The 72,089-nt window shown below is 41.4% G+C and overlaps 4 protein-coding genes and 1 pseudogene across 4 annotated transcripts; 1 reads left to right on the forward strand and 4 right to left on the reverse strand.

The window, feature by feature from the left end:
* The first annotated feature begins 11,188 nt into the window (after positions 1-11,188).
* On the forward strand, positions 11,189-57,385 carry LOC148030689 (pyruvate dehydrogenase E1 component subunit beta, mitochondrial-like). Its single transcript, XM_087687041.1, has 14 exons — positions 11,189-11,409; positions 12,227-12,283; positions 12,358-12,438; positions 12,543-12,569; positions 12,717-12,779; positions 12,875-12,961; positions 13,133-13,258; positions 13,345-13,478; positions 48,449-48,521; positions 48,627-48,692; positions 56,127-56,165; positions 56,285-56,409; positions 56,725-56,839; positions 56,957-57,385. Exons 1-14 carry the CDS (start codon positions 11,356-11,358, stop codon positions 57,023-57,025), a joined length of 1,116 nt encoding a protein of 371 aa, XP_087543167.1. The 5' UTR covers positions 11,189-11,355; the 3' UTR covers positions 57,026-57,385.
* LOC148030690 (uncharacterized) lies at positions 19,812-20,492 on the reverse strand. The gene has a single exon (XM_087687100.1). The coding sequence runs from the start codon at positions 20,475-20,477 to the stop codon at positions 19,812-19,814; it is 666 nt and encodes a 221-aa protein (XP_087543226.1). The 5' UTR covers positions 20,478-20,492.
* On the reverse strand, positions 22,140-23,340 carry LOC148030691 (uncharacterized; annotated as a pseudogene).
* LOC148030692 (uncharacterized) lies at positions 23,140-23,971 on the reverse strand. The gene has a single exon (XM_087687101.1). It carries the CDS (start codon positions 23,969-23,971, stop codon positions 23,363-23,365), a length of 609 nt encoding a protein of 202 aa, XP_087543227.1. The 3' UTR covers positions 23,140-23,362.
* Positions 23,995-25,145, reverse strand: LOC148030693 (uncharacterized). Its single transcript, XM_087687102.1, has 2 exons — positions 24,512-25,145; positions 23,995-24,005 (listed from the first exon to the last, which is right to left on the reverse strand). The coding sequence occupies exons 1-2, from the start codon at positions 25,143-25,145 to the stop codon at positions 23,995-23,997; spliced, it is 645 nt and encodes a 214-aa protein (XP_087543228.1).
* Positions 57,386-72,089: the final 14,704 nt, after the last annotated feature.

The following is a 72,089-nucleotide window of genomic DNA, read 5'->3' on the forward strand; positions in this document are numbered from 1 at the left end:
ACCCAATTTGCTACATTAGTGAAGGATTGACAAAGGTAGAGACAAACTACTCAACAACTAAAAGAACTCCTAGAAATAGTGTGGGCTTTTATTAAGTTGCATCCATTTTTGCATGGACCTCAGGTAGTTGTGAAAATCGATCGTCATCCATTGATAACATAGTTACATAAAAAACATTCTCCAAGATGCTTGTCAAGGCGGGTTTTGGCATTGCAAGAATATGATTTCACAATAAAACATTGTAAAGGCAGCACAAATATACCATTGCAGACGCTCTAAGTAGAAATGTACTCATAGTAAATAATACACAAGTGGAAACAACATTACACACAAGCCACCCAACAACATTAGAGCAAATACCAATATCACAAATGACCATCTAGAAGTTATCAAACACTTAGTCATTTGAACAATCCAAATCTATATGCAGTCCAAAAGTACATGGCTTAGAATTAAGTTTTATACTATGTACAACGGGCAAGGCAACCATGAATCTACATCCTACAAAAATTACAACAAGTTTAGATAGATTATCATCATTGCCATCCTTATTTGGGCCTATAGGAGAAAATAGGATTTTACAACTTCTAAGTCAAGGTGTTATTCACCCAACATGCGTCATATGATAGTAACATACCTCAAATCATGCCAGCAATGTCAAAGTTTTAAATATCCCACTCACAAGTTTGATGGTTAATATCTCCAATCCATTACAGTGCAAAGACAATTCCAAATGGTGGCTTGGGATTTGATTTGGCCATTTCTAGAGAGAGAAACAATGGAAATAAGTATATAATTGTGCTTTTAGAATACTTCACCTATTGGGTGGAAGTCAAAGCAATTCTTAAAGCAACATCACATGAATTAGCAACATTCTTAATAGAAGAAGTTATTACCAAACATTCATGCCCTAAACAAATTTTATCAAAAAATGAGAAATAATTTCCATCTGAAGTAATGTAAATAATTACAAAAGTGATGGAAGTACAACAAGTCTTTGCATCTCCATATCATTCGTAGACTAATGTGCTAACATAGAGATGAAATAAAACCATCAAGCGCATGATAGCCATGTGTCTAGATCCTACATAGGCAAATTGGGATGAATATTTGCCATACATATTACATGCCTATCGAGCAACAATGCATGCATCAACCAAGATAAGCCAATTTAGAGCCCTTTATGGTTGGGATCTCGAGTTACCAATAGGCATCAACACACATAATGAAGAACCAACAAAATAGGATGCCATGGGTCGGTACACTGATTTGAAAAAGAGATAGCCCATAATGATCTCTTACCTTTAGAAGAATCATGTAGATAGCACAAAAAAAAAAAAAAAGATGATAGCAAAAAACATTCTAAGTACAAAAGAGGAGAACTAGTAAGTTTATATTATCCCTTATGCAAGAAAGGCCTGGTTGAATCTTTAATGCATAGATTGATAGGGCTGTATCAACTCCTAAAATAGCTAAGAAGCACCACATATCTTTGACAACACCAATAGAGAAAGACCAAGAAAATAGCACATGTGTATTAGATAAAACCTATTCATGTGAAGGGAGAAGCCTGAGTGAGAGCACGAGTGAGTGGAAGTAATAGAGGAGTGAGCTATGGCAAATGTAGTAAAAGAGAGAGACACAAGATGTGGAAACTCCAACAATCGCAATGTGTGACTAGCCTTCCCTTATTCAAATGTCATTGAAAGAATAAAGGATAAAGTGATAGTGATGGACACCCACCATTTACAATGTACGGGTGTGCGGACCCACCACCTACAAGTGTGTGGGTACTATTAGTGTAGTAATACACAGGTGACGTAGGCATAGGTGCCTTTATCCTTGACAACCTCCTTAAACATGAGTGTGCCCTTAGTGAGGAGAGAATAAGAAAAAAGTGACGAAGTAAAAATGTACACAGGGTACAACAGGTTAAGGAAAGATGTCATCTCATCCAACAACCACCATCAATTTCCTAAGGAAGGCAAAACACTCTACTAAGAGACTTTTAGTGAGTAGATCTATAGGATTTTGGTTAGTTGAGATCTTACAAGCTCAATGGACATGCCCTCAATGACCTCTCTAATAAAGTGGTAATGCACCTCAATGTGCTTTATCTTAGCATGGAAGACTAGATTCTTGGCCAACTAAATAGCACTCATGGAATTTGAATGCAATGTAGGGACCGCATAAGTAATACCAAGGTCTACAACTAGATGGCCTAACTAGAGAGCCTCCTTGCAAGCCTCAATGGTTGCAACATACTCTGTCTTTGTAATAGATAGGGCCATGCATTTTTGCACCCTAGACATCCAAGAAACATCACCTCCAACAAAGATGAAGACATAGCCAGATATGGACTTCCTATTGTCTACATGTCCTACATAATTAGAGTCAATATACACCATGACTTCTATATCATGGCCACCATAATACATGCCCCTTTTTTGCAGTGCCCTTAAGGTATATCATGATATCCTTTACGGCATCCTAATGCCACCTATCAAGTGTAACCATATAGCATGCCACAACTTCCACTGCAAATGCTCTGTGAGGACAAGTGGCTATCATCGCATACATCAAATTGCCCACTCTGCAGATGCATAAGGAATCTTGGCTATCATGGACTTTTGCTATTTAGTTTGCAAAAAATTGGCCTAACTAACCTTCACACGAGAAGGTAAAGGACATCCACCCAATAGGCTTAACATTGTGCATATGAAAGTGCTCAAGGACCTTTTGGATGTACTTGTTCTACGACAAGCAAAGGAGTCCCTTAAAGCAATCACATGTGATGCATATCCCAATAATATGCAAGGCCTATCCCATGTCCTTCATCTCAAAGCTCTTCTTGAGCTGACTTTTCAAGGTGTGTATCTCATCATGAGTGCTCTCAGAAATCAAGATATCATCCACATAGAGTATCAAAATCATAAGGTTGCCATCATGGGCCTTCTTTATGTATAAGCATGGATCCATATTGTTGCACGTATATCCTTGTGAATGCATAAAAGCATCAAACTTGTGGTACTATTCCCTAGGTGCCTACTAGGCTCTTTCTCAACTTGCACGCTAGGTATTCCCTACCTTTTTCCTCAAAGCCCTTAGGATGTTGCATGATAGCCTCTAATTTCTACACCAAAAAGGCTAAAAGGACGTGGCTCAACATCGACAAATATTTTATGCTATCCAAAATGATATACTATATGCATGTTCATTGTACCCTATGCCACACACATTTATGCATTGTAAATGCTTGGCTTGGAGCTATAAAAGCCATTGCATATGTCTTCTATGTTTAAAATCTTAGGTAATTTGCCCAAAAATGCATGCAACACATAAGGCCTTCAACCTTTGCTTTTGTATGGTTAAATATTTGATTTAATAAAGGTTCAAAAGGGTGCAATTGGGGTTCTTGCGAAAAAGTGGTTGAGGAGATTGTAGCATGGCAGATTGTGGTGTCTCTTTAACTTTCTTCTTCTCCTCTTTTCCAAACTCTCTTTGTCCATCCTTTTTCTTGCTCTACTTTTGTGCATACAACTATGGATCTTGAGTGTGCAGAGAAAGAGGAGGAGCCGCCTGATCTTGTTTCTTGGTTAGTGTGGGATTGTCTTGAGTCTTTTGTGTGTGTGCATTTTTAGTGCAAGAGAGGTTTGTTTGCAGGTTTCATGGTGAGGAGTCAAGATCCAAGCATATACTTTGTTGCTCGGTACCTTGGTTTTGTGCTTCTTGGTGTGCTGGGTGAGAGCCAATCATTGCATATAAATCTCATTATGCAAAGTCCCCATGTATGAAAGCCATCTTGATATCCATCTTATAGAGGTCCAAATCTAGCTGTGTGTAACCAAAGCCAATGCTAAGTGTAGGGTAGTCATCCTGACTATAGGAGAGAAGACTTCATTGAAGCCAACACCATGCTCCTACTTGAAACCCTTAGTAACCAATCAAGTCTTATAGACTTGCTTAGAATGTCCAAGGTTACTCTCTTCAACTTGTATATCCACTTGCATGGCAAAGCACACTTTCCACTAGGCAAAGTAACCAAATCCCACGTATGATTTTTTTGCAGTGAATCATGCTTTGACTGCATGGCCCTCTCCCAAGAGTGATTATCACCTTTGTGCATGGCCTTGTCATAGGTAAGAGGCTCACTAGCATCTGTCACCATAACATAATCCATAGAGGGCGAGGATATACGAGGCGGTCAATTGATGCTTAATATCCCTCTCATCACAAAACTACCCAAACGATTCAGATACACACTCACTCCCATTGTTAGATCGTAGACATTTTAGCCTATACCCAGACTGGTTCTCAAGAAGAGCAACCCAACATTGAAAAAGTAACCAATACTTTCGACTTCTACTTGATAGGATATGCCCAGACCTTATGTAAGTAATCATCAATGAAAGCAACAAAATACTTCATATCACCTAACGACTTGCAGGGCATAGGTCCACAAATAGTAGAATGAACAAGAGCTAAAGGCTCACCCATGCACGTAATGCCAAACTTCTTATGTGAACTATGGGTCTACACCCATAAAGACAATGATCACAATAATCAAAATACTTACAGTCAAGAGGTGGAAGATACTACAAATAGGTAAGCATTTTCATTCCTTTGAGTGGCATGTGCCCAAGGCAATGATGCCATAACAATACATATGGTAATGTAGACACTGCTAAAACATATTCAATAGATCTAGATACAAGTAATGGATAAAGAGTGCCAGATTTGATACATCATGCTAGGACAAGATTCCCATGGGTAATCTTCGATGAGGAATCCCTAAAGGATATGACATAACTTGCATCATCCAACTATCTAGCAAAAATTAGGCTTTTAGTCAAAGTCGAAACATGGCATACATCATGCAAAGTAAACATTGCCTGAAGCAAATTACAATTGGATATCTCTAATGCCAATAATATCTAATGCCAAGTCATTATCCAATTTGGTAGATCCTGTCATGCTATGAAATTAGCGAACACAGAGCATAAGTGGATGAGGTATCAATCAACTACAAAACATCAAGAGAAGAAGTTACAAGTATTTACTCATCGTCAGAAGCAATCTGCATGACATTAATCTTGATGTTGGACTTGCTAGGGACAATGTTGCAATTATCATTCTTTTCTTGCACCTTTCCCTTTCCCTTTCCCTTTTCCTTGCACTTACAATCATGCATTTCATAGAATTATAGCCAAATATGACCTTGCTTACCACAATAATGACAAGTCAATGCGGACTTACAAATAGGGGACTTACTACAAGATTGTCCATGTGGCTGAGAATGAGACTGCTAAGAGTCTCTCTCACAATGGTCATTACCGCTCTTACCATTATTGTCTTTGACTATCAAAGAATAAGAACTATAGGAAGCATTGACATTCTTCTTATTAATCTCTTGATTAGAGAGTGCACCCTCTACATCCTACAATTTCAGCCCATTAACAGGCATATCTGCACACATAATAGTACAGAATGTGTCCCCATGACTCAAGCAATGTAACCAATAGAAACAAGGGAAAAAGATTCTCCTTAAAGTGAATCCCTTGTGAAGGCAAGTGGCTAAAAATAGAACGAAATGTATTCGAGTGGGTGGACATGAAAGTCCCCTCCTTCATACAAAGGTCCATGAGTTGCTTCAGCTAATACATCTATGAAGTAGGACTTTGCTTATCATAGATATCACAAATTTTCTCCCATAAGTGCCATGCAGTCTGCCCTTCAAATATAATATTATAGAAAACCTACTTCGAGAGTGATAAAATGATCATCTAGAACCTACCAGATTTGTGCTTTCCAATAGTTGTAATTTGTGCCATTCAACTTGTAAATGTTGAAGATAGCACTATCATTCGACCCACCAACCATAATGCAAAGAATGAAAGCATAGTCCAAGACAAGCAGGCTACTATAAATGATGGCAAAGAAAGTCAAAATCAAAACCAAGATAATGTCTAAATAGATCAAATCAACAAAGAGTAGGGCTGTCCACTAATTGCCAGGAAATGACTGTTCAGGTCAAAGCATCTACCCTTATAAATTATGCATAAACTTGCAATTACAACAAGCTGAAAATAAAGATAGTAGTAAATCCAAAGCCAAATGTGAGAAATCAACTGATAGACCCCAATCTGTGACTACTAAGTACATCATGCAAGAAGTGGGGTATGAACAAACCACTAGCAATCAACTGAGCATGCTACCGATACCAAGAACTATCAAACTCAATGTGTCAGAGAGGGATACATCCAATAGGCATAATTGTCATGCTATAGTAGATCTCAAGATAATGGAAGAGAGCTACTAGATACACAATTGACTAAGCAAGTGTAAAGAAGCTCAAGTAGGATGAATACATCACTAACAACAATTTGACAGAGATAGGTATTGGCTCAAAGCATGAATCAAATTAGCCCGCTAGGTAACAATTGCATCCAAATAGTATCTGAAGAGTATAGATACAGCTCAATTGAGTCCCACAGTCTCACTAAAGTAAGCTCAATTGCATAAACCTAAAGCTCTGCTCAAATGCAAAATATCTAAGTAGATTGACTCCCACTAGAACAAAATTGAATGCCAAACGAGCAATGCAAGCTCAATACATCAGGTACATGCCCATCCAAAATCCTAGATACATCAAGCGTAGAGCCGAGAGAGCATAAAAGCCAAGAGAATCTTCAAGCTTCTAATGCCAATGATCATTGTAGGTAGCAACTGGCCAAAGCTCCAATACATGTAACTGAGCTCAAATGGAAGCTCAAGTCATTCCATAAGCATATCCGGGTGCATTGCATCAATGTCATACATCAATACATCCACTAAAGTATCTAAATATCATCAGATGATAATAGGCATAGTCTTCCATAGTAGTCAATTAGCTTGTTGTGATAGTATACATCAAGTCTGTCCTCAATGCTGTGAATAACAAGTTTGTCTACAACACAATGAACAATAGGTCTGTCCTACAACATAGTGAATAGTAGGTTTGTCCTACATAGAGTAAACAACAAGTATGCCTTGCATAAAGTAAATAGCATGTTTGTCTTGCATGTTGAGATTCAAGCTCTTAGTCTTTGGTTAGTTGTTTATCCTAGTTGAATAAGGAGGTTAAGTCACACTGACTTAACCATGATTAGATCTAGGTCTATTGATCTTTTGTGTGTAGTACACACAGTTGACTTTGGTGTGTGTGTTGATGGAATGAACTGATAGGGAGCATGTCTACTACCCTTCAAGCCTAAGCCCTTGAGCCTTGTCCATCTCTCTCTCTCAATTCTAATATGGTATCAGAGCAAGAGTTTTTAGCTGTTCGATTGATAGAAGGCACAATTGCCAATTCCATTGGAATCAGTAACGCCTCAGCACTGCAATTACACAATGAAGAAGACCCACAGCCACAAGCACATGTCTATACATGGCACCACTGAATTGTTGTTGCAGGCAGAGACAGAGATGCAACACTTGGGAAGACTGGTTAGAGTTTGAGTGATGTTGCATGTAACTTGCCAGCTCATAATTGCTGATTCGGTTCGCAGTGCATTGGTAGAATCAGGAAAATTTGTTGGCTAAACAAGATGTGGCTGGCCACATTTATAATCAGCATCCCTACTATCAACAACAAAACAATGACTTTGACATCATCAATAGCATCGACTATTGTAGCAATAATAGCATCGACGCTTGCATAATCAACATCACGAGCATCTAAACGAGTGGCTTGGTGCGTGCATCAGTGAAGAGAACCTCATCGGTAGTAAGAAGGCCCTTGCTGTTTCCTAGATTGATGTTGTAGGCATTTTCAAAATGAGTGCTTGTCAGTGCATCCAAGGGAACTGTTGCACTCCCCAGAGAACCACCCATTGCCATTGATGGACATGCTGCTTCCAAGGACTGTGCAAAGGTCAGATCCAGTGTTGGGTCAACCACCATGTGTCATTGTTACCTGCTGAAATGGTCACTGAAGGCACCACATCGAGCCACCCCAATCATGTGATCTCCCAAAAGAACCACCAGTTTAGTCTGAGACAAGCCGTTCTCTTTAAACACAGCAAGCAGATGATTCAGGCTAGAAAAGGGATCATGAATGTTATTAGAGACCTCTGATGACATGGGGTGTAACATTTTGACAAGGGGGGATAGCTGGATTACACCCGCGAAGAAGGAGAGCTAGCCAGATTCATGAATCCCTCCCAAGGAGCTTGTCTCAAATTGGGATTCTATAATGCCTTTCACTTCAACAACAACACATAGACCCTGCTTATTTATATAGGGGAGATTGATAAACTGTCTTCTCTGTCATGCCACTGAGAGGGTATCAGAAGAAACTTCTGACAAAATGAAATGCTGGAAAGTCACTTGAGCGAATTGTTGGCAATAAAAATTTCCTACTGTCAATGACCTGAAGGGCCAGCTAGTTTTTTACGCCAGCAAAGTGTGTGCGCATTTAGGCTGAGCTCGATTTCCAGGCAAGGCTCAATCTTAATTTGTCTTACCCTTGTGGGTGCTCTATGACTACTATAGAGAGCCTAAGCAATACACAGAAGGGCTTCCATGCAGTGCAAGAAAGAATTGCAGGTTTTTGAGGCAGCTCTGGGTGGCACTTACACTCTGAGTTTGAGTCTGGTGGTTGTTGCTTGTAAAAATTGTCTTTGCAACAATTTTTGATCAGCGGATATATGCATGGTGAAATCAGCAATTTGGAGTAAAGCACTCATGGTCATGTTGATAATTCTGTGATAGAATATCATGGTGTCTTAGTGAGCAATTGAAGGATTTTTTGAGGGTCTATTTCCTGCATGTATTGAATCCTATGCAGTCATCATATTAGATTGGAATGCAAAGTTATTGATGCACTGTAACTGCAGTTGAATGGAAACATAAGCACATGTACTGTCTGAAAATGCAATAGTGATTATTACTGCAGTTTACAATAAAACTCATTGCACTATAGGTCACTAAAGTATATTGCCTGCTAGCATTTTGAGAAATTGACTAGTTTTGCAAAGCTTAAGACTTTGAAATGGCAAATATAGGAGAGAAGGATACTATCACTCAAATAGTTGGTGAGAAGCTGGACTACAACAATTTAGTTTTATGGAGATTCAGGATATCTAATTTCTTAATTGGAAGAGGCTGTTGGGACCTAGTCACAAGTCTTGAAGATAAGCCCAAGCTACCGAAGGATAGACCTCCAACACAGGATCAATTAAAGGCACACATGACTTGGTTGGAAAAGGCCAGCAAGGTCTTGCATTGGTTGTCATTATGTGTGTCAGACACAAAAGCTATGCAAATTGCAAATTGTACTTCCCCAAAAGCTGCTTGGGACTTATTGATGAAGAATTATGGGCATGACACTCATGTGAGAAAAACACAACTGAAGCAAGAATTCAGCCACATATCCAGGAATGGAAGGTCTATTGAAGACTATGTTAATGAGATCAGATCCATTGCAAAAAAACTAGGCTCAATTGGAGCTGAAGTTGAGGATGATGATTTGGTGGCTACTACCCTCAATGGACTTGGACATGAGTATAAGCAGTTTGATACTTCCATTTCAGTGCGTCGGGAGCAACCTGACTTTGATGAACTTGTGGCACTTCTATTGCACGAAGAAGTGAAACTTGGACTCAATACAAGTTCCAGTGGGTCTAAAAACAGTAGGGACAGTGTCTTCTACTCGAATCAAAGGGGTAGAGGTGGAAGAGGAAGATCAAACTTTAGAGGAAGAGGTGCTGGAAATGCATATGCAACCCGTGGACAACAAGCTATTGGATGGCAAAATAGGAAGCCTCAAGCAAATAGAGGTGCCTCAAATGCTCGTGGAAGAGGAGGTTATTCACTTAGAGGAAGAGGCACTTGGCAGCAGCCTCAAATGAGTCATGGAAAGCAATCAAATGAAAATAAGGATTGTCATTATTGTGGCAAATATGAGCATGTAGTTAAGGATTGCTACAAGAAGCAGAATGATAAGAGAGTAAGAGGGAAGCAACATGGTAATTATGCTTTTTCTAGTGGTATGCAGGAGGATGACAAGTTGTTTGCTATGCAACATGTGACGAAAGGGTTGCCTACACAAGGTAAAGCAGATGATGTATGGTGGGTGTATGGTATATAGACTCAAGGGTATCTAACCACATGACTCCTCATGGAGAGTGGTTTGACACATTGGTAGAAGGTGCTCATGGATATGTTTGCACAGGGGATGATATGTAGCATGAAATTATGCTTACAGGTATTGTTCCCTTGATGATGCATGGTGATATGAAAAAGAGTCTCTATGATGTGTTACATGTACCCTCCATAACCAAAAACTTGCTTTCTGTGAGACAAACTGTTGAACAAAATCTACAAGTTAGATTCAATAGAGATGGATGCTACATTGAAGAGTATGGTCAAGGATGCAAACTCATTGCTAAAGGCAAAAGAAATGGTAGAATAGTTCTAGGTTGGGGGGGGGGGGGGGGCAGGGGGGGAGAAAGAGGGGACGGGAGGGGAGGGAGGGGAGAATGTGAGGGGTGACTCAACTAAGGTTAAGTTCAACAAATGGTTTCAAGAAAAGTAACTAGAATGTAAAGGGCGCTAAGAAGGAAAGAGAATGATCAATCTTTGTGCTTGTCTCGTCTCACCTTCTTCTCTCAGTCCACATCTAGTCCAAATTAGATAAATCAAGTTATCATAGTATTACTCTAACAACTTTTTTAAAAAGAATTCGATGATATTAATGGCCGGTTCAAACTCAACAAAGGACCACCCCAACTCATCACATACTGGCCATGTCTATGTGTGAAGTACTAAATGGCCAAATCATCTTTCATGTGATTAGTGAAGTGGTCCACATCGGTGGAAATAAAAGTATGAGTATGGTGGGGGTTCAAAGTTGATGATGTGGCCTTTCTCTTTGACATCGCCTACCTATACCAAGTTAGCAGATGTGCTCAAATTTGTGTAGACATGAAGGCTTGTGATATTATTTCGACATGTCTTACTTTGCCCCTATACGCCATTGGTTTTGCCCATCCGTCCACTATAATCTGAAGCCACCCTAAACCTAGGTTTTTTATGAAGATTATTACTTTGTTTATTGCTCGTTTTCACCTAAAAGATGTTTGGGAATAGTGATGTAAGCCCAAGAGTGCACGTGTCAAGATGTCTCCTCTACTGACTTTGTATTTTTTCGCATTTTCTTGACTAGTCGAACACATCACCCTCCTTGCTTTTGAAGCTGTATAGGCTACTACTCTGTCGGCCCAGCATCATCAAAGGTAGACGTCAATCTTTGCCTTTGCTCTACGAGTGCGAGTGTTAGCGACGTGCTGATCAGAAACCCTAGCAGGGCGTGGTATGATGAAATCCAGGGCGTTCGATATCCTAAGGCCACTCATCCACCCGGCTCTTGTAAGTTTCTTCGCAAATATCTGTTTCTCTTGCATGCAGTGGTTTTCTGTATTGGACTGGATGGAGGAACTTGCAAATTCTCTTTCCGCCAAACTGTTTTCCTGCTAGAACTTTATGAAGCTTGCACAGCATTGGATTTCGTTCTTAGATACAAAATCAAGAACTTCAAAGCTGGAACAGAATTGGATTTTATTCTTAGATACAAAATCCCGAGTAATTGTTAGGTCTTAAACAATGTTTCCATGTTGCTTCCTTCAGCCAAGATCTCTTTTGGCTCTCCAAAATCCACAAGACATTCTACAATGCCCTGCAGCTTCGGTGGCTTTCTCTTAATCTCGTAATCAAGCTCTTGCAAAGTGATTAACCACTTTGCTAAACGATCAGGCAGTTGTAACTTGTTTAGCAACAATCAAATCCCTTCCGCCTTCATATAAAAAACCATCTTCTCATAAAGAATGTAGTGCCTGAAATTTTTGGTCGCAATTACCATCACAAGGCACAACTTCTCCATATAGTTATAGTTAATTTCCGATAGGCCCAACTTCGCCATGAGATATGATTTCACTGCGGGAATGGGTTCTTCACGAAATTGGAGTTAAAAGTATAGCATTTTGTAATCCATATGAGATACTTTTGCAAAGGGCTCATGCCAAATGCAACTAGAAGAGTCAGCATCTGTTTTAACAGCTCGTGGAATCAGCCTATTTTGCAATTGTGAGCTTCACAAATAAGTCCATTTGGCTTAAATATGCACAAATGTGAGAATTTGGTGCTTGAATAAAGGTTTCATTTCGAATGATCTTATATTTTTTGACAGAAATTCACGAGACAGGAGTTAGGTGGTTGGAGGTGCTATTGCACAGCTGCCAAAGAGGTCAACAAATCTTTGGAACTGTTTCTTGTACATGGCAATTATATGTGATACTAACAGTCGTGAGTATTATGCAGATGACAGTCCGTGATGCTCTCAATTCTGCACTTGATGAGGAAATGACAGCAGACTCAAAAGTTTTTCTCATGGGTGAAGAGGTTGGGGATTTATTACTAGTATGAATTTGTGTTTACGCAAAAGGAGGAATCTCGGATTAATTCTTCACGTTTTGCCCTGTACCTTTCTATGTTTTGTCTTTCAGGTTGGGGAATACCAAGGTGCATATAAGGTACACAGTCCACATGAAATAGTTTGTTTACTGCAGTCTTATCAGTGACACATCGTTACTAGGCATTCTGTTTGACTGGATAGATCCTTGGTTTAATTCTAAGTAACTTCATTTGTTTCAAGAAGGCATCTCTTTAATTTTGTGTAGGTATCTAAAGGTCTGTTACAGAAGTTTGGACCAGAGAGGGTGCTTGATACACCCATTACTGAGGTACTGATTAGTGCACTGATTGGGGGTCGGTTGTGTTTGTGACTGTTTTGATATTGCTTGGGGCAGAGAATTTAAAGAACTCTATTCTGTTTTAGGCAGGATTTACAGGTATTGGCGTGGGGGCAGCTTTCTATGGTCTAAAGCCCATTGTTGAATTTATGACGTTCAATTTTGCAATGCAGGTACTTTTGCAAGGCTTAATTTCACAAGATATACGTTTCCAAGCAATGCTTTGTTTTCTCCTATGCTCTCGAGATATAGTTGTCAAAATTCTGCTCTATTTGTTAACTTTTCACAAAACCCACGAAACTGCCTTATGCCTTAACTCTTATACCATCGTGCTCTCTGTTCAGGCGATTGATCAAATCATTAATTCTGCAGCCAAAACAAACTACATGTCTGCAGGGCAGATTTCTGTCCCCATTGTCTTCCGGGGTCCAAATGGGGCAGCAGCTGGCGTTGCTGCGCAGCACTCACAGGTAGAATTGCTTTACTCCTCTCACCTGCTGATGCCATCACACAGTCAAGTAAACTCAACATATGACTTGTTTGCAACATGTGGCAGTGCTTTGCTGCATGGTATGGTTCTTGTCCAGGTCTTAAGGTTCTTAGCCCATACAATTCTGAGGATGCACGCGGTTTGTTGAAAGCAGCTATCAGGGATCCTGACCCAGTTGTATTTTTAGAGAATGAGCTTATGTAAGTTCCTCATTTTGCCACGTGCATTCATAGAGTACATGCAACAATTCTATATCATTTGACAATCATAACTATCATCTGCATGTGCTACATCAGTACAATTTTTAAAGCATATGTTCTAAAAGAGTACTCTTTCTATTTTATGGTGAGAATGGCCATATATTGAAGAGAGAGAGGTGCTCAAGCTTTTGCCTCAAGAATAAAAAATTTGTGCACATTGTGCCATCACACTCATTCAAACAACCTAGAATTTTATAAGTCCAGAGGATCTTGCAGAATTTATAAGGGCAAAAGCCCTATCATGGTCATCAACCTTAGGATAATGGATAATGTTCATAGTGTTCATTTTTATTACACAAAGATAATGGATCTTAGTGAGTTGTAAACCCTTTGTGAACATTGCCAAGAGTATTCAGCTTGCCTGCACTTCATCAGATCTGTTTCACTCATATTTAGCAGTTTGAAAGACCTTTCTAGTTTGAGCACTCTCACATTGTATCATCACCAAAAGAGAGGATCCTGAGATTCTACGAAGAGGAGACTGCACTCTTCTTGCTGTTCGGTGCAGATTTGTCATGAAGAACACAGTTTCTTTGCACTATTTTGGCCTTCTTTGATATGTGTGGAGCATCTATTGTTAGAGATTTGGTCATCCCCTGGATAGGCACATTGTCAGAAGTGGAGCAGCAATGGAAACATAAACATATGCTGTAATAAACTGCCGAAACACAAGGCAAAAGAGAAAGGGAAAGAAAGAACATTGAAGAACACAATATAAATGAGAACTCAGATGTGTACTCTGGAAATGGAATCCATATATCCAACACGAGAATGACGCGTACAACAGTGAGTCATTGGCTGCTGGGCATCGGCACTGGCTCCTCTCTCCACAGAGTCTCCACACGTGATGGCAGATGAGTGACTGAGTGAGGAGGAGGAGCCTAAATATATAGGACAAAAGTTTGTCCTCAATATGATCAAGTCGGCCAGCAATGAATGCTAAATATAACCAAAATGAAGACCATAAAAAATGCCTAAAATATTCTAAATAATGTACCCATCCTCTACATGCACAGACTCATACATGAACCGAGTCCCGACATATCTGCTAACACCCTCTTTCAGATCATGGGTGATCTGATACAATGCAATGGTACAATGAGAATGAATCATAAACAATACAACATAGAACCACCAAGTAGAACCATGGATACCCAAGCAGTGGGTATGCAAGCCACCACCAAGATGCCTCGGAGAAAACCTGAGGTCGATGTCGATCATACCAACACTCGAAAATAGAGAAGATCATAGCATATCTCTGTGTGTGTCCTAATGTCTCTTAGTAGCATATACGAACAGCCTTTCAAAAATGCCTTTGGAACATATGTGACCATGGATTCCTTTCTGCCTTCGGCTAGCAGATCGTCAGTGTCCTCTCATGTGAGCTCATGACTAGGAACCAATCCCGTTCTCTGTCAGATAGCCCATCATGAACCTAGATGTCAATACCCTAGCTCCAGGATTTGAACCTACCTGACTTTGATCGATGCATCATGGAAGTCGCTCTTTGGATCCAGTGCATCTTTATAGATGTATAGATGAGACGTGGCTACCCCATCTCACCACTCTCTCATACTCCCTCTCTGGTACTGGAGAGCCATGAGGGTTGCCGTCATCACCACCATTAGTAAGCAGTAGAGGAAGGGGCCATCAATCCCTTCCCACGAGCCGAAGAAGCTGATCCTTTCTGTGCCTTGGACTTCTTCCTAGTCGGAGGATCGGAGTTTGAGTTTTAGGCAGATGATGACTCATCGGAGAAGTCCGTATTCAGCTTCGTCATCTTCTCCTTCTGCTTCTTGGAAGCCGTTGTCATGAGGGTATGTATTTTTGAAACCTCACTTAATATGTGGATTAAATTTTAATCACATGATTAAGTAAATGTTCCACATGTGAGGTGCAACTAGGGTTAGAGTAAATTTACGAGCCCGGGAGCTGAGAAAATCACGGGATGTCGAAGGCAAAAGTTGCTATAAGTTATATTGCACAAGTACTTGGTATTATCTGGTGTCAATTGTTGGCCTAGGTCATTCATTTGGCCATAAGTGTCAGTTTGGTGACACTAGAGATGTGGCGTTTAATGGTACCTAACGCCGATCTAATGGTCAAAGATGGCACAGAGAGACTTCGGAGTGGAAGATGCCTAGCCAATTTAATTATTGGCCAGTCAGATTATTTTTCTAGGCATTGAAATAATTATTAGATTAATTTTGAGTAATTAAAGACTGAAAATTAATATTTAATGATAGATAATGTTGGGAAAACCATTTGGGAAGGCTGCCACTTGGCAAACTTGCCCATACAGGCTGGTAAAAGACTAAAGAAGAGGACAAACGAGATTATTTTTGCTGTAGCAAATGTGGGAGAGCTGTGAGCAGCCATGGCGAGCTTATTTTCGGCCATTGCAGCCAGCCACGAGTGAGTTTTGAGGAGGCGATTGCAGATTCGGACCCTCCATAGTTGGGCGATTGCATCCAGGTACAAGGTGACAGCTGATTTGGATGTCTTAGCTGTAGGCAACAACATTTAATGCTATTGTAGCAAGGTAGCAACTACATTTGACTAATTTTCAGTCAATTTTCATGGCAAAACTTTGAATTTTCTCTCTACAGCTTTCTCTCTCATCTCCCAACCATTTCACAGCCTTGCTCCGAAGATCTCAGCATTTGGACCCTTGGAGGCTGAGAAATTGCAAATTTTTCTGTTGTAAACCCTAATTGACAGCAAAAATTAGGGTTTAGTAGCAGCCTTGGAAAGCGTGCTAGAAATTGGAAGCTCCAAGACTTGGATTTTTCAAGGCTGAAGGTGAATGCAGCTAAAGTCAGGTGGAGGACTAGCCAGCCATTGATTTTGGGGCATTTCCACCGTCTATGAAGTGGGTGAAGGCCAATTAAGTGCCCGAATCAAGGACCAAATTAGATTGAAGACTTGTTGGTCACTTTGGACAGCAAGGGGAGTTTGGATTGTGAAGGGGAATCTGGAGAACCCCATTGTAAATCAACTTCTTATTCAATAAAGCTAAAGAAATATCGAAAGGGGTGCCGATTTTGGGGCCAATCGGGTGTGCATTGTCCAAGATCAGTATGTAAATTTGTATTTTCAGATTTGCATTTATTGTTTGCTGCTGTAATTAAGTTGTAATTGGGGATTTACCACCCATCCACGGAAGGAATGCTGGTTTCAGCTAACTCTTTGCAGTCCTTCCGTAAATGACTATTCTTCCCACAATGGTAACACTGGGTCTTCTTCTTCGAACCCCTCTCTGAATTTGCAAAAGCCTCATGAAAACCTCCCATGTAACTTATCATCAGTGGATGCGCACAGAGAAGACATTTGTAGAGGATAAGAAGATAAGGAGAGAGAAGAAGGTAATCAGAGAGGGGACACAGCCAAACCACTAGCACAGACTGTATAAAATGAGAGTTCACATGCAGTATTCACCGAAAGCTGACCAAAAGAAGAAGAAATTTGCTGCAAAAAGTAAAAAAATCAGCTAGAAACTGCTTGAAATAGCAAAAACGGCCTGATGATGCAGTTGCCCAGCTAGGAGGAGATGTAGAAACATCAAAACGCAGGCTGGAACTGACATGCAAGTAGTAGAGGGGTTGATGCAGGTGGTACGGATACCGGCGTTAGCAAAAACGCAAGAAAAAGAGGTCACCTGGTGGGACCAGTAGTCGCCCGATTAGTATTGGTCAAAAGAGTCTTGAAATCAGCAGAGGATCCACAGTAGGAGCATAGATCTTGACCTTTGATACCATGTGAGAAGTGGATGCTGTGAAGGAAACTGCTAGGGTTTGCACTGTGGACACACAGTGTACGACCACGACAAAAACACAAAGAGACAGACACAGACCCAGAGGGAAAAATTCAAACCCTAAACGCAAAACTCAAAACTCAAAACACAAAAACTCAAACACAAACAGAAGAAGGGAGAGAGAGAACACAACTTTGAAGTGAATGAATGCTGTAAATGAATGCCACCGAAGACGGATCCCAAGTCTGTGACCACCAGTCAGAGTGTAGGAGTGCTGAATAGTGAATGGTAGTAGGCTGGTCACCAAAACGTAGTAGTCTGGAGGTTGGAAACTAGTAAATGTAGTAGTGTACCACCGATCGGAGGCTGGAAACTGTGCACAGTCTGTTGTAAACAGCAGGCTGAAACAGTGTCTGAGAGTGTCAGGGTCTGCAATGCTGAACGCAGGCTGATTGACCCTGGAGATGATGGACAGCAGGTTGAACAGCAATTTGGGACAGTCTAGAGCAGTCGCCAGCAGCTGAGAGCTGTCGCCTACAGCAATGGACAGGCTGAAGATAATGTGGCTGCAGTCGATGATGGCTGGACAGTAGATGGAAGCGGGCTGCAGGCTGGAAACTGGTTGCCAACAGCAGCAGAGGGTGTGTGGGCTGGTGTAACTTGCAAACAAGGATGATCATTGAATGGGGATAACCTGTCTATTTATAGATGTGGAAGGGCGCCCCAAAAATTAGGGTTTCCACTAAACTCTCTCGAACCGTTCCCCGTTTTAGGGTTTCCAATGAACTCTCTCGAACCGCTCCCCGTTTTAGGGTTTTACTCTAAAAGAGCATTTTTAGTATGTTTTGGGGCTGTTTAAGAGGCTAATCAGCAAGTAATGCATATTTTAGCTCAACAAATGCAACAATGGAAGCGTAAACATAATGTCATAATAAACTGCTGAAACACAAGACAAAAGAGAAAGGAAAAGAAAGAATACTGAAGAACACGATACAGATGAGAACTCGGATACATGCTCGAGAAATGGGCTCTTGAACGTTTATGGCATTGAAGAAGAGAGAAATGCAAATCAAAGAAAAAATGAGATTGTTTAAAGCTAGAACAACAAAATAACCATCCTGGAAGAATGACGTGTACAACAATGAGTCATTGGCTGCGTAGGCACCGGCATTGGTTCCTCTCTCCACGGAGTCTCCACACATGTGATGGTAGATGAGTGACTGAGTGAGGAGGAGGAGCCTAAAATGTAGGACAAAAATATGTTCTCAATATGATCAAGTCAGCGAGCAATAAATGCTAAATATGACCTAAATGAAGACCATGAAAAATGCCTAAAATCCTAAATAATGTGCCTAGCCTCTACGCCTAGGGCTTAAATTCCAGCAGTTGAAATTGAAGAATTTCAGGGAGATTCAAGAGGCTAGCTAGTTAATATCAGGTTTGCGGCTGAATTTGTCTTTTAAAGAGTAGGTTGAAGGTCAATCCCCAAGCAAACCAAGGGGCAAATTGGTTTGGAGGCTTGTTGGTTAGTTTTGACAGCAAGAGGCACTTGGATTAACAGAGGAGATTAGAATAGAAGATCTCAGTTGTGATCCTTCCATTTACAATATAAAATAAAGAAATACCGCAAGTGGTGCCAGTTTTGGGGAGCCTACTGTCATCCATTTGACGTACTCAGGTGGCATATCTCAGTACTCGGATCATAGCATGTATCTCAGTTGGCCGGCAGCCAGTTTCCAAAAGCATAAGTACATATGGTGTGGTGCTTTTGATGCCCAAATGTCTACGAATAAAAGCTTTTTGCAGCTTCTCAATGTCGTTTCATACAGATGAGGAGATGCTCCCCTCCCACACTTCCACTTCATATAATACTGTGTGTAGAATATATGCATCAAAAATCATATAGCGTATTTTTCAGCATTTAGTATCTGTACGGCTGTAGTCGTTTTCAAAGTGATAATACTTGCTTTTCCCTACCGCTAATCATCGCTCCACACATGTATGCCATCTGTGGTCTGCAGGTATCTCAATCCCCAAGTATTTGAAAGTAGACACTACCTCTATAGATGTCCCGCATAATGTACTTTTGGTGGGGTCTTTGATTGCTTGGTGTGCACAGCCATTAGCTTTTTTTTCGATACATTCACCGTCAAACCACTATCTTGATAAAACCGTTTAAGAATCCCCATGAATTGTTGCATATGTTTCCCCAGTATATGTAAAGAAGACCACATCATCTACATAAAGTAGGAGCAAGATGGCAATACCGATATGTGGGCTTTTGGCTTCCTCTTCATTCATAGCCGAGAGAGAGAGAAATGAAATGAAATGATATATTAACGTCTACAAAATGCCAAAATGACCTATGAGACCATGAGTTACAATCATGTGTATGATGGTACAACTGTCTAGGCAAAATATGTATATAGTACAAACCAAAATAAGAAAGGAAACTAACTATAGCTATGTGTAAAACATAGAGCTCTATCTAGTAACAATAAGCTCCAAATGGTACAATCTCATGTGGGTATGGAGGACCTAGCTCTAGCCTGAGCAATAATCCCCTGTATCCGCCTATGAAGGTGTCGTCCGTGTCTGTGCCGAGGCCTAGGACGTCTGGATCGACTAAGCTGAACGGCTCGATCAATCAATACTCCTTGTCTATGTGTGGACTGTGGCGGTGAGAGAGGCTCTCGTGTGGACTGTGGCTGTAATTGTATTGAAGTCTTTTGAGTCTCCTTTGCAAAGAAGTCTGTGAGCTGCCTCTGTGAAGGGCCTTGATGTCCTGGGGCAGTTGTACTCCTGAGGCGCATGTCACGAAGCCGTCGTATCTCAAGAAGAAAGAGGCCAAGGTATCGCTGATCGGTAAAATCCAGGACTCTAGATAGTGGTCCAAATCCGTCTCTAAAGAGACAGTGGAAACGATCACGGACCTCATAATACGCTGGGCAGTGGCAAATATAATACTCCTCTGTCTCTGGCTCTAATTGGCATATCTGGCATATGTGCTCCTCTGGTGGGATGGATCTATATCTGCCAGTCTCAATCTCTAGCTGATGTGAGGAGGTGCGCAACTGGCCAATAGTACATCTGATCCCATGGGAAAGGTGGGTGTCCATGTATCTCGGGTGAACAATAAATCCATCATCTGTAGTATGAAGGAAATGCACACGGTAGAAAGCCATCTCTGTCCCTAGCTCCTGCCCTGGCATCAACCATGTCGGCCTGATATCCAACTGGGTAAGATCCATCCTGATGATCTTGCGGATCTCTAACCTGCTTAGATCAAGAGATAGTGCATCAAGGGAGTGCTGGAAGGGGGTTAACTTGTCCATGCTTAAGCCATGCAGCTCAAACTAGGCCGACATCTGTGCATACCAACATGAAGTTTCACCCTCTCTGGCAAGCTGCCTAGAGGACTCAAGGGCCATAGGCTATGTATGTATGCGACCGATCGGGTGAGGGCCTCTACCACAATCGTTGTAGCTACTAGCTTGGCTCTGATGGTCTCATGTGGCACTGAGGCCTTACATCTGATCATCCTGGATATCATGGACACTAGGGGTTTCTCCATCGACCTCCATCCATCATAAGTGCGCCCTGATTTGCTATGGTGGTCAAGACTAGATCCCCATATCTGTACTCCATAAAGTAGTGTGGATGTGACCAGTGTATCGAAGAGCCATAGCTTGGTATGGGGTTCTTGGAATTGCACCTGTGAGCACATCCTCTCCAAACCACCTAGTGCTGTGTATCCGCAAGTCAGTCTAGTGTCTGCTGCCTCTCGCATAGAAAAGGTGGGCCCAGTGAATAAGACTCCTAGGTATGTATAAGAATCCACATACTCTTGCTCCTCAGATCCATATGTGAATTTAGGTGTTGATCTCCTGACCCATTGTGATGTAGTATTAAATACCATCACCTTGGTTTTACCAAGGTTCACTGAAAGCCCACTGTCCAAAGTATAGGAGTGTAGTGTATCCAAGTGTCTCTGTAGACCTTCTGGAGAGTCAGCTATCAGTACAATGTCATCTACATGCAGTAGGAAAGGTATTCAAGTGCCAGCTAGTGGAGCTCCTCTATCTCCTTCCTGTGAAATGTAGTCAGCAATCCTGTCAATGTACAGGCCAAATAATGTCGGAGAGAGGGGGCATCCCTGCTTCACCCCAATGGTGGGGTAAGTAGGTGCCGAAAGGCCCTCAGGTGTGTGAACTCTGCCCACAACTCTCTCATATAGTGCCAAAATACCCTAACTGAGCTCTTTCGGTACTCCCATGGTATGCAATCTATTTATCAGCCTGTCTCTCGGTATTGTGTCGTCAAAGGCTTTGCGGAAGTCCACAAAGCAGTAGTAGGTTCGTCGGCCATGGGCCCTTCTCTCCTCAATGATCGCTTTGAGTGTGAGGATGTGATCCAATGTGGAGAAGCCTCTCCTAAAGCTAGCCTGTCCTTGTGCTCTAAGACCCCACATCTCTGCCCACCTGCTTAACTCATGCTCAAGGATGGAAGCATATAACTTAGCCAATGTATGCCCAACCATGGTAGTCCGATAGTTACTGGGTAGAGTAGGGTCCCCTGGCTTGAGGATAGGCACAATAGTGTTCGTGTTCCAGCTTTCTGGTAGGCCTTCACACATGGCTCTGTTAAACATGTAAGCTAGGAATCCTGCCACCAAATCTCTAGCATGGATCAAGTGCTCGGTTACTAATCCATCGTGATCTTGTGCCTTTCCTCTGCTAAGTCTGTTAATGGTCTCTCAGACCCTACTTTCTGTAAAGAAAGTGGTCGTCTCTGGACAAGGCTCAAGTGGGTCAGGAAGAGGTGGCTGACCCTCCACAGTATAAAGACTAGCTGCATACTCCTCCCATACAGCGGTGGACGTAATAGGTGTGGTCGGGCAATGCTCTCTGAAAAGCCTCCAAGCCTCTCTAGAGTCATGGCTCAAGAATAACTGATATAGGTCTCCCTCCAGCTGGGCCAAGAATGTTCTCTTCTTCCACCCCGTGAGGCGTCTAAAGAGTATCTGTGCCTGTCTGTGGGTAGTGGACCCTTGTGCTATCTCTCTCTGTAGCCGTGCTTTGGTCTCACAGCACTCATCATTATACCAGCTGTTCCGAGGCGTCACCCCAGTGGAGGCTCTTTGTGTGGGTCGTGAATGTGGGAAGGCTACACCTGCAGCGATGTAGGGCCTCATTGAACAGCTGAGTCAGCTCCTATAATGGAACGTCGGGGTCTGCATCATGTAAGAATCTAAGGATCTCCGCCTCATAGGTATCCTTTGTCTCTCTGGAAAAGAGGTATCTTGGGTGCCGGTGAGTTGCATGATAGGTCTGCATGTCAGTGAATTGGAGGTTGATGGTGAATGATAGGTAGGCATGATCCACTGCAACTCCTAGAAGGCGTGGGGATACTAAGAGGTCCTGGATGTGAGATATCATCATTGGTGGGGCAAGAACATAGTCTACTATGCTGGCACCGTGTCGGCGAGGATAACATGTGAAGGCGCCGGATAGGGGGTATCTAGCCAAGCCATTAAGAATGGCCAACCTGTGTGCTGTGCCCATCTCCACAAGGTATCTCCCATATTCGGTGACTTCCCCCATATCTTGAGATATCCTCTCCAGCTGTAGCTTTGACACATCTTGCTCCTGTAGCATCTCCTCATCAAAGAAAGACACCTGATGGGAGGCTGTCCTGGCATTAAAGTCTCGCATTAAAGTCTCCCAGTAAGATAACCTCTCCCTCCTTTGAGAACTCCCAAATATCCTCATCCAAAGCCACATATGGTGATTGCCCATTGGGTGGGGCGTATCGGGATATCATAGGGGGAAAATAGCATATGGCGATTACTGTGGTCTGTGCGTGTCTCCTTCCTGCAAGCTGACTCCCACCTATAGCCTGTCACCCGTGGAAGTATAGTATGTGGTCCCTGATGTGTCTCTGAGTAGAACACTATATCTCTCCCTCTGAATGTCTCCTCAAAAGCTCCCACATCCAATCAGAGGGCTCCATTACAGTTCCAGACTGCCACTGCAAGGTTGGTCCCATAGGTCCCATAGGTCTCACACCGTCATTTGTGGCGCCTCTCCATGACTACCACTCTCCCTCCTTTGTAGAAGGTGAGTTTGCCCTCCCCCCTGGCTGCCTTAATATTTGGCATGCACTTCCTCATGTGGGCTAGTTGGGTTGGTGTGAGATCGTCACCCAAAAACACACCGGTCCCCTTCAATGTACGGCGTTGAGCTAGGAAGTCTCTCCTAGCCTTCATGGTGGGGAAGCGGAGAATGAGTGCATGCTCTTTTGAGCTCTCCCTTTCTGTGCTTTTCTTGCCCACTCTCCAAGCGGAGACATGCATGTCTTTCTTAATATTCATTAACGTGTATAGCACCTTGGTGTCCTCATCCACTTTTTTATGCATCTTCAGCCCCGTCACCCGAACATGGAGTGCTCTCATTTTCCTTTTTTGTTCCTCCTCCAATGTGTCATTGATTATGGTTGTTGTAGGTGTGTGTGCTAGGTGTTTCCCCTTCTTTGCAATTTGAATCCATTGCTCCGCCTCCTCTACTCGCGGTTGGGTTTTCTTGAGCATCTCTGCCCAAGAAACAGCCTCCTTCGTTGTCTCCTCCCTTTTTTGGAGTTGTTGTACTTCCTCTTTGATGCGGATGAGCTCGTCGGTCATGTTAGGTTGAATTTCTCCTTCCTCTAGCTTGGGGCTGAGTTGAATGTTAGTAACTGCCTAAGTGATTGAATCTCCCCATCTTGGGCTTTTGAGAGAGAGAGAGAGAGAGAGAGAGAGAGAGAGAGAGAGAGAGAGAGAAAAGAAAGAAAGTTATATTAATGTCTTCTAAAGACCAAAACTGGCCTATGAGACAAACTGTGATACAACTGATGAGGTCCAGCTATCCAAAATAAAAGTGCTGAATGAAAAGCTAAAAACTGGAAACTGAAAATACGGTGCTGAGTGTGATAAGTGTCGTGTATGTGTATGTGCGTATGTAGCTCTGGTACTCCAGATAATGGCTGCAAAAGGGGAACAAATGTCGGCTGTGAAAGGGGAACGACTGTCGGCTGTGATAAAGTGGTGCGATGTGTATATGTAACAGATGCAGGGAGATATACTATCCTGGGATGTAGTAGCAGTCATCATCGAAGTCGCTAATAGCAGGTGATCCCTCCTGGATGCAGGATGTGGTACATCGGCGGTGGAGAAAGAGCAAACTGGAGATCTGAGATCCAATGTGTGAGTGTCGTCGGATCTCAGTCTGCTGTCGATGTAGATCAAGAATCCTCCGGATCTCCTGTCGGTGTGGCTGTGGGGTCCGAAACCCACGGATCCTCGTGCGGCGTCGGGTACGCTGGTCCTCAGCCTGCTGTAGTGTGAGCCCGGAGGTCTGGCTGGAGGCTGGTACAGTAGCTCTCACTCTGTCTGTCTGAAAGAACTGTGTAATAGTCGTCTGGGTGGGCCCCTCTCTGACTGGGACCCGCTGTGTGCTCTGCTCTCTGATGTGCCATGCCTCTCCCAGAAAATGGCCAAATGATCTCTGATCCATATCAGTCATGCATCCCTGAAGTGAGCTGCTCAATGTGTATCTAGATCTCAACTCTGAGTATGCCGGGCATCTGAGAACAAAATGCTCCTCACTCTCCACCTCTGATCTGCAAAGGGGGCATATCCTCTCCTCCCGTGGGATGCCACTGGCTCTGCCACTCTCAATCATAAGCTGATGTGATGATACCCTGAGCTGTCTAATAAGAACTCTCAATTGATGTGGCATATAGATCTGCATATATCTCGGAATCTCTATGAATCCCTGCTCTGATATGCTCAAGAACTGTGTATAATAATGTGCCATCTTCGATGGCAGTGGCTGTGCAGGGCTGACCCATGTCCTCTGTATATAAATATGCCATATCTCCTGTCTGATGACTCTGTTCCTCTCAGAGAGAGAGAGGGTGTAAGTGGGAGCCTGAGTATCATATAGAAGAGGTGGGAGTCTATCAATGTCCAGCCCATGTCTGTCAAACCAAGCTCTAGTCTGTGCATACCATGATGTGGTATCCCCCGCTCGAGCCATCTCCTGAGATGCCATATATGCTCTGTATGCAATGCGATCTCTGTCCATATCCTGAAATCTGTGTAGGAAGCAGACTGTCTGAAATAATGCCTCGACTAGCATGGGCGGTGTGGCAAGCTCTGCTCGCACAATGTCATGTGGGACTGAGGCCTTGCTACGAATCAATCTAGATATCATGATCACCTGAGGTCTCTCCATCAATGTCCATACATAATCGGCAAGGCCTGGCCCCCATATAGCTGCTCCATACATCAGTGCTGGAGTGACTAGAGTATCAAAGAGCCACCCCTTGGTGCGGGGCTCCTGGAAATGTGCCTGATGACACTGTCGCTCCATAAGAGCCAATGCTGAGTATCCCGTAGTGAGGCGGTCACGAGCTGCCTGTGTCATCGAGAAAGTCCCTGAAGCTGCTGTAAAGGTGACTCCCAAATATACATATGATCCAGTGACCTCAATACTCCCTCCTGTTGCCATGAAAATACTCTGTCTGCGTATCTGAGCTGATGTATGGAATATAAGAACCTTGGTTTTACCAAGGTTCACTGTCATGCCTCTCTGTATGCAAAAATCATCCAATGCTAATAAATGCTGCTGTAATCCCTGAGCTGAGTCTGAGACCAACACAATGTCATCTGTATATAGTAAGATATGAACTGTGGCTCCACTGAGATCTATACCTCCACCGACTCGCTGTTGAATAAACTCTGCTATCTCATCAATGTATAGCCCAAATAGAGTCGGTGAGAGTGGGCATCCTTGTTTCACACCAATGGTGCTCACAAGGGGATCTGATATACCTCCCGAACATCTGACTCTGCCAGTAACCCGCTCATATAGTGCATAAATACCCCACATCATGTCATCATCCATCCCCAGATCAAGTAGGCGTCTGAAAAGCCTCTCTCTCGGAACCATGTCAAAGGCTTTGCGGAAATCCACAAAGCAACAGTACAATCTCTGTTTCTTTACTCGTGTCTGGTCGATCAGACAACGGAGAGTGAAGATGTGGTCTATGGTAGAAAATGCCCGTCTGAACCCTGCCTGTCCGGGTGTGCGCATGCACTCTCTCTCTGCCAGCGTGCTGAGCTCCTCCTCCATCACCGTGCCATAAAGTTTGGCCAAAACTGGCCCAATCATGACGGTCCTATATGTGTTAGGATCCATAGGATCCCCTGACTTGTGGATAGATACAATGGTGTGCTCTGTCCACGAGTCAGGGAACCCCTCAGACAATGCACGGTTGAAGAGGTGAGCAATGAGTGGAGCCAATGTGTCTCTGCCATATATAATATGCTCTGCCTGAAGATCAAACTGGTCTCGAGCGCGGCCATGCTGTAACCGTGAGATAGCATGTTTCACCATACTAGTGGTGAAAAAGAATGGAATACCCGGTCTTGGTGTACATGGTGTGGGTATCAGCAGCTGTGCGGGTACATGATATAAACTCTGTGCGTATCCATGCCATACTGCAGGGTCATGTATCGGTGTGGGTGAGCGTGGTTCTCTGATCTGCCTCCATGCCTCTGCACAATCTCTGCTCATAAGAAGGTGGTATATATCCCAATATCTCTCCTCCTTCCATTCCCGCTTTTTACGGTGGGTCAAGTGGTGCATGCGTCTCTGCGCCTGTCTATGTGTGATCTCTCCTCTGGCCTCCAAATCGCGTAGCTGTCGACGTAGATCTCTGCACTCATCATCATACCACCTGTTCTGTGGCATGGTACCGGTCCGAGGGGGGTGCGTGTATGTGTGATGTGGAAAACTGAGTGTAGCAGAATCATGCAGAATGCGTGTGATATCAGTGGTCAGTGTATCAAGGGGTGCGTATGGATCAAGTGACGTGATGTGCTTCTCCAGATGCTGTGAGTAAACATGTGAGAGCTCATGAGTGAAGTGTATGGTAGTATGCATGTGGGGTATGATATCTGCAGGTGGTGATGGTAATGAGGTGAGGAGTGAGAAACTGAGAAAGGTGTGATCGGCACCGAGTGGAAGTCTCCCAAGGCCGAAGGACTTGATAGTATGCATCCCATCGATCGGTCCGAGCAGATAATCTACAGTACTCTCGCCCCCCCCATGTGGGAAGCATGTTAGACGACCTGAATATGGCCATCGTGCCATCCCGTTATAAATAACGAGATGTTGTCTACTACCAAGCTCAAGTAAATGCCCTCCATACCCTGTGGCGTTTGGCCCAGTATCTGCTGACTCCCTACTGATCCCCAACTCCTTAGGGTCTAATGCTCTCATGATCTCTGGCTACTCCATATCAAAACTCTCACACTGTCGGCTCTGTGTGCGCCCGTTGAAGTCCCCCATAAGGAACACCTCACCCAAACTAGAATACAGAATAATGTCCTCTGAGAGCTGTGAATAAGAGGAGGGGGAATCTCTGGCCTGAATATCACCCTGCGTAGTAGCATATCTGGACTCTCGTGGTGAAAAGTAGCATACTGCCATATAGATCCATCTCTCATCTGATATCTGCACTCTGATCCATATGTAACTGGCCTCCTCATCTCGTCTCACTAACTGGATATGTCTCTGTATCCCCCTGACGGAATAGAACTGCCACCCCTCCTGAGCCCCTAGATGTGCTCTGCCTAGTAGTAGCCCGGTATGCAGATACCCACTCAAATCCTGTAATACGTGGAAGCCCTCTCTCTGGGCTCTCATGTGTCTCTGTGAGGCATATAACATCATGGTCGGGTAAAATCTCCTCAAGTCTGTCCGGTCGTGACCATAGGGAGCCGTTGCAGTTCCAAACTGCCACACGTATCGGGGTCTCTTGTACAGTCCTCTGCCCCGTCTCATAGGCCACGCCCCTCTATTTGGTGGGGCGTCCATCTATAAAAATCCGGCCATCTCGATAGAAGGCCTTACGGCCTTCTCTACGTGCTTGGAGTATGTGTGGCATGCATGCTCGTCTGTGTGCAATCTGCATCTGAGTCAGGTCCTCATCCATGAAGATGGGAGCCCCAGTCATCCCTCGGAGCGAAATCCGCTTCCGAAAGAAAGCGGCTCTGTCCTCTAGTGTGCTCATATGTAATATCAGAGCTCTGACCCTGGTAGTATCTCGTCCTGCACGCCATGCCTGAGTAAAGGGCATGCTCGTGTACCCTAGTCGGGTGCATAGCCCGCGTGCGTCCTCCTCCGGAGAGGCCCCTTCGGGGAGCCCGGTAATACGCACGTTCAATCTACGCGCGTTCCTGAGCCTCTCCTCCTCTAAGGTCTCCTGAACCCGGACTACCTCCTCCTTTTTATTTTCTTCCTGGACCTCCTTCTTAATGTTCTTCTTCACTACCTCAATCCACCCCTCCTTATTCCCTTCTAATTCTTCCTTCATGTTTGCTTTGATTTTTTCCTCCCATCCCTCTCTCGAAGCCTCAACTTCGGTTTTAATGCATACCTGGAGGTCCTCTCGGCATTCCTTCGTGATAGCCTCTCGGAGGTCCGCTTTGAAATCCGCGTCCTCTCTTGCCTCCCGTAGATGTGACACTTCCGTTTGTAGCTTGTCCAGGTCGGTTTTGAGATCCCTCTTCTCTTCCGTGAGTGTCTTCACCATCTCCTCCAGTCGCCGGATCCTCTCATGGAGCCGGCGGGTTTCTTGGTTCAAGGCATTATCCGCATCCTTCTTGAAATCTTTCTTCGCCTCCTTGATAGCCTGGCTGATTAGAAGCTCCACGTTATGGAGCTCGAGCGGCATGTCGCCTCACGGGGAAAAAGCCCCCTCGATAGACCTGTTGAATGTCAGAGAGACCACCTTCAATGAAGAAAGTTTCCCACTTTTCACCTCCTCCTGAAACTGCACATCCACAAATGCTGTCCCAGCTTGCACATTCCAAGAGCCTTCCTTCTGCAATGCCTCTAAGCTTGACAATGTGTAACCCTTTGGAAGAACTCCCAATAGATAAGCAATCAAGAAATGTCCTGCCTCGTGCAGATCTATGCCCGAGGCCAGAGTAAGGGCAAGTAAGATGCCAAGCACTTGAATTTGATTTAACTGCAATGTCTGCCACATAACCAAGCCACCCAAGGCTGCAGCAATTTGTAGATTCCTTCGAACTTCTCCAAGTGTAGAGTCCACAGGAGACAAAAGACAGTCTGGCGTGATTCTCAATGGCCTGCGTGATCAGGAGCAGGGGGACCTTGTCTGCTTGCAGTGCAATGATTTGCAATAGTAGCACACTTCTGTGGGTAGTGACCGGGTAATCAGATTAGGTGAAGTGAGATTATCTAGGGTTTTGGCATGTCTGCAAAAACAGTCAGGTTTGCTCTGTCAGGTTTTCTCATCTCTCTCTGTGTCTGTCTGTGCATTTCGCAGTTGTGCTACTGCACTATCTGCAGTAAGACGGCAGGTGCCGGGGGCTACGCAATCAACCTCGCCGGCGAAGCCCGCTCGCTGCAGATCGTCCGAGGCCAGGACAACATCGGCGCTTATCAAGCTCTCATTCAGAACCCTGACACTATCTGCAGGAAGACGGCAGGTGCCGGGGGCTACGCAATCCTCGCCGAGAGAGAGAGAGAGAGAGAGAGAGAGAGAGAGAGAGAGAGAGAGGAAGAAGAAAATGAAGGAAGAAATACTGCACTGACTGAAGTGAATGCTGAATACAAAGCTGTGGACTGATCAGTCCTTGCATGCAGCCCCGAGCGTCAGTGAGGACACCAGATCAGGCTGATGATGACAGCAGCACCGAAGACGGAGGAAGATGATGGAGTCGGAGTGTGCACCTGCTAAGGAAGGAGCGAAGATGATAATATAACTGATTGCTAAGTGGGAAATGGCTATAAATAGCCAAAAAACCCAAAAACTGGCCGACCTGAAATTTGCGGCAAAAAATATGTCCGACCAGCATTCAACGCTGATAAAAATGCTAGGAATGCTCAAAAAAATCCCAGAAAGGGTGGACAATGTTCTGACAGGTGAGGCAAGTTGAAGAATGCAGAAACTCCCCCGGGAAATGCACATAAAATCCCGACTAGAGGAGAAAATGCACTGAAATGCAATAAATTGAGTGCTCTAGAATGAGCTACCTCCTCCCTCAAAACAAGTAATAGACAAGTCAGAGCTCCTAAAGTCCTCATCAGACTCAGACTGAGGCTCACAGGCAGGAGATGACAAGGCATGACAAACATTATTGCTAACACCCCCTCTCAGAACTTGGATGTGAGAAGCTCCTCATGATCTTGGAAAACCCCCTCTGAAACACTAAGGGCCAGGAAATCCACAGCCGCATCACCGAGATCGTCCCCCTCTGAATTGGATGGGGGGTACAAGGGAACCATCGGAGGAGAGAGTGGGGGATGGGAAGGAGCCTATGGAAAAGAGGGCGCACAAGTGGGAACGGGTGTAGCAATAGACAACTACCTCAGAGGACCTTGCATAAGATAAGGGGAATGGAGCCTATAAAGCTTGCTCTCCTTCCAACCTGTCGCGATAACAGCCCCTGTAGAAGAATCCTCAATACAAATGGCTTGCTCGGTGAAGACAACCCGAGTACCAAGCCTAGTAAGGCCATAGACCAAGAGGAGTGGAAAGCCCAAGTCCGAAACATAAAGAGCCTGGGAAAGGGAGCTCGATGCGCGGTCAGAAAATAAAGGCAAAGTGCCAACACCTCAAATAGGCACCAAAACAATGTCACCAACAGTGAACTGAACCCTCAGAAGGACATAGATCCTGCAACAAATCATGTCGGGGAGTCATATGACTAGAAGCTCCACTATCAACTAGCCAAGGTCTCTCAGAAGATGAGGCAACCACTGAAGAACGCTCCTCCAAGTCAATAATATGAAGGAACACTGACTCATGGGTAACCGCTAGAGTAGAGGTAGAAGGCTCGGATGTTTTAGCTCCATCCTTCGCTCTTGGACGAAGGCGACGATACTTCTTCCAACATTTCTCCTCTGGAGAGTAATCCGATGGGCAAATGTCTTCTGATGGTAGAAAGAAGCAAGCTTTGTCCACACTTTCGTTGCTTTCCGCAACCTGTGCACATACACTAGGACAGAATCCTGTGAGCTCATAAAGAGGAAAGATTGAGCTCTTGAGTTGAGCCAATCCCGTAAGGCTGCACGATCCATCGATGATCCAATGGTGGGATCCTCCACTGGACGGACGGGGAATAGGGTGGGCAACAAACTCCCAAATATCGAAGGTATCAAGGATACACTCCACCTTACACGACCAAAGCGAGTAGTTGGAACCATCAAGCGGGTCTTCTTTGGGCAAAGAAGGGAGTACGGGCACTTGTATAGAGGGTGCCATGGAAGGCATATGAAGGCCAATAGAACGAGTCTTCTGTGAAACATGGAGAGAACGGGGGATAGAGGGATCTTGTACAAATGGGCTAGGTGACCTCCGGTCATTGCGTGACCTAGCTTTGATTGGCTGAGAGAGTGTAGGGCAGACCTTCGATCCTAGAGGGATTGGTGGATGGATCCATGTCCTTGCTATCTCAATCCTCAAGATATCAGCTTTGATTGGCTGAGAGAAAGTGTAGGGCAGTCAAGGCTATAAGCCAAAGGTGGAAGACGGCCAATATCCAAACCATGTAGGCTCATCTTAATAGCCATCTGTGAAAACCAACAATTCTTCTCATGTCCTGCTGCTAGTTGTTTAGATGAGGTTAGTGCCAATCTAGAGTATCTATGGTGTGGAATTTCCCATAGTCTGTGCCAAAAGGTCACTGCCTTGAAGAGTGCCTTTGTAACTATAGGTGTTGCCCCTAGCTCTGCTCTGATAATAGGATGTGGGGTGGAGGACTTACTCCTAATCATGCGTGCTATCATCATGATCAATGGCCTTTCCATGCTATCCCAACCATCATAATGATCCCTCTCTACTCCAATCTAATCAGTGAGTGGGCTAAGACGCCTGTGGTACAAGCTGCAACCCCACACCTTTGCTCCATATAGTAATGTAGGTGTAACTAGGGTGTTAAAGAACCAGAGTTTGGTGTGGGGCTCGTGGAATTGTATGTGATCACATTGACTCTTGAGTGCCCCTAGTGCTGCATATCCATGTGCCAGACGTGCCTTCGATGCCCCTCTCAACGAAAAAACGTGGGCCAAAGAAGGCGACTCCCAAATAGCCATATTCCCTCACATGCTCCAGTATGTCTCCCCCAAATGTGAATTGGTACATAGATCTAGTCACCCATGTTACTGAAGTATTGAAAACCATGGTTTTGGTCTTCTCAAGGTTCACTGTGAGGTCTCTATCTCTACAAAAGATGTGCAAAGCGTCTAGATGGCACTGCAATCCCTTTGGTGAATCTAAAATGAGAACAATATCATCTGCATACAGTAATATCGGTATCAGCACCTCTACTGAAATAAATATATCTATCCAACTCCCATCATTTGTCGGCAATGAGCAAACCGCTCTGCTGGAAGGTCCTTCGTGAGAAGGTTTGCAAGATTATCATCTGTATGCACTTTGATAAGCTCAATGCTCTTGCTGTTAAGTACATCTCTAATGAAGTGGTACTTCACCTATATGTGCTTTGTCTTTGCATGAAAGACAGGATTCCGTGCTAGCATGATAGCACTTTGACTATCACAATGGAGAACATGTAACTCTATGATGCCAAGCTCTCCCACCAGTCGTGAAAGCCATAAAGCCTCCTTGCCTACCTTAGTGGCAACTACTACTCTGCCTCTGTAGTAGACAATGCAACACACTTTTGTAGCTTGGAGATCCAAGAGACTGCTCCTCCTGTGAAAGTAAACACATACCCAGAAGTGGACTTTCTGCAGTCCGCATGACCAGCATAGTCTGCATCCGTAAAGCCAATAACAGATGCCTTCTGCTTCCCAAAGCAGATGCACAACTCCTTTTGTGCCTTTGAGGTATCTCATAATACCTTTCACTGCATCCCAATGCTTCTTGCTAGGGATTGCCATGTATCTGCTAACCACTCCCACTGCAAAAGCAATGTCAGGACGTGTAGCAACCATAGCATACATCAAACTACCAACAGCTGAAGCATATGGTATCTTGGCCATTTTAGCCTTCTCATCATCAGATGTAGGGCTGTCCTCTGCACTGAGTTTCACATATGGAGGCAATGGAACCCTAATTGTTTTCCCCCCCTCCATATTGAAACGCTGCAAAACTTTGGAGATATACTCTTGTTGAGATAGATAGAGTAAGCCTTTCGATCTATTTCTGAGTATTCGCATGCCAAGAATGTGATTTGCATCACCCAGATCCTTCATGTCAAAGCTGCCATAAAAAAATTGCTTCAATAAATCCAAGGCATGAGTATCCCTGCCAGCAATTAGCATGTCATCAACATACAAAACCAAGATAATCAGGCTGCCATCTGCTGCCTTCTTGGTGTACAAGCAGTGATCCCCTTGACTTCTATGAAAGCCTTGGGACTGCATGAATGTATCAAACTTATGATACCATTCTCTTGGTGCTTGTTTCAGCCCATACAAACTCCTTTTGAGTTTACATACCATTTTTTCTTTCCCTTGTTCAACAAACCCTTCAGGTTGCTGCATATATATGTCTTCATGCAAATCACCATGTAAAAACGCAGTCTTTACATCCATTTGTATGAGTTCCATATCTTCAACTGCAACCAAGCCCAAAATGGTTCTCAATGTAGTCATCTTGACTACAGGAGAGAAAATCTCATTAAAATCAATTCCATGCTCCTGCTTGTACCCCTTTGCAACCAATCTTGCTTTGTACTTGGGTGAGGAACCAGAAGTTACCTTCATCTTGTAAACCCATTTGCATGGAAGGGTTTTCTGCCCTTTAGGCAACTGCACCAAGTCCTAGGTGCCATTTTTTTCAAGAGATTCCATCTCTGACAGCATGGCTTTATACCATTTCTTGCTGTCCTGTCTGTCTATTGTTTCCTTGAAGCAAGACGGTTCACCACAGTCTGTCAACATGACATACTCAGCCACATTAATTGCACTAGGAACAAATCTGTTTGGTTGTCTAGTAGCCCTAGACGATCTCCTAACCCAATGGTCATTGTTTGCTGGCTGTTCCTGCAAATTTCCATTTTCAGCATGCTGTCCTGGCATTTCAGCCTGCAAATCAGCATTAATAGCTTGCTGTCCTGGCTGTTCCTGCACATGTAATGGCTCATTTTCATGGGCAATAGCTGGCTGATCATTTCCAGCATCATTTTCTGCATTCACAGGTTCATTTACAGCAGGTATTTGCTGCTGTACAGCGGGCACATTTTGCTGTCCAAAAGGTATTTCTTCCTGGAATACAACCCTACGGACCTCCTCAGTCTTTTCGGGCTGTTTGTGCATGCTATCTTCCCGGACGATAATGTCATTGCTGCGTACTACTTTCCTTTTCTCGGGATCCCACAATTTATACCCCATTTCACCCTCGTCACCATATCCTAGGAAAATGCATTTACTGGACTTTGGCTCAAGTTTGCTGCGTTTTTCTTTACGAATGTGCACAGAAGCCTTGCAGCCAAACACTTTCAGATGAGCATATGAAGGTGGCTTGCCCGACCATGCTTCTTGGGGAACTCCCCCCCCTCCCCCAAAAGACCTGTTTGGTGACCGATTAATCAAGTGAACGGCTGTCATAACAGCCTCTGTCCAAAAACCATGGGGTAAAGCAGCATGAGAGAGCATCGTACGGACCTTATCCTGTATGGTCCGATTCATACGCTCTGCAACTCCATTTTGGGGTGGATTATGAGGGGCAGTGAGCTCCCTCTTTATCCCTATGCTATCACAAAATGCTTGGAAGGCTTTGGACATATATTCCCCACCATTGTCAGAGCGAAGACACTTAAGTGTCTTATCTGTCTGATTTTCAGCCAATACCAAGAATTTTTTAAACTTGTCAAGCACTTCATCCTTGCTACGAATAGGTAAACCCATACTTTCTGTGTAGCATCATTGACAAAGGTGACAAAATATTTCTTCCCCCCTAAAGATAATCTTGGCATTTGACATACATCCGAATGTACTAACTCTAGAGGAGAAGATTTCAAAGAAGGAGACTTTTTGTGAGACGTTTGTGCATGTTTGCCATAAATGCAATGATCACAATACTCAAAATCAGCATAATGAAGACAAGGCAAGTAACCCAAACGAGAAAGCACTTTCTCCCAACTGGCTATGCCACAAAGAAACACTTGGCTGCTCGGTCACGGCAACAACATGGTCACGCACACTAGATACATGAAGTGGATACAACGTATCACTCTTGCAACCTCTAGCAATAACCCTAGATCCCTTACAAATCTTCTATTTTCCATCACCAAAGGTGGTATGAAAACCATTATCATCTAGCTGCCCTGTGCTAATCAAGCTCTTCTTGAGCTGAGGTACATGCTGTACATGCTGAAGTGTAAAGACAGAGCCATGCTGAAACTGTAACTGCACACTGCCAATACCTGCAATCTCACATGCATAGTTGTCCCCAAGATGGACAACACCATGTCGACCCCCTGTATAGGCGGAAAACCACTCACGATGAGGGGTGACATGAAAGGAAGCACCTGAATCAAGAATCCAGGTATGCATGTCATCATCTGTATGTGCAAGTAGAGCATGTGCACCAAAATGTGAAGAGACAAAGAGTACATCACTCCCACTGTCACTGTCATGAGTGACTACATTCACCTCTTCAATTTTTACACTGCTCTTCTTAGGCCGACTATCCTTCTTCTCTTCCTTGCAATCATCTATCTTCTTGCCTTTTTCTTTCTCTTTCTTCCATTTGTAGCAGTCACGTTTAAAGTGACCCTTCTTGCTACAATGATGGCATTCAACATCTTTGCCACGTGATTTACTGCGTCCCTTGCCATCATATTTGCCCTTTGCTGTGATCTGTCCCTAGTATGCAAAGCACTGGAAGACTTACTGGATGCATTGTTCTGCTGATTCATCTCTTCCATAAGTAGAGCACTCTCTACATCAGCATACAAAAGGATCACATTAGAATTGCTCATAGCAGTCATGAATGTATCCCAACTCTCTAGTAGAGTGCAAAGCAAGAAAGTAGCCTTAAATTCCTCATCAATCATGAACTTCAAGGCAACCAGCTGGCTGAAAATGGAGTTAAACTCACTCAAGTGAGTAGACATTGCTGTACCTTCTTTCATACGCAAATCCATAAGCTTTTTCAGCCAATACACTTTGCTTGCAGCACTCTTCTGTGCATACAGTTTTTCTAGTCTAGTCCATATAGCATATGCAGAATCCAAACGTTCAATGTTGAATAGCAAGGCATCAGAAATTGATAGCTCTATGGTTGAGCGTGCAAGCTCATTCAACTCATCCCAATCATCCTGATCCATGTCCGCAGGCTTTGCCCCTTTGGTTTTGATCGGCTTTGCCTGCTTCTTTTGTAACAGGGTATTGTAGCACTGTTTTTGCCAAACTGCAAAATTATGTGCGCCTTCAAGCTTCTTTATGTGCATCAAATTACTGCTGTCATTGCTGCCAACCATGATTTTCAGCCCAAATGTGACAAAAAAACCAGTAAATGCAAGCCCAAACTGTTACCCAAGTGACCAAGGTACAAACAAGTACAATCAGCAATAAATGACCACTCAGAAGTACAGATTTCAGATCTGTAATTAAGTTTTCAGAAGCACCAAACCAAGTGCTATAGCATTATCCAACTGATTACAGCTATTCCAAAGGGCATGTGCATCACATTACATGAGAAATCCCAAAATTTTAGCTGCAATCTCTGTTGTACATGTACCCACGGACATAAAATTTCACACGAACGGTCAAGAGCCCCAAAATTTTGTGCTCAAAGCATCAAACACACATCTGCATTTCCTCTGTCATGCATAGGACTGTCCAATTTTGGCAAAATAAATCAATTTCAGCAAAACCCCCAAATTTTACCAAGTGTTGATGTCCAAATTGCGCAGAATTCAACCTGCATGTACATAAAATGACCAAATGCTGCACAAATTTTGTCCAAACTGCAAAAGCCCCAAATTGCACGGGGTCCAATGTGCCTCAATGTCAAGAAATTGGGTTAATTTCAGCCCAATTTGTGCATGTACATGAAAAGCCCCAAATGTCGGGTACAAAATGTCATAAATTCTTGCAATTTCTGAGACAGATATCACTGTTGCATCTTGCTCACACCAAATTTGGACAAATCCCCAAATTTTCCAAGTCCTGCGTGCATTAATTTCAGTGAAATTGAAAGAATTTCACTGAAATGTGAAAAGCCCCAAAATTCCCGAGCAAATGTGCATCGACTTTGCAATTTCTGAGTCAGATTGTCCAATTCTGTGTTCAAATCCCCAGATTCGAGAAAAGCCCCAAATTTCTGAGCCGATTTTGCATAGATCTTAGATTTTGTGCTTATGCGCGCGAAACCTTTGTTAGAGGGGGGAATTTCAAAGGATTTTGAAGAGAAAAAAAAAATTGATGACGGGTCCGTTGCTCCCCGTCAGTTGTGCGCTGTGACGCTGACGCCACCTGTTCGCTGTTCGCGCTGGTTGCCCCGCTGGATACAGTGCCTGTTGCAGGTTCCTCACGCCGCGTTAGCTAGTCGCTCCTGTCGCTCGTTCGCAAGTCAATCGTGGAGCCCGGTCGTGCAGCCTCCCGTCGTTCTATAGGTCGACAGTTTGTGTGGAGCCCCCGTCGTGTAGCCCGTCACTTGTCACGCAGCAGTCGCCCGCTCCTCAACAGTCCACAAGACTGTTACATGAGACTCTACGTGTCGCCTGCACCTGTCAACAATCCACAAGACTGTTACACCTGTTGATCTACCCCTCAACAGCTTGAGTGAGCCATTGGCTCTAATACCAGTTTGTAGGGAAAGGTTAGACATGGAGATTGAGGCAGACAGTCGTTACGTGTAGTGAGAGAGACACATAGAGTGTGAGAGAGCAGAGTGGAGAGTGAACACGTTTTTCGGTACAATGACGAGTGTACCACTTTAGGTTTTTAGATAAATATATGTATGAAAGTACAATGTGCTAAGGGTGTGTTCACACCCGTGCACATATAAAAGGCATGATGGCCCTTTATTCCCAACAGTACTTTGGTAGAGAACAAGAAGTGACTTTCAAACGAGAAGTGACTTTCATTTTGTAAACCCATTTGCATGGTAGCACTTTTTGCCCTTTAGGCAAGTGCACCAAATCCCAAGTGCCATTTTTCATGAGAGATTCCATCTCTGACAGCATTGCTTTATGCCATTTTTTACTGTTTTTTCTGTCCATTGCTTCCTGGAAGCATGATGGCTCACCACAATCTGTTAACATGACATAATCAGCCACATAGTTAATACTAGGAACGAACTTATTTGATTGTCTTTGCACTCTAGTTGACCTACGGACCCAATGGTTAAGATTTGCTGGTTGTTCAGCCTACAAATCTGCATTAACAGCTTGCTGTTCTGCAGGTTCAGCATGCTGTACAACTGGTTCTGGTTGTTCCAAAGGCACATGTTCTTACTGAATTTGTGGTACATCATGGGCAAGATCTTTCTGATCATTTTCAGCATCATTCCTTGCATTTTCAGGGACATTTACAGCAGGTATTTGCTACTGTCTAACGGGCATTCATTGTTGTCCTATTGCTATATCCTCCTGGAATACAACCCTTCTGACCTCCTTTGCCTTTTCGGGCTGCTTGTGCGTGCGATCTTCCTGGAAGATAACATCATTGATACGTACTACTTTTTTTTCTCGAGATTCCATAGTCGATACCCCATCTCACCTTCATCACCATATCCTAGGAAAATACATTTATAGGACTTTGGCTCAAGTTTGTTGTGTTCTTCCTTGCGAATATGCACAAATGCCTTGTAGCCAATCACTCTCAAGTGAGCATACGAAGGTGGCTTGCCCAACCACGTTTCTTGAGGGACTCCCTCTCCCTTCAAAGACCTGTTTGGTGATTGATTAATCAAGTGTACGGCTGTCATAGCAGCCTTTGCCCACCAAAAGCCACAAGGTAAAGCAGTATGTGACAGCTTTGTACGGACCTTGTCTTGAATGGTCCTGTTCATACATTGGGTAAGACCATTTTGGGGTGGATTATGAGGAGTGGCGAGTTCCCTTTTAATCCCTTTGTTGTCACAAAAGTCTTGAAAGGTTTTGGACACATATCCCCACCATTGTTAGAATGAAGGTACTTTAATGTCTTGCTGGTTTGATTTTTAGCAAGTGCCAAGAATATTTTAAATTTATCCAAGGCTTCGTCTTTGTGATGGATTGGATAAACCCATACTTTGCATGCGGAATCATCAAGAAAGGTAATGAAATACTAATTTCCCCCTAGAGAGAATCCTGGCATTTGATATACATTTGAATGTACCAACTCTAAGGGTGAAGACTTTAGAGAAAGAGATTTTTTATGTGACCTTTGAGCATGTTTACCATAAATACAATGATCACACTGTTCAAAATCAGCATACCTTAAGGCTTAAAGATGGAAAATAACCCAAGCAAGAAAGCACTTTCATTCTAGTTTGATTCGTATTCCAATTGGCTATGCCGCAAAGAAACACTTGGCTACTCGGTTATGGCGACTACATGGTCATCCACATTAGATACATGCAAAGGATACAAAGTATCACTTTTGGATCCCTTGGCAAGAATGCGAGAGCCCTTACAAATTTTCCATTTGCTATCCCCAAAGGTGGTGTGATAGCCTTCATCATCTAGCAGCCCTGTGCTTACCAAGCTCTTCTTGAGCTGAGATACATGTCTCACATTATGCAAAACAAACAGCCATGCTGAAATTCAACTTTCACATTGCCAATGCTTGCAATTTTACATGCATAGTTATCCCCCAAGTGGACAACACCAAGTATACCACCATTGTAGTTAGAAAACCACTCATGATATGGTGTAACATGAAAAGACACACCTGAATCAAGTATCCAATTGTGCATATTATCCTCAGAATTTGCAATCAATGCATGTGCACTCAAAGAAGAAGCAAGAAGTATATCACCGTCAGTGTCATTCTCATGAGTGATTACATTAACCTCTTCTATTTTTACATTGCTCTTCTTTGCAAGTTGGTTGTCCTTTTTCTCAACCTTGTTGTCTTTAGTGTTTTTGTTTTTGCCTTTCTCTTTCTTCAGTTGAAAATAGTCTCGTTTGTAGTTTCCTTTTTTGCCACAATGATGGCACTTCACATTTTTGCCACGAGATTTGCTGTGTGCTCTATTTTCAGAACAGCCCTTTTGCTGAAATCTGCCTCTAGTGTGCAATGGATTAGAAGACTTGTTTGTTGAATTATTTTGCCTATTGAGTTTTTCCATTATTAAAGAACTCTCCACATCAGAATATAATAGCTTGTTTTATGCAATATCTGAGTCGGATTGTCTTGTCTTGTGTTGAAATCCCCAAATCGGAAAAAAGCCCTAATTTTCTTGGGCAAAATTGTATGTTGTGCTCGTGCGTGTGAATGCTCGCAAAAGGGGAGATTGAAAATAAAAAAGAAGGTAGAAATTAAGGAAAATTAAGAAAAAGGAGAACGGGCATGTCCTGGTGTTGACTAGGACCCGTCTTACGCTAGTCAAATGCTTTGTGGCGCCCACTTGGCGCCGCCTATACCCGTCGAATCTGTTGCCTGGCCTGCGACTTGTTGCCTGGATTGTCTGGTCGCTCGGTTTGTCTTGCTACTTACCGACGGGCCTACGACTTGTTGCTCAGATTGTCAGGTCGCCCGGACTGTCTGTGGTATCGACCTGCAACCTGTGCTGGACTGGGTTCGCCTGCTAGTCTTGCACGGCATGTGTTGAAGTATTAGTTGCTCACCTATCTGCTCGTGCCAGTCACCTGCTCTAATACCAATTTGATGGCATTGCTAGGATTGAGATTGAGTGAGCTAGAATCGAGATTGTAGATTGAATGCAGGAAGAAGCATAGAAAAGAGTGAGTAGCAAGAGTGTGAGCACGACACAATCAATATTTGGTACAATGACGGATGTACCACTTTTAGGTTTAGATAATATATAAAGTACAAGAGTGTAAGGGTGCGTTCACACCCGAACAGTGTAAAAGGCACGATGAGCCTTTATTCCCAACATAATGCTAAGGGATCTGGAATGCTAATGAAGAACGGCGTGAGGAAGTGCCTTGCCACATTATCCTCTGTCTTGCAATACTCCACATCAATGGTCCGGTCCAAGATCTTCTCATGAATGTAGTGATACTGGATCTCTATGTGCTTTGTCCTAGCATGGTATTTTGTGCAAAGGCTATGCAACTCTCATTGTTGCACAAAAGTGTAGTAGCTCCTGTCTATGAACAACCAAGCTCCTTGAACAATCTTTGAAGCCAAACAGTCTCACAAGTAGTAGTGCAAGCCACTTGGTTCTCAGCCTCTGTAGATGGAAGGGTAATTGTAGGCTGCTTCTTGTTGCTCTATGAAATCACACTTGTACCTAGAAAAAAACAATAGCGTGTGGTCGGTCTTCGATGATCAACATCACCTGCCCAGTTTGAATCTGTCTAGTCTCGTAATACCAAAGCTGAACCATCAACAACGGTTGGATAAAATGTAGGCTTGACATGCAATTGGAAAATTGACCATCTCCTATGGTTGACAAGTGCAAGCACTGTCCGAATGGCGGACATGTGAGCTGTAGGGGCAAAGGTATCATGAAAGTCAACACCTGGCTATTGTGCAGAGCCTTTGGCAACCAACCATGCCTTGTGCTCGTTGAGGTGTCATCACTAAGATACTTAGTCTTAAAGTCCCACTTGACTCCAATCACCATGCAATGAACGGGCCAGGCACAAGGTACAAAGTGCCATTCTACTCAATAGCTCAACTCTTGCTCTTGGTCTTTTGCCAATGATTAGAGTGTAAAGCCTTCTTTATCAATGTCGGCTTCCTATCTTGTATGGAACGGGTCATCAAACCATAGTTAGCATAAACAAGCTTGGTGGAATGTGCCTGGTTCCTTTGAGATTGCATTGGGCCATCTCTAGTAGATGCCACTTCTTGGAAAGCCCCTCAATCCTTGCATCATGGATTGGCTCATGAGCCCAATGAGAAGTCTTTGGAACATCTACCAGTGGGGAATCCGATGGAGAAGCAATCTTCTGCTTTGTATATGGAGCCTTAAGATGCATAGGCTCCATAGGCATTGGCTCAGGTGCCCAATGATCACTTGGATTTCCAAGAATAGGGTTCTCCTCTCACCCCTCTATATAGCTGGAAATTGAAGGAACTGCGCATCTCAACTCCTATAGACAACCCGTGAGATGGGATTATAAATCTAGTACCTTGTGATTGAGAGCTTTTGGAAACTGATCACTTCGCTTCTTTGGAATGCGAACATAAGCATTACATCCAAAAATCCAAAAATAGGAAACATTTGGTTTTAGTCCGAAATACGCCTCAAAAGGAGTGATACCAACAACGGCAAATATGGGTTACCGGTTTAGGATATGGATGTGGTGGCCACTGCTTTGGCCCAAAGATACTAAGGTGTTTGTCGATGCTTCATCATAATTTGGGCCATCTCGAGCACACTCCTATTCTTGCACTCCAGTATGCTATTTTCTTGAGGAGTGTTAGTGCTAGCAAACTCTGATGAATCCCTTGATCATCCTGCTGTAATCATCTACAATCAGCATAAAGTAAAGACTCCCCTTTAAGGACTTCATTTGCACTGGTCCACACAAATCTGTAGAAATAAGCTCTAAGTGCTCCTTTGCCGTCTTGAAGCCTTGGTAGGAATCTAATCTTTATGCAATTTGCCATGGATGCAAGATACACATGGCATGTGGCTCACCCCAACATTAGGCAATCCACACACAAGTTGGTCATGAGCTACCTTTCTAAGGTACTCATAGTTGAGGTGGCCATACCGAGCATGCCATAGCTTGGACTAAGATTGGGAAGTAAGATGAAGAGAAATAAGGGCTGAAGAAATTTGCATCTTATAGACACCATTCTCCTCATGCCCTAGTCAAAGAACCTGTCTAGTCTTTCCATCAAGAACCTGAAAGGAATCCTTGTCAAACTCAACCGTGAGGCTAAGTCTACAAATCTTGCTCACCGAAAGGAGATGATAGCCCAAACCTCGAACATAAAGAATCTTCCATGTGTGACCATTGCCATGCCCATCCGAAATTAGTTGCATATCATCCTTGTCTTGTCTAGGAACATGAAAACTATTACCAATGAGAATATATCCATGCATTGGATGCATATGGGCAATACCATCGAGAGAAGGGGTCATGTGGCGAGAAGCGCCATTGTCTTTGATCCACTCCCAAGATTGTGGGGCCATCAATGTTGCATCAGATGGATTTGGTGAAGAAGTTTTAATAACCTAAATGTAGAAATGCCATTGATGAAGGAGCAACCATTGCTCCTGAATCCTTTGTGGTCTTCTTTTCCTCCTTCTTGGTGTCCGTCTTATCCTTGTGGGGGCAATCTTTTTTCCAGTGACCTGTCTTACCACAAATTTGGCATAAGGAAACATTCTTGTTTGCATACTTTGGACCATTGCAATGTGAGTGTGCATGGGAATTCGCATACTACCAGCCATACCAGTATACATTTTCCCATACATTGCATGCATCACTAGTTGCATTTCTCCTCATGACCAACACTATATGGAGCATTTGCATGACCAGCATTAATATCATGAGTCCCAAACATAGTGAATTGCATATATGTATTGCCAAACTTGCCACTTTGTGTCCCCCTTCATTCTTAATGTATAGAGTAGGCTTGGGACCTTCAAGTGAGACAGGAATGCAGCTGAAACTGCTGATTTAGGAGGTAGGTAGCCGATTGGCGGCATTGGAAGTGCTGTCAAGGAGATGGAGTAGTTTGGGTAGGCAATGGTGGCACAGAGTGCAAGTAGAGGTGCTACAAGGCAGTACAGAGGTGGTGCACTTGGTAGTTGACTCTCCAAGTGCAATAAGCGAGGAGCAGGCAATGACACTTGTGTAGATGGTGGTCTAGGGTAAGCGGAGTTGGGGAGTAGAGCTGACAAGTGGCGCTAGTGTTAGGTGGGTAGAGCACTGGCGTAGATAGGGAAGAGGTGGTGGCTTTGGGTGCTATGCACAAGCGCAAGAGGAGGCGCAGTCAACGAGGTGCTGGCAACCCTGACGAATAGGTGTGCAGGAGAGGAGGATAATGTGAATAGTTGCTAGTGGTGTTGGTAGGAGTGCAACTCAAGTGTTGGCAGATGGGCAAGTGTGTAGAGGTGGTGCTCTTGGCAGATTTGGCATAGTACAACGTAGCTAGGTAGCGGCTTGGTGGTTGAGCAGTGGTAGCCTTGGTGGCAGCAACAGTGGTGCTAACTAAGGTGGCTAATTTCAAGCTGGAGGTGGTTGCTACAAGAAAATCTAAGTTAAGTTGAGTAGCTCGCAGTTCCCTCTCTCCCTTTGCGCGTATGAAGGCTAGGGGCAATAGGACCTTGGGTGGAGTGACACCATCGGAACTTGCATGAAATCTGCTTTGATATCAAATGTGAGAAAATGCACCAGCTATGGAGGAGAGGTTTACAACCAGGTTGTTGGCTGTCTTATTTACCTTTGCAACATACTTCTTGACATTCATTATGTAGTATCTCAGGTGAGTAGATATATGCACAGACCACGGACCATACATTGGCAAGCTATTAAGCGGATCTTTAGATACTTACAAGGTACTCGGTCACATGTATTATTATTTCCCAAGGGGGAGACTTGCACTCATAGGCTTACAATGATTTAGATTGGGTTGGTGATGCAGACACTAGGTGGTCTATTAGTGGATACTATTTCTTTCTGGGCTATTTATGCATTTCATGACCAAGCAAGAAACAACCTACAATGGCTACCTTGTCTTGTGAGGTTGAGTATAGGGCAACTTTCACCGCAATAGTGAAATGTGTATGGTTGCGTAGATTGTTGGTTGATCTACAAATTTCTTTCAAGGGTCCTACACCCATTCTTCTTGATAGTCAAAGTGCTATTGCAGTGGCATGGAATCCTTTGTTTCATGCTTGTACGAAACACATTGAGATACATTATCGTTATGGCAGAGAGAGATGCTATGCAGGAGAGATTAGTTTGATGTATGTCCCTACATAGGAGAATGTTGTAGACATTTTTACCAAAGCACCTCCTCGTGAGAAGTTTGAGGCTTTTTGAAAGTCTTTGAAGTTGCTACCCTTTGGTGATTGATCTTCGTATACTTCTACCACATTGGCACTGTAGGAGAGTGTTAGAATTTGCCAATTCCATGGGCAGTTTCCAATGTTCTAGTTAGTTGTGTTGTAGTGTGAACACAACTACATCACTAAGTTGTGTCACCACTTCTAGAGTTAGTTCATGCAGCTTTTGTTTAAAGGCTTGTCGACATAGCTCTTTGGTCTTCTTGACTCCATGAGCCAAGATTAGCTGTAGCTTCTCATCTGCGGTGGAATAGTAATGTGTGTCTCCAACATAGTCAAAAGGATCTCCGTTCGTGTAAGAACCTTGCGGAGTTGGCGGTGGATGCCGTTCTTGCTCAGTTCTCGGCATATCTGCCTTTGGAGACCGAGTAGGAGAAGTGTTCGATTTCATCTTTCCTATTGTAGTTCTTGGCTTCTGAGAAGAGCTTTCAGATTAAGGTCTAGGTTTTTGTAGAGAGTACATATCTTTGATACCATATAAGGAAATGCCCTAACACAGAAACTCGAATACAATTGTATGACAAAGCACAAATTGATAATAAAACACAGTTAGGGTTAGGGTAACTGAGAGACAATGAACAGAGTGAATAATAAAATAAATGAATTTGAAGAGAAGATGCTCAATGTAGCAAACACACTATGCAATGATGAATATCAAACCTTGAACTCTCGTGTCTCAGGAATTGAGGCAGAGATAATGAGCTAGAGAGATTGCTGTACTATGGATCCTGCAATACAGCAAGGCAGCCTCTGTGAGTGTAGATAGTAGTGTAGGCAGCAGCAAAAGATCAAAACGCAGTAGTGTAGGACTGTATTTACAGCAGCAAATCAGCTTGTGACTGAAAATGCGGCTATTGCAGGTGTGGGCAGATCAGGGTGGCAGCATTTATGGCCGTTTGGCAGCTCCAGGATGTGTGAAATAGGGTTAACTCTTGATAGGACAGCAGTCACCAGGCTGAAACAGCAGTTGCCAAGGTGTGAGTAGTAGTTACCTGGCTGTGTGGACTCTGAAACAGCAATGGAAGGCTGAGCACCAGGCGCTAGATGATGACTGATGATGATGGGCAGCTCTGACTGATATATCCTGGGTGAATGGGGTGCAGATAGACTACAAAAATGAGATTAGCTGAATGGAGGGCAGCATGTCTATTTATAGAAAGTTTGGGGCCTCCTAAATTAGGGTTTGCATGTGGGACACAAAAATTCTCTAGGATTGTGTTGCTTTCAATAAAGTTTGGTAATATGCATTGATTAAGCATGTTTTGGGGCCGTTTTAAAGAAGCTAATGCATTTGTAGCTCAATAGTAGACTTATAGTCCGTGCTAGTCTCTCCAATAGGATGATAGGTCCCAAGTGGCGGTTCTGATCTTGGTGCAAAAGTAATAGGTCTGTGCATTGAATCTAAAGCAGAACAATCAAGTTTACCTTCAATTGTTGTCGAGAAGGATAAGGTTGTACTTAGCTTGTGAGGTCTCATATGGTTTGTGGACTACACGGTAGTTTGATGTCTCTCTAGTGTTGGAACTTGGTGGAGGAAGTTGCGAAGCCCACTCTTGCTCTCACATGGCCAACCTAATGGTGAGACAAGGTCAAACTCATTGGTTGACTGATGGCCAGATTAGTTTATGGTTGATTGGTTGTGGGTTGTGCTAGCTTGTCCCTTGGATCTCCTTGACGAAGTTTATTTTGAGGATTGCTTAGGGTGTCTAGACAATTGCAAAAGAGGAATTTCATGACCTTTTCAAGTCTGAGAAAGATGAGATATTTTGATGACCTTTCCAAGCAAGGCAAAGGATAGTTGACTTTACTGATCGTTCCAAGTGTAGGACAACATGCACGATGTGATTGATCTTCCAAATGATAATCTTCCTAGTTTCGAAAGTGGCTATTGATTACTTACACATTCTCTTGGGACTCTTATTAGAGTAGAGATTCAAATTTGGGTATGCTCTAGACGTATTGCAGAGAACTTACATGAGGACAATAGACATTACATAAAAGACACATTTGTAAAATAACTCTTCAAGAATAGTTGTTGGTTCCTTTCATACTGGTAACATTTATAGGTTTGAATTACCTGGATGACCATTTTTGACAATATTAGCTTCCAAGTTAGTTTTTGTGACTGTTGCTTTTGATGTAGTTTTTGAGCCCAAGAGTGAACATTTTGAAGAGGGGGAGTATGCCTTGTGCATGGGACATGCAAAATGACCATAGTTAGAGATTTTAGCATTTGAAGTTGTTTTCTCTTCATAGGGATGAGGCTGCTAGTTGGGAGGCATTCTGTGTGTGTTGGGGGATCTAGAAGAGTTTGGAGCTTAGCTCACAAGCTAGAGGAGCTCATGGCCTATACAAGTCTATAGTAGATGCACATAGATCAACAGGCTCTAGCATGTGGCTGGTGGGTTGGAGGCAGTCAAGTCTTTAGGGTTCTTCCCAAAATCACTGTGCTTGGGTGCCAGTGTGTGCGCACCCAGGTTATGTTCTTGTCTACTGTTAGGGTTTAGTGTGATGCATTTGTCAGGTGAATCGAAGCAACAGACATCAGCTTTGTGGCTCATGATGAAAAACTGCCCCAATAGTTCTAGACCATATGATGCTTACCATGGAGTGGATGGTGGAATGTTTTTATTTAAATCTTATGAATTCAATACTGCATCTTTTTAATTTGAATTGTTCATGGTTCATGGCAAAAATCAAATTCTTGATTGCAATATTGTGAATGCAAGACTCAGAGTCCAGGCGCTAGGTGGCACAGTTGTGACTGCAAATTTCAAATGCTAGATGCTCAAGAAATGCGATCTTGTGCTAGAGTGATCACCAGATTTGTACTAGATGTAGTACATCAAGAGGGAACCTCTTGTTGCAGGTCCACAATTTCTGGAATTTTGGCCAGCATTGCACAAGAACTTGAGGGTCTTTGTGTAAGTAGTACTCATGCTTTTCTGTAACTGCACAGGTATGGAGAATCGTTTCCTGTATCAGCTGAAGTGTTGGATCCTAGTTTCACCCTTCCAATAGGAAAGGCAAAGGTAGGGCTGGCTGAATAGATGAAAATTTTCTGTCATATTGCTCAAGCTTTTCACATATTATAGTTTTCTTTTTTTCTTTTGGGGGGGTTTTGGGGTGAAAAACAGGTTGAACGAGAAGGAACTGATGTAACCATCACTGCATTCTCTAAGATGGTTGGTTATGCTTTGAAGGTAACTGCATATGGCCGGTTTATTCTGATTTGACTTTTTATGCATGGCCACCAGAGCAGTGCACCATCTTATGTTTAGGACACATCATTTTTTTGGCATTGCTGTACCACATTTCAGCATAGATATCTGGAGAGGACATCCATGGAGATTGTGATCCAAACATATATTTGGTTTCCATGCAACAGGCAGTGTCTATTATGAAAAAAAATGTGATAGGCAATGGCTATTAGAGGTCAAGTGACCTCTGAGAGAAAGAAAAAGAAAGAAAGAAATAATAATGTCTACTACATGCCAAATTAGCCTATGATAAAAATCAATATATGCTAAAATCCATGTTCTCAAGTATCATGTAAAAACTGAAAAAACTAAGTGTAACGGAATGCATCATGTAAAGTATAATTCATGGTGATCAATCAGAAATCTATCACTAGCTGCATCTAGTGGGTATGACAGGAGGCAGTGTATCATGCATCTGGTAGGGGGCAAGGAGGGCTCCCATTCTTGTGTGTGCATGTTAACAATCCCAATGTGGGGTTAATCATGCTGTGTTCAAAATTATTAACACATAATCACAGCGGATTATAGTATACCAAGAAGACATAGTTATAGAAGAAGAGGATAAATGAATTGCACACTCAACAGATCTCTATCTTACATTGCATATGATAGTTACATTTTTATAGAAGAGATAAGGCCTCATTTATGTAGCCTCACACTTTCCATGTGTGTTCCCATGTGAGACACTAGTACTCACACTTTACATGTGTGCACCTATGTGGCACACTTATCTCCACGCATTACATCCATGTCCTCACACCATACAATCTCTAGCACAACATAGAGTCTCGCATTCTCAATCTTTAACTAGTGTGAGGAGATGCGTATTTGGCCAATAGCACATCTAATCCCATGTGATAGGTTGGTGTCCACGTATCTCGGGCGTATAATAAAGCCATCCTCAATAGTGTGGAGAAAACGTTCTATTGGAGATAGAGTTGTCGATTTGGTCCACCGAAGGAATGGAGAAGTCTCATTACTAAGCAATGACCACGTACTTCAGACATAGAAGACACGGTGGCGGTGGAAAAAAGGTAGACAGCTTACTAAAAGTTTTTTAATGGTTTTATAGAGTAATTTGGGATAGAACAAGGTTAAAAGAAGCAAAGAGGATGCGCCAAAACTTATATATGGCTCTTACATTACAAATATCAAAACAAAAAAAAAAGAAGCATATAGTAACTCATGTGCATATGGCAAGCTTTTACAATGGTTGGCCTCTAGGAAGATATAATGCTAAAGATGGGGCTTAACGATCAGATAATCAATTCTTTTATTTCTAGCTTCATGAGCTCAAAGAGGATGGTTTCGTCTTCTTTGAAGGCATTCCATCTTCTTTGCAAGTATTTCATTGTCTTCATTATCCTCATCCTTTGAAGTTGGCAGCTATATAAGTGGTGCCGACACTATTGGAGGCAATGATCCCACATGAACCTTGCCTTCTATCCACTGCATAAATTCTCTTTTTAAGGATGCAAATTGTGCACATCCTCAACTCTCATTGCAATAGCATGAGCAGCATATGATATGTAGTAAGGGGCCCTTAAAGTTTGGCATCCATGCTTGATGCCAAACACCCATAATGCAAATTACTTATTGACCAAAATTGTTTTTTCTTTGTTGGAAGGACATAGCCACCACAAAACCTAGTCAATACCTTTAATACAAAAAAGAAGAGTCTTGCATTGTCTGGAAAATACTCATTGTGAAAAATTATAATCTGTAACGATAAACATAATGTACATCATTTATTCAAATCAATAAATCTTTCTCTACAATACATTGCATGACATAGTATTTGTGCATATGTAAGTAGTTTTTATGATCCAATTTACCAATGTATTGTGAGAGAGTTGCATCTTTTTTTTATCCTATTGACTACTAGTAGAGCAAATGCCCTTCAGCCCTTCGATTGAGTAAGGAAGTCATCGCTATACACTAGCACCTGATTGCAAAGATGCATTCTTAGAAAAGAAAACAAAGAACTATCATTGACCAAGACCAAGGAGAGCATAAACTAAATAGTGATTAATTCTCATTGCTTTTAAGCAAACGTGTCATCCACAATGGGATTGTGCCACTCTCATCCTCTTGCACAACTGAAGTCTCATAATTCCCATGTTGGCTACGTTGAGCCTTTCAATTATTGCAGTTCTTCCTTCTTTAGTAGGCGATTGCTGTCACCCATAAGCCTTGGCCTCCACTTCAATGCTTTCGAGGATCTACTCACTTGTAATAGACTTTGCATCTTCCACTACAAAATCAACCAAGAGATGCAAGTCTCTCTCATCCACTGTCCACCCTGAGTTAGCCTCACCGAACTGTGCTAAGATAGTGAGACTATAATCCTTTCAATGCTTTCGAGGATCTGCTCACTTGTAACAGACTTTGCATCTTCCACTACAAAATCAACCAAGAGATGCAAATCTCTCTCATCCACTATCCACCTTGAGTGAGCCTCACTAAACTACGCTAAGATAGTGAGACTATAATCCTCACGGATGTCTAGTGAAATCATTATGTCAGTCAACAACAAATAGTCTTGGTCATCCAACATCGGAAATGTAGACATGCACAAGCTAGACAAGCTTCCTTTTATCACATGCATTGATCGATTGCACACCCTCTAGGTCATTAGAGGTAGTTAGGGCTTGATTAAAACTTTACAAAGTAGCCTCCACTCTCCTTCTCTATATCAAAGGGTATAAGCAAGTCTCACTCTTAAACCTCTCTAATAGTAATGACGGGCTATTTTTTAATCCTCATCATGCAATCGTTTTGTGAAGTCCCTTCTAAGTCTTTCTCTTCCCTGCTTTGTTGATCACAAAGTCATGAGTGTGAACGTATTCTAGTGCTTTTATGGTGAAGTTCTCAACAAAGAAGTATTATGCATGCCACAAGATATATTCAATGATATGTAACTCCATGTCTAAACAAAAGAAACAACAAGAAATAAAATCAAAATTTTAAAGTTAAAATTAAAATACATCAGAGAATTCGTAGAGAAATACTATAAAATTGCTACTAAGCTCAAATAATAGAGAACATTACTCTATACTACATTTATATGCATGTTTAATAGTATAGCTAATTGCATTTTAGCTGCATTGTTAAACATGTACTTAAATGCAATCATGTTTTAAGTAGTATTATTAATTACATTTTAGTCATGTTAAACACGGCTATAAATGCAATCATGCTACAAGTAGTACTATTGCTTTGTAGATAGCAGCAGAAGAATAAAAGAAACTTGTCTTATTTTGTATGGAGAAGAAGAGTGTAAAAAGAATAAAATGCACTCTCTCCATGATAGCTCTTACCTATGAACTTTTGACTTTCATCTTGTGTCTAGTCTATCAATCACTCTTTTAGTCAGCTTTTCTTTTACCTTGTTTATCTTGAAAAGACAATGAACTCCTAGTAGATTTGAATATTGATATTTTTTCCAAGCACGTTTAAATGTGTATTCCAAAATGAAGATAAAATTTGTAGATATATGCATAGTTAACAAGATTTTAGATGCACTTGTAAAAGTGCATCCATCGATCATGTCTATAGTCCCATTCTATTGTAGTGTCATGAGCATTGTCATGACTCATTGCTGATGATGGTCATGAAGTGTCTACTAAGAGAGATATTTTAAAAAGAAATTGTCATATATTGAATGTCCTAGTTTGTTCAAAAATGCCATCTATTAGGCAACATCGTTATAGTATGGATAGGTGTAAATATGTCCATCGTAGACTCAAGATTCCTATGACCTTACCCCTAGTTGAACACTTGGATGTATTTAGGTGGAATCCAAGCTTTTGTATGGGAATATAGATGGCCATTTATGCCACCACACTATCCCTCTCTTAATGGCCAAAATCCATGGTTGCAGCATTCTTCTATTATAGAGTATTACTCTTTTGTTGAAGATAACCACTCAAACTACTAGTAAAACCCTAGCCATAGACTGACTAACCGCCTAAATGGCTAGATTAGATAGGAACAAAAAGGGTTCATAAAAGGAAGGTACATCCTAGACTTGATAATTAGTCTATGGAAAGGATTTGAATATGCCCGAAAGACCGAACAAGACTTCGTCTTTTTCCAGATAGACTTTGATAAGCCTATGACAAATTGGATTGGACATTAATTTTTAAATCACTAATAGGACATGGGTTTTGGAAAAAGATTCATCAAATATGTAGGGGTTTTATTTGGCAATGCCTCCACTAGAATTGCACTCAATGGTGAATTTAATGATTCTTTTTTCTTGCAAAGATCCATCAAACAAGGGTGTTGATTGGCCCGTTTCCACTATTTGCAATTACTTTTCATGCTCTTGGTTGGGTTGTGAATAGAAAATTAGAAAGGGCAACAACCAAGCAATCAGACTTTGAGCTTACAAGCATATGGTTCTAAACCAGAATGCCAATGACACAAACGGTATAGTAAAGAATGATCTGCTCTCTGTTCCTTCTTTTTCAAATTGTCTTAAAATATTAATAGTTAACTTAGATTGGCCGATAAGGGAGGGTTGCAAAATCATCGATGAAGGTAAAGTCTTTAGACTTTTAGGGATACCCATGGGATTTAGTGTCTCTCAAAAATTGAGTTGGGAATAGGTTTGAGATACAATCAAGGAAAAGCTGGACAGATGGAAAGGTCTACAATTCAACTTGGCAAGATGAGCTCTAGTACTCAAACACATAATCATTCTAGCCATTATCTACTCTTTAGCTTGTTGGAGACTCTCGACCTCAGGGCTTAAATAGTTTAACAATTGGCACGGCACGAAATGGTCTCTACGAAGGAGACATGAACAAATTTTACGTCTCCAAAGCAGTTTGGGCAGACTATATCCTAGTTAAAAAAGTGGAGGGATTGGTTACCTAATGTTGAGATGATAGCCAACACATTAGCTACAAAATGGATACTTAGAAGCTTCCACCATGAATGGGAGGATTGGGCGATCATGATACACCAAAGCTGTAACAAATCTAAGCTGTAGGACATAACACATGGAAAGAAAGGACTGGACTATATCACAAACATATTCAGTTTAAGTGCAAGTATGTTTTGAGTTGATGTAAAACTCGTTGCAACCATGGTTCATATACAAACATATGATGTCCATATCATCTAACCACATCTTCACCCTCCCCAGGATCTAGCTAGATAAAATCTAGTTTAGTTGTTTTTATCATAGCATGAATCTTGATTAGTATTCCCTAGCTCCCAAACAATACAAGAAGTGTGGGATGTATATCTCGGATTCTCAATCTTTAACTAGTGTGAGGAGGTGTGTATTTGGCCAATAGCACATCTAATTCCATGTGATAGGTGGGTATGCATGTATCTCGGGCGTATAATAAAGCCATCCTAAGTAGTGTGGAGAAAATGGTCTCAATAAAAGGCCATCTTCGTCCCGGTCTCTTGCACTGGTATCAACCATGTTCTCTTGGTCTCTAGTTGAGTAAGATCTCGCATGATGATGTTGCCAATATCTAAGTGACTCAAAGTGAGAGATGGTGCGTTGAGGGAGTATTGGAAGGGGGACAACCTCTCCATGCTAAGACCATGTAGCTCAAACCATGATGTCATTTGGGCATACCAACTTGATATATCACCCTCTGTAGCACGTTTTTGTGAGAACACAAGGGCTAGTTGTGCATATATGTGTTGAGGGAGTACCCACGCGTTGTGTAGGAATGAGACTGGTGTCATAGGGACGTGAAGTTTTTGAGATGCTTTGCTCTTGCTCATAACATAATCAAATGTACAATGTTGTGAGGCATATGTAATGCACATGGTAGTTATTTCATGGTAATAGGCCAATGACCTTGACGAAGTAGTGGATGTCAAAGGCAAAAGTTGTGACAAGGTATGCCAATTGGGTTTTGGATCTTAGTTGGTGTCAATTTGGCCCTAGGATAGGTAATTGGCTAGAAGTGTCACTGGTGACACTAGGGACTAGGCATTAATTAAATAATTATTGCCAGTCTAAGGGTCAATTAAGGCTGGAGACCACTTGGGGTTGCAAATGGCCTAGCCAATCAAATTGTGGATGGGCACATTTAATTTTGGGTAGGGTTAGAAGTTCTAAATTATATTTCAGAACTAATTAATTTTGAAAATTAATTAGTTTGCTGGAATTACTGGAAAATGGGGTTAGAAGGTTGCCACTTGGCAAAAATGTCCATGCAATGGGAGAGAAGGTTTGTTGGGGCTGGTGGAGGCTCATTGAGTGTATCCAGCTTGAGAGAGAGGGAGAGAAGGTGTTGCAAATTAGTTCCTTGATCGGAATTCAGCCATTGGAGGCACGCGAGTGACAACAGTATTGTACTCCCCAAGGAATGGCGAGTGCATTAGAAGGCAGGCGATTGCATCATGGAAACTAGTGGCCTCTCCATCCATCTCCATCCATCATATGTTCGGCCTAATCTACTGCGATGGTCAAGATTGGGTCCCCATATTTGTAAATTTTGAGCCCCCATATTTGTAGTCCAGTATGAGTGTGGATGTAACTAAAGTAGCAAATAGCCATAACTTCGTGCAAGGGTTTGGAACTGTATGTGCGAGCACTACTTCTCTAGCCCTCCAAGTGCTGCATATCCTCGTGTAAGTCTAGTCTTTGCTGCTGCTGTTAGAGACCCCCAAATATGTGTAAGAGTCAACATACTCCACCAACTTCTTTCCATGGGTGAAGCTGCTGTATATCCCCAAGGTGACTTCCTCGGGATGGTAAGAGGTGGTCTCTATGTTGGTGCAGCTCCAAGAAGGAAGAGTCCAAGGCAATGCTGATCTAGGAAGTCCAGCATCCTGGATAGTGGTCTGAATCACTCTTGGAACTGGCAGTGGAAGTGCTCTCTAAGTCTCATGTGAAAGTGGAATGTAGGGTTAAAAGAAAGGATCTCAAGCTTGAGTACCGGTACCATACAACAGTGGTGTATCTTCACTTTGTTTATGCAGGCTTGTCAGATTTCCCACTCGTGTCCAATTTGGGCTCAAGTTGTTTCAAGATGAAACTTGGATAGAACTTCCGTCTCATGAGAATACAAATTTATATATTAGAAGTAGATAGGTTGAGAAACATGTGAAGGTTGAAATTCTATTTGACAAATTATAGGGAGCCATTATGAGTTAGCCAAACTAGTAAGCTTAATCAACCCGTCAATGGAAGGCTTTAAGGTGATTGGTTGGACAGGGTTGAAGCTTTTGCACAAATCTTTCGGTTCTCATGAGTAAAACCCCCAGATTAACCCCACAGATGTTCTGTTATGATCTTTTTTGTTGGTATTGTAGCTTTGACTTTGCAAATAGTGAAAGTTTTTGTGCAAGTTACAGCTTCTAATCCTTGAGATATTTTGATTCTTCATGAAATTACAGGCTGCAGAACAACTTGCAAATGAGGGAATCAGTGCTGAGGTGAAGCATACCTGTTTTACTCTTCAAAATGCCATTTTTTGACGTTGTCTCATAATTCTTGTGGAAGTTATATCACTCGTGATGCTCTAATCCAGAAAGATCTGTCCTTGCTTGTGTAGGTGATAAATTTACGCTCTATCAGGCCCCTGGATAGAGCAACAATTAATAATTCTGTGCGAAAAACAAACAGGCTTGTAACTGTTGAAGAAGGATGGCCGCAAAATGGAATTGGTGCTGAGATATGGTAAACAAACCTTATCTAGATAAAATCTACTGAGACAGCTCTATGCATGAAGTTGATGATTCCTGTATTTCATGAGCAACCATGACTAGGAGGAAAAGTGTGGGGACTGTGAGAGGATAGTTCTTGAAACAATGTAGCTCAATGTCTTGTTGAAATTGGCAAGAGAGAATATGCAGGAGGGACGTACAGAGCATCTATGGTTGACTTTTATGAAAGTTTGAGAACTTGTATTTGCAATGCATCGATTACAAGCAGATGTGATTATGCAACTGTGATGATGTTTAATAATTTTAACAAATTTTTACTTTATTACAGCATGAGTGTTGTGGAAGAAAGCTTTGATTATTTGGATGCATCTGTAGAGCGGATAACAGGTGCAGATGTTCCAATGCCTTATGCTGCCAATCTAGAACGAATGGCTGTTCCTCAGGTACTGGTGGATTGCCCTATTAACTGTGAAGTCCTCAGTTGGTGGTTGTTTCTGTAATAGGGTTTTCTTTTATTCCCTGCTGTTGCTAGATGATTGCCAGCTAATTTTCTGCTACAGATTGAAGACATCATACGTGCTGCGAAAAGAGCATGCTATAGATCTGTCCCTCAGAGAGCAACGGCTTGAGATCTGGGCTCATCTTTTATTGAATTATTTGGAGCGTGTTCTGGGATCAGGTTGCAGTTAGCCAACAAATAAAGAGATGTATTTGCTGTTTTTAGAGCAACACTGCGGGGCCATTTAGTTACTCTGTACATGAACCTTACTTCGCTGAGGATTTCAGTATCTGTCTAGTATCTGCCAGACCTGAAGGTTCAATTTTGGCGGCGATCTTCCAAGGTCACATGTGAAATGGTAGAAAGATATATTTGCAGTTGTGAACTTTCAGCTCAAGTCTAGCCTGGAAAAATAACGTGTTCGGTAGACCATGTGACCTATCCAACTTTCCAATCAAAATTTTTGAAGAACTTATGCTTCAATTTTGAATGCGTTTTCAAGGAGCGTTATATTGGTTTCAAGAGTGTAAATATTAATTTGGGATCTTCATGTGAGAACTGTTATACTGTTTTGCATTTGTTAGGAATCTTTGTGACACTTAATGAAGGCAAATTATTTCATGTTAGAATATATCAATTCTGGGCAGTGCCCAATGTATTTTGTGTGGTGTGGACACTTATTACAGTGTCAATGTAGGGTGTGTACACTTCGCTGGCTTAGGAACTTAAAGTAGTGATACTAGGCTTCAGAGTAAATAAACCTAGCTCTAGTTAGTTGGTGGAAGGCTGGTTAGGTCAACCTATGACCTAAACTGGAGTTGTACTTTCACTTTATCTTTCAGTTCAGCAAGTACACTCTACTCTCTAGCTTCAGCTTACTCATTCTCACAGTCTCGTTTCTCTCTCCTCCATAGCTGATTTTGATATCTTGCGTTTGCTATTAGAGCAATCCCCTCTCCTCCATAGCTGATTCTGATTTCTCGCGTTTGCTATTACAGCAGTCCCCATGCGGGTTTTGAATAGCCACCTCCGCTGGTGTTGCTCTGCCTGATATCCTGCCATCATTAACATTTGTTCATTCATGGAATAGTACAGCTATTCGAAGCTCAGCTGCTGTACACCAGTGATGAGGTCCACTAGTTATGCCACCCAATTGCCACCTGAGCTCCACACTGCTAGCGAGCCACCCGCCAGTGCTGCCTGACAGCAGTGCTGCCTTTTGTCCATCTGTCCGACACTGCCATTGCCTCCAGATCCACCACCAGCCAGCGCCCAGGTAGCTTCACCCATCCAGCGTGCAATGCCAGCGCCCTTGCTTGAGCTGCTGTCGCAGATTTCCAGTTTGCTAGTGCCCAACTGTGCTGTACCCGCTGACATTGCCCGTCTTCTGTTTGCAGGCGCTAGCTAGGCATGCAAGTGGCTGCTACCACCAAACCTGTGCCCACTAAGTGCCTGGTTGTGTCTGCTTCTCACGTTGCCACTGCCTCTCCCTGGTCATTGCTGCTGCCTGCCCCTCCTCTACATCACTGTACCCTTTTTCGCCTGCAACAATTGGTAGTTGCCACCTGCTCCTTGCCATTGCTGGTTGCAGCTAGTAGTTGCCACCGCCCAGTCTACCCAGACTTTGGTTTAGAGGCTCGGGCACGTATCATAGGGCAGATTCTAGCTGTTATTCATCGTTGATACACATCTTGAGGTGACATCTCTGCAAAAATTCAAGTTATAAGGTATAAATGTTTCCAATTTCTTTGAAGCTTTAGGAAGAAATTCGAGGCTTTTGTTCAACACACACTGAGGCAGAAAACATGCAGTACAACAATATTTAATTGTTACAGTTACATTTAGTATAAACTTTTGGAAAAATTCAGTAAATTTTGGTGAGAATCAGCATTAAATTGTAATTTGTACTTTTGTGGATATGCATTTCGAGGCAGGTGTGGTACAATAGTGTACAATAGTGCATCACTATTATTTCCAAGCTGAGTGCTGCTTTGGATAACATTTGGTACTTCATTCCAAACCCTGTGGGGATTTTTGATACTCTTAGAAGTACACACTATACATCAGTTATACAGTTGAGAGCACAATGATATTTGAAGTCCATGAAATTCTGTGTATGTTAAAAAAGGAGGCATGTGGGACATCCAAGTGCCTAGAATGGTGAGTCAATAGAATCACGCACAAGGAGAATAGTATGTAAAGTATGAAGTAGTTGTGTATGATTCTCAAATTATGTGCCTTTGCCATAGTTAAAGCTTCATGGATACGTTTTTATAGTAGAATGGAAAAAAAGCTCAACAAGTTCATCATGAGATAAATATGGTCCCGCTCTTACACACAAAATACATCCAAACAACATAATTTTGATTATTGAAATAGAAAAAAAATACATTTCATTATATATAATGAAAATTGACTATTTTTAATCAATATTATTTTTTAATGGTTGACTTTATTCATCTTACACGTTAAATATATAGTACATTCCAAAATTTAGAACTATAAAAATTTTTGTCGTTTAATTTCACTAAGAATATATCCAAGTAGATAAAAAATCTTTGAACTTTTAAACTTCTTAGTATCTACACATAAATTATGATTTATAGCATTTAGCTAGAATATGCTCTTATAAAAAACATAGCTCCAGCACTTGATCACAAACCGATGTTTTTTTGTAGTTGTAGTAAGGATAGTCCAATATACAAGCTAACATAGCATTATAGTTGATACATAATCTATTGCTTCCTTTGATCTATTTGTGGAGGTTAGAATTACTTTATTTAAATTACAAATATATCGCATATTTGTATATACGAGTTGAAAAAATCGATAACTAATTTTAAGAAAAACCCATAGAACACACACACACACACACACACACACACACACACACACACTCTCTCTCTCTCTCTCTCTCTCTCTCTCTCTCTCTCTATTTGAGGTTTGGACTTCGTATGAATAAAATGCTCGTGATTGGAGCTGATGTATATATATTGTGAGAGAGAAATGGTGAATAAGGATAATTTTAAAAGCTTGAACTTTAAGAAATAAATAAACAAACTCAAGCACAATTACTATAAATAAACAAACTCAAGCACAATTACTATAAATCATTACATAATATTATCATAATACATGTCTCTCATAGGAGTAAGGAAAGTACTACTACGTGATAAGATCTCTCTTTGCTAAAACACAAACAAGAGTGTCTAGATGACCAACCAAAAAGGACTCTCTTTATAGAGAAAGAATTTAGATACATAAACTAGTGGAGTATATTTTTGCAAGTTTCTTCACAAAATTTAGATACATAGTAATTTTCTATAGTCGTCCTTTTATAGTTATGAATTTTCAAAAAATATAATTTAATGTTGAGAGAATAAAGGGTAGTCAAATTTGACTTTTGTGCACACATTGTGAACATTTAACCTAAAAACTATGTTTCTTCTCTAATGAGTAGAACTGATGACTTTAGGGATGGGTAAAACAATCAATGGTGTGCATAGATGCTTTGAGATGTGATACAACCCTAAGCATGAATTAATAGATTATGAGGGCCAAACACACCTCAAAATAGTTTGCTTAACTTTCAGTAATGATAAGATTAGTGAATACATGAATAGAACAATGCTATGCTTGGTCGAATCTAATATTTGACTTGACCAAATTGTCTAATTTTTTCTAGTTAAAGGGGTAGAATGCCTTTAAACTAATTTTCTTGAGGCACTTCCAACCAAAAGCCGTATGTGATGTGGTCGTTTTTCCTCTATTTTTAAAGCACTTATGACATTTGAAAAGTGGTCTACTTTTATTCGCCTTCAAAACTTAAGAATTAGAATAAGAAAATTGCATCCATATCATTAGGCAATATCTTTGGACAAGATTGAAAGTTAGTTGAGAAAGCACATGAGGGTGATATATTTTTGTGCAAAGCATTTGAGGACCTCGTTGTGTTATTCATTATTTCAAGATAACATTACATTTGAGTTTCTAGCACAAAAGATGAAAGAAGATTAACAATATATGGGCACTCTTGAATGCTGAGGAAAGTGATGATCACATTGCTATGAACATCCATTTAGATGATGAGGGTTTGAAGTATTGGTCAGTAAACAAGAAATAGATAATAATAGATGTAAGAGCTCTTCAGATTGGCTACATCCATAGATACGAGATTTCGATTTTTTGTTAATCATGAGTTGATCAAAATAGGTTAGAGAAAACATTTAAATGTAACGAGTTGCTTTAATAAGGCATTGCAAAATTTCAGAGTTGCGTTATTGGGGCGCATGAGTTTGAACCTTGTGTCTCGCTTCCTCCTGACACATCATTTTGTATCTAAAATTTTTCAATTTACATGTGGCTATGAAATGTAAAATTGGTAAAACGTATATTTTCATTACTTCATTTGCTTAAGGTTTAGGGTTTGGGGCTAAAACACTTAAATTACATTGCGCAACTCGCAATACTCACAATGATACTTATATAATACAACTCAATATACACACAAGGCTATCCAAAATGCTCGCAAGAGAGAGAGAAAAAATAATAATTGAGAATGTATTAATTTTGGTTTAGAACTTGTATAAAAAGCATGTATATATAAAGAAAATTTAAAATTTTAGCGGTTCTTTCAAACAATCTTGGCTAGGGTTATTTTTAGGTCCTTGTAGGACATATCCTAGACTATGCCTCCATGCATTGTGTTGTCTCAAGGGTCCTTGGGTATGTTTGTTTTTTTTTGGTATGCTCTTCTACTCTCCTTGGCTCCTCTAGGCCTCTTTCCCTCGGTATCGTTGAGAGTCTTTTCTATCTTTGACGTTTTCATTCACTTCTCAAGGCTAGATGGAGAATTTGGACTTGAGTGATACTCACATGCCTATCGACAAGAACATTAATTGATTTGGTTGTTACAACATGATATAGTCATGTTTGTAGTAATTTGATGTAAATTGCATAGATGAGATTATGGTTGTTAGAAATAATCACATTTTTTCCCATTATACAAGGAACAACTAGTTAGATCACATATAGTCAAACTCGTTTGAGTGGGGTTACTTCTCCTTCAGTGTAGCATACATTTCTTGAAAACCTATTTAGAAACTTTTTAGGATTTGCAAAAGGTTCACTCTTCAAAAAAAGAATGTACACTTACAATTTGACATCCCCATGAAATCAATGGAGATAAATAATTAGATAGGATAAGTATTGCATCACTCCAATGTGAACTATATAGGCAAACAACCAAGATTAGTCTACCAGAAGAATTCAAATAATTTAATAAATAACATTTTTTGAGAGGCGCTAATTGAAAGCAAATCTCCCTTATGATAGGGTAGTGCGACTTAATAAACTTTCACATCTATTTCTTGTCAGGGTGCATGTTGCCTATTGGGACTTCATATATTTATAACAGACAATAGTCTTATTCTTGGATGGAATTTTGGACCCTACCATCTTTTGGGATTTACTCTTCCATGGGCAAAAGCATATTGTCTTTCTTTCTCTCAATTGCTAGCATGTGGCTTTTGCATTGTTGTGCTTGGCACTTAGGCACTTGTTTCTTTAGAGGATACGCATACAGCATGGGCAAAAGCACCCTCCTTATCATTTCCAAAGTTTCCATTCTACTGTATCTTTTGTTTACTTTTGCACACTTCTTGAGGTTGTGAATCGGTTAGAGGTTTAAGAATCTTTTCAGCAATATATATCTCTCTAACCTTTGAATATATTAAAAAAAATGTAGAGCCTCAAAATACTCGTACAATATTAAAAATAGATTAAGAAATATACATAAATATGGGACACATTCCCTATCCTTAACGAGACCAAGAGCACAACAAATTAACTTGTTTGAGCAAAGCTTTAGACCATGTTCAATAAGAAGCAATGATGGAAAGAGTAGGAAATATGTAATATATATAATATTATTTTATATAGGGAGGATAAAAAGCACTAAAAAATAATAGAATCTTGTGGTGTGCTAGGAGGCAATTTATTCTTTATAGATTGCCTCCCAATGAGCCATAGAGTTTGACATTGTTTTATACAAAAACTTCATAAACAATGTCAAAAAACTTGTAAGGCTTGAAAGTTGTGGGTGATTGCCTTGTTGAGGTGGAGTGGTGTTGAAGACAAATATGTCCTAATATGTTCTAATATGGAGAGTTAGTATGTATTGAAGTGTGCAACTATAGGACTCATATATTCATAGATACATATGAGATTATTTTAGCCAAAAGAGTGAGATTTATGGTTTCTTAAGGCACACTTTTTTGCATGAACCTTTATGCTTTTAAGGCCCTTTTTGGATTAGCCTTGAGCGGATTGTAGGGCATGCTAAAAGAATATTTTTTTCCCAAGACAACACACACACACACACACACACACACACACACACACTCTCTCTCTCTCTCTCTCTCTCTCTCTCTCTCTCTCTCTCTCTCTCTCTCTCTCTCTCTCTCTCTCTCTCTCTCTCTCTCTCTCTCTCTCTCTCTCTCAAACATCCACAAAAAAGGGAGGGGTGGGGGGAACCTTCCCTCGAAATATTAGTCAAGAGAGTGAACAAGAGCCATATTGACATTTTTCTATGTGGAGATTGAATAACTCCCAAATGGAATGAATATTGGAGCTTGACATGTTGGGACCCTCCTTTTCAATAACCTTTACTTAAGGAGGAGGAGTGACCAAGACTTTGAGTGGGCAAGAGCCCGGACTTAAATGAACACACCATGTGAACATAGGTGTCCAACCAAGCAGAGCACCCAACGAGACATGAATCTGCAACCTTATGATTAAGAGTCCAATTGCTAACCACTCAACAATCACCTTTCGGACCTAAAAACCTACACTTAAAAAGGCCATAACTTTCACTCGAGATCTTATTAAGGGGTCAAATATACTAAAAAAAATGGGAACATGCATGCCGTAAGATCCTACTAAAAGCTACACCTGAAAAACATAACTTTTGGCCAAGCTTAGCAATGCTGATTGGGCTAGTTGTGCCTATGATAGGAGGTCAACCAGTGGTTATGCATTTGGATTGGGCAGCAATATGATCAGTTGGCAGAGTAAGAAACAGCCTACTATTGCATTGTCCAGTACAGAAGCTAAGTACAAAGGATCTGCCTTAGCAGCTTGCAAAGCAGTTTGGTTAATGAAATTGCTGAAAGACTTGGGAATACAACTAAAAAGCAGAGTGTGATTGCATTGTGATAACCTCAACAGTGTTATGTTATGTTGGCTAGCAATCCTATCTACCATGCTAGGTCCAAACATATTGATGTTCACTACCATTTCATCAGAGAAATAGTTCTTACAAGGCAGATTGACTTGATTCATGTGAAAAAGACTGAAGACCATGTAGCAAACATATTTACCAAGTCTCTTGGTAAAGAAAAGTTCATAAATTTCAGACAGCTACTTGGAGTTTATCAGATGGTTTGAGCTTGAGGAGGAGTGTTAGAATATCAATTTTTGTTACTCTTCAGTCAGTCTATCTTTATGTGTGTGACCGACATTAGCTGGATACAGTTGTACACGTGTGTGGCATTCAATAAGTCGATGTAGTCAGTGACTTAACCACAATTAGTCTTGATTAGTTATACCTATGTGTATAAGTCTCTTTTAGTTAGTATGATAGAAGAATAATGGAAGAACAACAACAATGAGCTGAGGCCCATCTTCCGCTCCACTCTATCTCTCTCCCTCTCTTCCAACAGGGCTCACTATAGGTATAGTACCAGATGGTATTTATGGTCCACTAAGACTCCGTTATTCTTTCTTTTCTTTCTACACATAGCTATCATGATCATTATCATCATCTAATACATCACCAGCAGGTACATACCAATTGCTCATCTCATCAAAAACATCCCTGCTCACTCTGAACTCACCTATGACAGGGTTATAATACTGATACCCTTTTTGCTCTAAAGAGTATCCAATAAAAATACATTTTTAAGTCTTTGGATCAAGCTTCTTCTACAACTCATCTGGCACATGAACATATGCAACACAACCAAATACCTTCAAGTGTGATACATCGGGCTTCTTGCCTGGAAAGCATTCTTTGAGAATCATCCCATGAACTGTAGTTGTGGGAGTTCTATTCATAATATAGACAGTAGTATGAACAGCTTCAGACCAAAAATATTTTGGCATATTCTTTTCAGCCCTATCAATGCCCATGTAACTTCTACAATATGCTTATTTTTTCTTTTTACAACCCTACTTTTCTGTGGGGTATACATGCACAAGTAAATTGCCTCTTTATCCCATGAGTCCTCAAGAAACCACTAAACTCATTAGAGAGGTACTCTCCCCCTCCATCTGATCTCAAGTGAACAATCATCAATAAATGTGACAAAGTATTTGCTGCCACCAAGAGATACATTCTGTGTAGGCCCCCAAAAATCTGTATGCACTACATGAAGTATATTTTTTCTCACTTCTCTATCATATGAAAAAAGGGTTGCCTCACCTGCTTACCAAACTGGCATGCTTCACACACTTTATGAAATTCTGCAACTCTAAAAGAAGGTAACCATGTAACCAATCCTTTGGATTACATTAATTTCAGCCTTTGCGCATTTGCATGTCCGATACGTTTATGCCGTATTTCAATGTTTGCAACCACTCCTTTTCCTTTAGCATACATAGTAGCATCCATTTTGCATGAATTCCAACATCTAAAGTGAACATGCAACCAACTCTACTTCCTTTTGCAACCAACCTGCACTTATCATTAAAGTCTTCTACAAAACAACCTTTTGCATTGAATTGAACCTACAACCCTTGCTCTACCATTTGGCCAATAGACTCTAGATTCTTTACGATTGATGGCACATGTAATATATCTGTCAGACTCTTTGTCTGGCCATCATTCAAAGACAAGGGAACCTTTCCAATGTGTGAAATTGGGTCGCATGAATCATCACCTGTCTGCACATAACCTAGATTTTGTAAGTCCTGCATCTCTCCAAACCATTCAACATGATTGATCATATTATTAGATGCACCTGAGTCGACATACCATATATCATCATGTGTCTGCTTTCCTATAACTGCATTCACCATATACTGCATAACAAATAGACGCTCATTTTTTTCTTTATTCAGTCTTAAAGACGATGCATAGTTTCGTTGCTGCAATTTACCACTATGAATATCATCCTTCTTAGCATAACAATGGGTTACAATATGACTTGTTTTGCCACAATAATGGCAAACAATAGCAGAATTTCCAAAACAACTATTGTTCTGTCATCCACCTCTTCCTCTAGAACTCCCTCTGCCTCTAAAGTTTCCTCGACCTCTTGAAACCTGCATTTCACCAAATTGTTGATTTAACTTGTTTTGATAGTTATTGCCAGCACATCCCATACCACGGCCTCTTGAAGAGAATCTACCACATCCCCTTTTTAAACTTGAGTAAAATGCTTAGACATATTCACCATTTCTTTCAAACAAGTCACCATGCATATTAATCTCTTCGGTAACCATGAGAGAGACCAGCTCATTAAAATCTAGAAATGGTTTCCGTACATATACAGATGTAACAAATGATTTCCATGCCTTCTCATTATTAAGGTCACTCAAAGTGAACGAAACCAAATCATCATCATCAGGCATTACATCAATCGCTGCTAAAGCATCTACAATACTTCTCACCTTCAAAACATACTCATTGATAGACATTTTCCCTTTCTTCAAGGTATTCAACTCTTGCTTGAGTTGAATCTTTCGTGCCTTTGTATTTACTGAAAACATGTTCTCAAAAATTACCCAAGCTGCATGTGAAGTTTTTGCATTCCTGATATGTCCTAGCATAGTATTATCAATGACTGCAGATAGCCAATACATCACATTTTTGTCTTTTGCATTTCTTTCTTTCCATGCATTTACTTCATCTGCATCGTTGTTAGTCCTATATAACTTTGCAGTCTCCCAGTCATTTTCTCAAAATTCTTGAACAATACACCCAAATGTATTCTCTCCATTGTAGTATTCCTCTCTTTTTCTTGAAAATCTCTAATAGTTCAAGAAAGTATATGCTCTCCCTTCATTTTTGTACAAGATTTGCTAGTCTCTCTTTCACTCAATATCCTCATCTACTTTATCTTCTATTCCAATGGAAGCCTCACATCTTTGGCGTCCTTCACCTTCTATCAAAGCAATCACAATATACAACAATTTCAACCTTGACAACAATAGGTGGATTTCTACTACCATTGCTATTGGTTCTTGGTTCATGTTATGGACAAAGAAGAGGAAAAAACATGGAAAAGAATTGATTGACACTTTTACAAGAGGTGACTTAAGGATCTTCAACTCAAAGAACTAGGAAAAAAATTTAAGGAGGTGCTTATACAACATGCACATATGCATTCAAAATTGTGCTTGCAAAACTGGCCCATTGACATACCACACATAGACCAAACTACAATTACTTGAATATTTCAATAGGCTTCAAGCTCGATTTTATGTTTTAGAAATTTGTTGAAGTTTGTCTATGTCTACACATTAATATCCATCAAAGATTAGCAACCTATCAAAAGCATAGTTAGAAACTTTGATGCATTTCATGGCTCTATTGACAAGTATTTGTACATACCTAAAACATATCATTGGCTAAGGAATGTATTTTCTTTTATGATAGATTTTAAAGTGCACCATCAAGCATGAGAGGATGTAAATCTCTCAAGCCTCTTTCACATCCAACTCTAAATAGCACAAAGTGGCCAATTTTTTACTTAGAATTATGTGAATCTTTTAGGTTAAATATTTATATAGATATTCAAAGATATATGTGACCTAATGTAGTGAGTTGACAGGTGAAGATCATAGCCTTCATCCCATTACATGTTTTCGTGGACTTCTTTTATGATGAGGAAGTTCAAAAAACATCATCACTATTTATATGTAAATCAAAGAAATGCATAGACTTCTTGTATCAAAGTAGGGATACAAAAGAAGTGTGTCAGATTATATCTAAAGTGCAACAAAAATTGATTGTCTATAAATATATTATTGCATCACAAAATTTTATTTTGACTTTCTATTACATAAGATGTCATTATATGGATGGAAAGCTTATAGCAATTGATCAAGACTTATAGAATGACATTGATAATCCTATGACAATGTTAGAGGTTTGGTTAGAGGACGATGCAAAGTATATGGGCAAACATCACCTTATGTCAAGTGTGAATGGACCCAGAAAATGAGGACATAAGTATCCCTATTGCTTATTCACTTAAGTACAATGGTTACAAGGTAAATAGAATATGTAACCCAAAAATGTGTGGCATTTTCTAGGATACACATCTCTTTTTTGGCTGATAAAGCTGATCATGGTAAACCTCATATACAAATGCTTGAAAGCCATAACCTATTTGATCATAGGAATAAGTAATAGTTGGAACAAGGACAAAATGCAATACAAAAACAATTTGAATTATATTATCAATGATGGGATCTGATTACAAGGCTATGTTTTATATAAAACAAGGCAACTTCTTATGTGTATACAAATTCGTGGCATATTATGGTCTTTGCATTCTTTCTATATCTGAACTCTCAAAACTATCGATGTTATTTCATGCCTCATCATTTGGCTCCACATCATTCAAATGTATGGTATTTGGATGGGATTTAGTCCTTCTTACTTGTGGGCGAGGTGGTAGATGTGCATAGCAGGTGGTGTCAAAACATTCCTATGCATTGCACAGTTAATCAGATTCTCAACCATCTCTACTATGAACAAAAGAAGATCATCATCTGTACAATTTGCCAAATGATCACCCTATGTAAAATTATACAAAATGAGGCTAACCATAAAGTCCTTAATACTATGCTAAGCTAATTTAAGGAAAACTAAACTTCCACATTGGTTTGGATCCCAAGTAGATGCTCTAGAGAAGTTTGGTGTTGTAAATGACTCTCCATCCACAACTATAGTTTTCACCTTGCTTTAGCACTTTGCAACTGATTATACATATATTCTCTAGCATATCATAGTCTTGGGTGATGGCCTCAAAGCCTTTGATGAGTTTCTCAACAAATATATTTTGATAAAGAAAGAGAATGTTAGTAGCTCTCTCTCTTTCTTCCCCCCTCCCTCTCATGGGCTTAAGAAACTTAATTCTTCACGTTGTTACGCGAGCGGTGATCGAGAGCAAGCCTCACTCACAACCCGATAAAACGAGACGTTAAGGAGTGCCGGTTGGGATAATTGACTTTGTCGAATGCACAACACAACTTGAACAATTCAAATATTTGATAATATACCACCAGCCACATATAAAAACAAGATAAAACACAATGTCTCTTGAAGCTCAAAACAAGTAAAAACCCAAATGTGGATAGAGCATCACACAACCACAACACAACGAAAATACCAACAATTCGAAAACAAACCAAGTGAGATATATTTTCGTACCTTAACAACCTTGAGCTGATGCTCGGCGCTTTGACACCCAAAAGCTCCAACTTCCAAATTGCCATGACAAGAGCTCACTCTAGCATGCGACCCTCCACTCCCCTCTCTCACAAAATACAATTGTAATCAAGGGGAAAGGCCCTTAACTCTTCCATCTCCTCTCCTTATATAGTTTTCTATCCACACTCACACACATTAGGCTTTTTACTTTCAAATTTTGGCTTTTGCTTTTCTATTGTTTTTCACTATTTTCGTTTTTTCTGCCCTATGCCTGTTTGCAACTTGTTTGGATCATAACTTCGTCATTTGAATTCCGAATATAGTTATTCAGGTACTCAAAACGATCGGAACGCATCTGGTCGACAAGTCATCGCAAATAGAATTACGAAAATCTATCAAAAATGGGCAAAAATACTGATTTTTGTAAATCGCATCATTTTTCTCCATCTTTTATCTTGGACGACTTATTCCCTTCCTTGGCCTATTGTTCTTGTAATTGCACACACTTTCAGCACACATGTCCTCTTTTTCTTCAAGAATTACTCGTTGACGATGTAAAACGTACGATCTTTTCCTTTGATCCTTGAGTCTTCAAAATAAATATTCACTGGATATGAACCTGTTTTTTTTATGCAGTGTGCCCTAGCAAGAATATGGTTTTTTAAATAAACTTCGTGCCCAATCATTCATGATTTGGAAAAATATGCAATATTGGATCCATGGCATGCTACCATTCAAACAATGCTCACACAAAAAAATATGGATGTACTGAAGATATTGTGCCTAGTCTATCTATATGTGCCAGTGCGTCATGTAAAATGCAAACAAAATTCCTTAATTATTTAGATCCTTATCCTCACCTCTCAACTCTCATCAAAAAGATATCAATCTCCGCTCCACCCATCCAAAATCTCACAATCACTCCTCAAGATGTTGACCAGATAAGAACAACCCATCTCACAATTGGTGGCATCCTTCACGACCCTCTAACTCACCCAACCTCCTTACACACTCAACCAGAGGTTCCTAACTTTGTGATGAGCATCCCAAATATCGTGCGCGCAAGAAATGTGCGTGCTCAATGACAGGTGTTGTCTCATGTACGCGTGCATCTAAAACTTACTACATATAGCTGCAGTGGACCTCATGTTGTGCTAGTACTCAATGATGCATATAGCTGCAGTGGACCTCATGATGTGCTAGTACTCAATGATGGTGCAAAACGTGCATAATCCCAACCCATGGCATGGAAGTATTTGATAAAAACAGGAGACGACCCCCGAGTGTAGTGCATCAACAAGTGCAACGTGAAGTGCTTGTGAACCCATTATCCCCATGATGTGCAAAAGTCTCGACAAGAAAACATACCTAGCTCCTCAATGTTCAGTAGCTATTAGCAAACACAAGCTTTATCCTGTCCAAAAAATACCAAGCTCGACCAAGGCTATCAAGTTTCACACTCAACAAATCAAACAAAATGATAGAAACAAATCCTAAGCTAGACAAACACAAGAAATCCAACTACGAAATAACAAAACAAACTGTCACGCAAATAACTAAGCTAGAAAAAATCAAACCTAACTACAGTTTGACTAGGGCTTTTCAGTTTTCACAAAAATGCTTGACAACGTTATCATGATATCCATAAGTTGAGTTGGCCAAAAAAATCTCTTTATCACAATATTGAATACTATTAAGCTCCAATGAGATCTACAAGGCAAGGAGGATAACAAAATTACCACAGAAAATTTTTGAGATACTTTAGAAAAAACATTCCAAACTGTTCCTTACCTTTCACGGTATGCCATCCCAAGGTACTGTACAAGATCTCCCAAATCAAGACCATAGATAGCATTGAGCCATGATGATAAACATCTTGTCTTGTAGGTCAAACGGTAGATTTACAAGAATTAAGCTATAAAATCAAACAAACAATAAGTTTCAAGCCATTTGATACCAAGAAAAGCATGCAAAATTTTGCAAGCATTATGACTTAACAAACATACCTTAGAATAGCATTCATTACATTATCATTGATCTCCTTATGGAGGTTGCTAAGCACCAAAATTTTCTCCTCTCCAAACTAAATGGCACTCAAGTCTTGCTACTTTGGTGGTGTGGCCTTTGTAGAGGTAGTAGGGCTTCAAAAGAGGGATCAAGCATATCAAGCACCTCATGGTTCTACTCATGCAAACTAATGTGACTCTCATAAGTCTCATTGATCAAGATGATGATGACATTCCTATGGCTCTACTACCCACCTTCCCTATTGGCAAAAGGCTGTATGTTCTTTTATATGATATCCAAGCCCATTTTAACATCAGGGAGGACTATTGCCTAGCTATCATTGCATAAAATATTGAAATGAATTCTAACTTTATTGTTCCAAACCAGGATAAGTATATTCTTGTGAATTCAAATATCAAGGATACCGAATACTACTCCAAAGCAAAGACTCTAACCATGATCTATAAGGTTGTGCTCTAATATGAGTCAATACTTTCTTTAGAGGAAGAGTTTGAAGAGCAACAAAGGAAAAAATGAATGTATCTCACTTAGGCAAATCAAACACGGACTTGACTCCCAAGTCCTTGCAAATTGGCCAATCAAGCATCCAAGTATGGAGTGAGGAGTTATTAGTTTTAAATGAAAATCAAAAGGTTTGTTTCACAAGATATATTCATTTGGGTACCATATTGATTTCCATAAGAATTTAAAGGAGCATTAAAGACCTCACCATTCCAAAGTTAGT

Source organism: Lygodium microphyllum, chromosome 10 (assembly GCF_053477565.2).
Source record: "Lygodium microphyllum isolate KBCC chromosome 10, Lygodium_microphyllum_v1.1.10, whole genome shotgun sequence".
NCBI lineage: Eukaryota > Viridiplantae > Streptophyta > Polypodiopsida > Schizaeales > Lygodiaceae > Lygodium > Lygodium microphyllum.

Excerpts from the sequence above, each read along its gene's own strand:
- LOC148030689 (XM_087687041.1), top strand. The coding sequence starts at position 11,356 with ATGATGAAATCCAGGGCGTTCGATATCCTAAGGCCACTCATCCACCCG. Across the intron at positions 12,570-12,716 it reads AATACCAAGGTGCATATAAG|GTATCTAAAGGTCTGTTACA; the intron begins GTACACAGTCCA and ends AATTTTGTGTAG. Across the intron at positions 13,479-48,448 it reads TTTTTAGAGAATGAGCTTAT|GTATGGAGAATCGTTTCCTG; the intron begins GTAAGTTCCTCA and ends GTAACTGCACAG.
- LOC148030690 (XM_087687100.1), bottom strand. The coding sequence starts at position 20,477 with ATGGCTTTCTACCGTGTGCATTTCCTTCATACTACAGATGATGGATTT.
- LOC148030692 (XM_087687101.1), bottom strand. The coding sequence starts at position 23,971 with ATGACCGACGAGCTCATCCGCATCAAAGAGGAAGTACAACAACTCCAA.
- LOC148030693 (XM_087687102.1), bottom strand. The coding sequence starts at position 25,145 with ATGGCACATTATTATACACAGTTCTTGAGCATATCAGAGCAGGGATTC.